The following is a 72089-nucleotide window of genomic DNA, read 5'->3' as shown; positions in this document are numbered from 1 at the left end:
TCATCCCTAAGGACATGCCTAAGATACTCTTCACCTAGAGTTATAAATAAACTACCTAAGGTGGTTGACCACAACTTAGGTATGTATGGTTGTCTGTATCGAAAGGCCCTCCCTTATAGGGGGCGAGAACTGCTAGGGCCTTAATCAAAGGTTATAATCTCGATCTTGGTTCTTTGATAGGGAATGAATCCTATACAAGCCCAACGTAATTTAACATTGCAAGGCCCAAAATGAATAGGGCACGGTGGCAACCTGATTTTTGGGTTGGTTTTCCCTTCAAAGCGGTTGTAATTATGACAATAATATATATATATATTCCAAAAAGAATATTTTTGTGTTTATATTTAAGAATGTGACAACAAACCCCATGTAAAGATTAACTAAGGAAGCTATTTTTATATATTTCCTAGCCTGAGTAGTATGCTTTCCTAGGTAGCTAAATATGCCACATTAACAATGTGAAGAGGGTGGACGGTCTTCCCAATGAAACAATCCTATGGTTGGGTGTATCTAGTTAGTTGGGTAGCTTTCCCAAAAACTTACAAAAGGGCTACAAAAATCATGACCATCCTAGGGTAAGTCTTAGAACTAGTCTAGCACTATTCTAGGGAGTTGATGTGAGACTATGACTTATGGGAAAAGGAGTTAATGCCCAACTCCCCTTCATTTCTCACCCTAATTTAAATAAGTGTGGTGCTTGCCCACCTTGAGTCTCTCATGGCTTGCATAATAGTGGATGGATGCTAGATTGCTACTAGCTAGTTGTGTCTTTAGAAACCTATAAGTCGATCCTTGTGGAGTGAGGCTAGATGCTTTGCTTGCAAGGTAGACCTAGGGAATACCTAATTGCCTAAGTCTGCACACTCATGAGTAGCATGTATGGTGATGGCTAAGATTGGATCCCTAGACAACGATTGAAGTACCCTCCCTTGTGATTTAGGGTCAAGACATGTTTCATCTTTGCTATACTTTCATATTCTCTTGAGTCCTATTGGTTGTCAATTCTTTATGTTATATTTGTCAGTCTTTGTTGCTTTGTTTTTATAGGATCCCCTATATTTTCTTAACTTTTGTGTGTGGTCGTGTTTTTGTGTGGTTTGAATGAGAACAAGATTGCGGTTAGTTAGAGCAACCAAATATCATGCAAGAACTCCAAATAGTTGCAAGAGTTTTTGCCTCAATAATTATTTTTAATTTTTATAGGATTATACCTTATCAAAAGGCAATTTTTTATTAGAGTTAGAATTTGTAAAAGTAAATTTGTATAATAAGACTAGAAATACCTTGAGAATCTAATCAAAAGAAAATTATTGTGAAAACCTTGACAACCTTGTAAATTAAAATGATTGATAGCTTAGAAAATAAAAACTAATAGTTAAGGATATTATTGAAAGAAAAAAAATATCTAATTAGGGGGGTGAATTTTAAGGCAATTCGAGAAGAGGTCAAGGAGTGTGCCATCAAGCCTCAACATCTAAAACCCAGTATCACAATAGATGGAATCAATCCCTTCTCAATGAAATCAAGCTAATGGTTTGCATGGCCAATACTTCTCATCAATTACAACTTGCCTTACTTCATGGCCCTCAAGAAAGAATTTTCTGTTTAAGAAAATTTTACATTCTTGATTTTCTCTAATACCATGTCAAATGTACCCACCCCAAATTGTTGCCCCGAGGGGGGTAATGTTGCTAGTCACTCGTGATCCTATCCCAATCAATGCCATCTGAATCCCATAGAGTTCACTGACATGGGTTATCCCTAGATCTACCTTGAATTGAAGCACCATGGATCCAATCCATGAGAATTGACCTAAGAATCCTATGACTTCTTGGTCTCTATCAGCAATCTAGCACCCAGTCAAGAAGGATCATGGTCACTTTTCAAGGGATCAAATCCAAGAGTAAATTAGCATCACAATTGACTCAAGGAGAGTGAGAGACAAGGGGGAGGTGACCATCAACCCATCTATCTCATCATAATCTCACTCTGGACCGAGCTCTAGTCCCATAAAATGGTTCTAGTTGGGTTCAAAGACTTGACCATAAGCACTTTGTATAAGGTTCTTAAGGAGTACCTAAGGAATGAAGTCCACCAACCACTGAGCACTCCTATCAAGGAAGGTGCTCACCCACTTTCTAATCACACACCCAATCATCTTTGTTTTTCTAGACAATATATTCTAGACATATGATGATACATTAAAAATAGCTTCTTTAATTATTCCTTAAAATAAGTTGGTTGCATGTCTTGTTAAAAGCACAAACATCAAGACAAGATACAAAATCTTTTCAAAACAAGTTTTTTTAAATTTTACTGAATATTTACAATTCCATAGACTTCTCAAAAAGAGGTATAACAACAAAAAGCCCTTCTCAAGGGTAATCATCATACCCTTATCTAGCTTGGACCTTCAAATGCCCACTATATCGGGCTCAAAGTGGGTTTCTTTCCTATCATATGTTTAGAAGCAAGAATTTCTCCACTGATGAGAACCCCATTGCTCCTCAGTCTGCAAAACCATAAGGGGGAACCTTCCACTATGAGACCTCTACCTAGCGTTTCTTTTATTTTCTTGGGGTTTGGAGTCTTTTTTAGGCCCTTAGGGAGGTGAGTTTCCCATTACTCTTTTTCGATAGTTAAAAGCATAAGAGTTGAATAGAACTTAATATTTTCTTAGAATTCATAATGAATGCTAATGTGAATTTGGTAATCATTCTTTTCCAACTAGTAATAGTAAATCAATTCTACTTAATATACTTGAATTCCACATAATGTAACTCACTTTCTAAGAATTAGTTTAACTAATATTATGTAGCATCTAACTAAAGAGTTCGACACTAGGGGAATTTATTGTTTCTTCATTGTTTTGTAATAATTTCAAGCCATTACTACCCTATTTTTAGGCATTTAGTATTCCCTAATTTTTACATATTCCCTTAATGCTTCACTATCACTTGGTATCCTCATTATACCAAATCCATAAGTTAGGCTATGAAAAATAGGTTGTATACATGGGCCCAAAGGAAAGTCTCGAAGCACCTTTTAAGGGACTATATAGCTGATCATATGTCTCACATACCTAGACGAATTATCCAATGCACATCTATTCACCCTGTCCAGCGAAAGAGATCGACTCAACTTGATGCCATATTGGATAGATGACATAGTCCAAGTGCTGGAGCACGGAATACCTGACCGACCCATAGAAAAGGCCCGACTGAGGCAAATCATTCTCAAAATCCAACCCTATCAATTAATAGCAGGCCAACTCTATCAGCTAGGGCAAGACAAGTTGCTATTGTGGAGATGCATGTGTGAGCACGAAATGCACAATGTACTAGTTGAGGCGCACAGAGGAATTGCAGAAGGACACTTCAGTGGAGATATGACAACCCGCAAGGTGCTACAATCTCAACTGTGGTGGCCCATGCTTTTCCAAGATGCGACATGGTTCATGAAATAGTGTGACGAGTGCCAATGAACCAAGGTACCAATTCGCAAGGACAAAATGGAGCTAAGTCCCATTATAACATGACAACCATTCGAGAAATGGGGGGTCGACTTCATTGGGCCTATCAATCCCGTGGCTCAATATTCACAAGCCAAATACATCATTATTGCCACCAATTATCTCACAAATTGGGTGGAAGCTCGAGCCACCCGAAAGAACGACGCACAAACCATTGCTAAGTTCTTATGGAAGCAGGTAATTTCTCAATTTGGCTACCCCATCGAACTTGTCAGTGATCAAGGCACACACTTCATCAATGAGGTGATTGCTCATCTCCTATCCACCTTCCTAATCATCCATCAAAAATCCTCACCCTACTACCCTCAAGTGAATGGCCAAGCAGAATCAACAAATAAGATTTTAGTAAATGTCCTAACAGGTTGACCTATGAATAGAGGAAATACTACATGTAGAATTCTTTGTACCTAGCATGAGAATTGCCATTCAAGGGAGATGGGAGGGAAAGAAAGCATGGATGGAACGTCTAGTTGAGCTAGAACACTTATCAAAAACTTAGCTCTGGTCACCCATGCACTGATCTGTGAAAAGGCACGATGCAAGAGTTGGTTTGACAAACACATCAAGTAGTGAGATTTCAAATAGGGGTACTTAGTGCTGTTGTACTTAGTCAAGGGACATAAGCAAAAAATGAAGTTTAGGGGGTTAGGACCTTCTAGAGTCCGCACCATAAGCCGAACCGCAATGTGGAATTCGAAACCTTGGAAGGTGAGGCATAGACTTCTTTAATGGTAGCCACATTAAAAAGTACTATCCCCCCACGCATCCACTTCAGAACCCCTGATGATGCTAGAAGCCCCTATCAACATATGCGTAGCCACCATTATGGAGAGTGAGGCGGAGGATGAGGAGGAAGTAGCTTCGACTTACCTGCACACGACCATTACAGCCCAGCTGACACATGCTATTGATGCATTGATAGATGAAGGCACTGACTTTAATATCCAGACTCATGATCATTGGATTCAATTGGAAAACCACACTTATAGCCCACGAACATCAAAATTAACCCATTTGGCGGCTGATCGTATACACTTTTGGGAAAGTGCAAAGTTGCAATCTCGATCGAGTTTGAAAGTTTGCCCATGATCTACCAACAAATTTCTTGACCAACCTATGGAAGGATATCATCTAATTTTAGAGGCCAAATAGGCACAAATCATGATCGGCCTATTATTTGACAACAACCTTTTTATGAATAAGCTAAGAGACAAGATTGTGTTGGCAAAGTATAATGGGCAGTCATCTTCACCTTCCAAACTAGAGGAATGGATTGCAAAGTTGGAGCCATACTTTGATATATTCCCTAAGAGTGATTATGCCCACACTTGCTAATGGTACATTAAGAAAAAGAACCAACTAGTGGAATCTTGGGAAGCATTCAAGACGCTTATGGCTGAAGTTTTTGTATCTCCACTTGATAAAGAGAAGTTATCTAGGAGGTGGTATTGATTAGAGCAAAGAGGCCTTACCATAATAGAATATACAATTACAAGTCCTGCTAAAATTGAGAATTATGATGAGGAGGGTAGTCAAGAACAATTTTATGATCCATTTTATGGTTTTCCATTTGACTCTAGTGGGCATGTGTCATTTCATCTCGGTGGAATCAACTTTTCTCATGTTTCCACTTCATCCTACTCCATTGCAATGGATGTATAGAGGGGTTCTAAGAGTCCAAGCACACTCAAAATACAAGGAAGCATCCACGGAAAGACTATTTTCATTCTAGTATATAGTGGCAACACTCATATTTTTATCAATAAATTAGCTGTGGATTGATTGAAATGTCTACCCTGTAAATTGCAACATCCAATAAAGATACAAGTAACCAATGGAGATTAGGAACTTAGTACTCAAATGTGCTCACATGCTCACCTATGCCTTACTAAAATTTATGGAGTACTAGTGGACTTGATTGCACTAGATATGGACCCTATTGATGCTATTCTAGATGTGATTATCTAAAGCAATTGGGCAAGAACATATTGGACTTTTCTCAGGTGTATATGAAATCCATGAGTGTAAAGAGTGGAATTAGGGGCATATAAAAGGGCAAAGGATACATGTACAAGATATCAATTTTTTACACAATAATATACAACTTTGTTCTTCTTCTCTCTCAAGCTCCTCCTATCCTTTCATGGCTTCCAACCATCCCTCTTCTTCTTCCTTGCCTTTCTCTCTCCATTTCTTGTATTTCTCTCTCCTCTTAACTCTCTTTCTCTCTCTTTTGCAATATTTTCTCTCCTCTTTCTCTCTCTCCAATCCACTCCTTAACAAGTGGTATCAAAGCATTGGTATTTGATCCATTTTTCTCCTCTTTTCTTCATTTTCAGTCCAATTTTCATCATAAAAACCAATTTCACACAGGTACTACATGTACAAGACATGGACAGTGACTAGCAGTGGCTTGCAAGACATCTATAGTTGGAAGAAGACTAAATATGGAGATCTTTGAAAATGGAAGGGATAGATATGGCAGTGAAAGGACAAAATAGCAAGTCATCAAATTTCATGCAAATTTTGGAGGTACTTGGTAAAGTAGGGTTGTAGGCTTTAGTGAAGACTAAAGGCCTGGTTACTTTTTCAAATTGTAGGGTTTCTTCTTTCCTTCTCAAGCTTCTCTTCAAGTTTTCATGGAATGCTTTTCGGAAATCCCTTCATTCCTCTTTTTCTTATGAAGATCTTGCATCTAAGGTTCCACCATTGGAACTTATGCATCAAGAGATTGAAGATGACCACCATATTGGAGGGAAGAATGGCCACGTGAGCTACTAGACATCCAGCACAAAATATGTTAGACCTTCAAGCCTGATTTCTCCATTACAACGAGATCTCAAGAAAGCAACACCATCCTTTGCTTCGAGATCTACAAGTACACCTGAACCTCAGACGGTACATGCAGAGCTGGCAATTCCTTAGTAAATCTTGTTAGCCCCTAATTCCACCCTCTCCTGACATGGATGATGAGGATTAGCCTTTGTCATGACTATGTAATTCCTCAAAAAAAATAAGTGACTAAAATGAAAAGAGAAGAAAATTATAAGGAAAAGCAACTAGCTCCACATTGACCACAGTCATCACTGCACCAAGAGGTTCTCAAGTTAGGCGTGTATGGTGGCCTCGGTCGACGGTGGCTCCATCCCTAGCCCCCTAGACCATTTTTGCTTCCCACTCCATGCTTAGGGCACCTCAAGGGCAGGACTTCTAAACATGTCTCCCTAAGCTACATCCACCACACCTCCCTTATGCACAAACAGGGTCCTCAAGTGTGGGACAACATCCAGGCCACACGGTGAGGTAGACACCCCCCTAGATAGTGCACCTTCTTTTCTTTTCAAGTAAATACAAATGATGCAACCCACCAACTTCAGAGGCCCCATAATCCACACAATTCACTATTGGCTCCCAAGAGCAATCCCCATGAAACCCTATCATAATCGACTTCCACGCTCGTTATTACCTAACGTGTCACCATGCAGCTAAAACAAAGCAAAGAAAGACCAAGGAAGCCCAAGTCAAAAAGTGAATGAAGAAGCTCATTTTGCTCAGGCAGGAAAAGTGCAGGAGATGGCAACCACAGAAAAAATGAGGGGGAGCTCTGACAACTTTGGGGAGGTCCTGTCAAGGATGAAAGATGCTCTCTCAAGGATGAAAGAAAGCGTTGGATATTCTAACAAAGCTCTCTCAAGGATGAGGGAGCACCTCCAAAGGCTTTCACAAGGAAAGTGTGAGGCGCAATATAATTCATTTTATAAGAAGTGCCAGGTTTCTTCCCGTGCAAGCGGTAAATTTTGCACGGACATAGGTAAAGGGATAAGGCAACTTGAAGGGAATAAGGAGGCCATGGTCAGCTCACATCATAGCACCTTGGAAGGTGCAAGGAGGTATCCGTCCAACACCATTGTCAATTTCAAAAATGGAGCCATCCATCTGCCATTCTCCAAGAAGGATCCGTCCAACCTGATCTTCGATTTCAAGGGACAGATCCACTCAAGGTCAGCATGAGTTAGGGAGGGACCCACCCCAAGTTTGCTTCAATTTCAAGGGCTGATCCACCCATCCCTCGCAAGGGCTTGTATAGAAACTCAAAAAATCCATCTGACTATACCACCCCACCTTCCATTTCCTACCCATCAGTGCCATGGGACTATGGCACTAGGCTAGGAGGGGGTAATGTTAATCGTAGCACAAGAAAAAGTGGAAAAAAAGTGAAAAAGCGCAAGTTGAGACCTAAAAGAGACGGCCCAAAAGGAAATCAGACACAATGGAAGAAGCAAGAAGAGAAAAAACTGAAAGCGCAAGGGCGGTCTCAAAAGCTAAGGCAAAGGCAAAAGCACACTTTTAAATGCCAGGCGCCCCTAAAACTTTTTGTAAAAGAGCACCAAGCTCCCTCTTGTGCAAACTCTAAAGGTAGATGGGTGGCAAAAGGAAGCTACGAAGATAGGAGAACAATGGAAAAAAGGGCCTGGTAGGCCACGGCCATGTAAAAAAGGGGTAAGGGGATGACTGCCCAAAAGGGAATTAGGGTTTTTTATATAAAGTTGAAAAGTGAATGAGGAGCTCGTTCTTTGGTGTGTGGCAAAGTGGACTCGTCTTCTTCTCTCATTCTTGCTTGCTTGTGTGCGCTTGAGAGAGGGAGTGTGAGAGTGTGAGGGAGTGAGCATGTGAGGGTGAGGGATCAAGGACAAGAAGCTCTCCATCATCTCCTCTCTTCTTCTCTTCTCTTCTCTTCTCTTGTCTTGCATGCGGATATGGAGGATGGAGCTTGAAGGTGGAGGCTTGAGGTTGCTTGAGCTTGTAACACGAATCGTAGAGCTACTAGTGTGCTTGAGGGAGGAGGCAACTCGTTTGGGCATCAAGGTAAGCTCACTACACCCCAATAAGATCAAAGGTGTGTCAGCTAGGTGAGAGATAGACATAGGTATTTGCTTGAAATGCTTGAACAATAAGCAGTCCGTGTGTCTTGGCGGTTGAGCATGAGCTCATCTTTAGAAAACTACTTCAGACAATGTTTATCCAAAGTCTATTCCTATGGACCTCTATAAGGAAAAGAAATGAAAAGGCTTATGTTTCAAATGTGGAGAAAAGTATACATGTGATCATGCAACAAAATGTGTATAGAAGAATGCAAAAGCCAAGGTCCATAGTATGTTAGTCTTTGAAGGCTTAAAGGATGATAATGATGAGGCAAATGCATTTGTGACTACCACTAAAATTGAGGATGTTGAAGAGGAAGTTGGGCAAGAACAATTTTATGATCCTCCTAACACTTTTTCTTTTGATCTAAGTGGTGGTATTCCTTTTAATTCGAGAGGAGTTCTTGATGAGCCACATGGTATCATTAATTGTTCCATCTCCATGGATGCTTGGACAGGTTCTAAGAGCCCTAATACACTTCATATGAAGGGAAAATGTTCATAGAAAGGATGTGTTTATCCTGATAGACAGTGGCAATATACACCTTTTTGTGAATAAATCAATTGTAGATAGATTGAATTCTCTTCCCACTGATTTACAGCAACCCATAAGAGTTCAAGTAGCAAAATAGTGAAGAAAAAATTAGCACTCAAATATGCCCACAAGTTTCCTTACAGTTGGCTGAAAATTATGAAGCAAAGATAAACCTGATTACTTTGGAAATGGGACCCATAGAAGTTGTTAGATGTGATTACATGATGACCTTAGGAAAGATCACTGTGGATTTCTCATAGTTGTATATGGAGTTTTTCTTTAATGGGCAGCCTATCCATTTACATGGAATCTCTAGTAAATCTTATTTTCAGCTCATCACCATTCAACAACTCAAGTACAAAATATGCTCATAGATTTTGTCTAAATAAAGAGGTTGAAGATCAATCCAAAAATTTAGATGATCATCCAGATTTACAAGCTCTTCTTAAGGAGTATAGAGATTTGTTTGAAGTACCTACTTCACTACCTCCAAATAAAGTAGTGGATTACCCTACCAATTTGGAGCCAAACTCAAAACCAATCAATAAGCCACCCTATAGATTGTCCAAATGTGAGCATGAAGAAGTAGCCAATCAAATCAAGGACCTTCTAGAGATGGGGTTCATTGAACCTAGTTCTTCACCTTATACATCTATGGTCTTGTTAGTGAAGAAGAAAGATAGATCCTTCATTATGCATATTGACTATAGGGATCTAAACAAGATCACAGTGAAGAATAGGTATCCAATACCTAGAGTTTATGATTTGCTTGATGAGCTCAAGGGGGATGAATTCTTTACCAATATTGATTTGAGGTCTCGATATCATTATATCTGTATGCGAGAGGGTGATGAAGTTAAAACTGCCTTTAGGACTGATCGTGGGGCTATACCATTTTCTAGTGATGCCATTTGGGCTTACTAATACTTCAGCTACCTTCTAGAGTAGTTTGATGAATAAGATTTTGCAGGCTTTCCTTTTCTAGTTTGTCCTAGCCTTCTTTGATGACATATTGATTTACAACAAGACTCTACAAGACCATTTATCACTTATGAGAAAGGTTTTTGATGTATTGAGACATCACAAACTCTTTACTAAGGATAAGAAGTGCTCTTTCATGCAGATTGAGGTGAAGTAATTGGGTCACATTGTCAATAAAAAAGGGATATAGGCTCACCCTAAGAAGGTGCAATGTATTAGAGATTGGGTGACACCTACTACCACCACTTCACTTTGAGGATTTCTTAGTCTATCATCATTTTATTACATTTGACTAACAAGGTGAAAAAGGAAACTTTCTTTTGGAATGTACTTTTAGATAGTAGCTTCAACCAATTAAAGGAACTCCTTACTTCTACTTCTATTCTAGTATATTCAGATTTTTTGAAAGAGTTTACCATACAGTGTGATGCCAGTGGTCGTAGCATAGGGGTTTTTTTGTTACAGGACCATGGAGTTATTGCCTTTACATTCGCCAACTTACATATAGGAAATGACTATAAATGTCTATGACCAAGAGATGTTGGTTATTTTACATGCAATAAAAAAAGTGGCATAACCAACATATCTTGGTTATGACCAAGAGATGTTGGTTATTTTACATGCAATAAAAAAAGTGGCATTATTACTTGTATAGCAATGGGTTGAGAGTTCAAAGTGATCATAGAGTCCTAAAGTATTTCCTCACTCAGTCAAATCTCACTCTTAAGCAATGTAGGTGGGTAGCTACTCTACAAAATTATGATTTTGACATCACTCATACGAGGGCCAAAGACAATGTGGTAGCTAATTCTCTTTCCCACATGTGGGCATGTAAAGTTTCAACTATGATGACTAAGCTACATAATGATTGAATTGAAGAATTACAATAAGCCTATCTTTTGGATGATGAGCTCAGCCATGTTTTTCAACAAGGTCTCATGGAGTAAAACTCACATTATCAGCTTAGAAATGGCCTAATATGGTGTAATGGCAATATTGTTATTCCCTCTACTTTTTCTTCACATAAAAAATTATAGGGGAGTTGCTTTCTTTACTTTTAATTGGACATTTTGGAGTTTTTAGAACCTATGATAGGATCAAAAAATAATAATTGGAAAGGACTATGGAAAGATGTTAAGGATTTTGTTATGAAGTGTATGCCTTATTCAGTAAAATAAGGATATCACCCATAACCTATGTGATTTGTTGTAGCACATGCACATTACCATGGATTTCATTACTAGTTTACCTACTACCAAAAGGGGATGAAATACTATCTATGTGGTAGTGGATAGACTCATCAAGGAAGCACACTTTATTCCTACCAAGACACAGTTCACTACTTCACAGGCGGCTAATCAGTTTATGGAGTAGCTCTTTAGATTACACGGATTATTGTAGGTGATTGTACATGATAGGGATTCAAAGTTGATGAGTAACTTTGGCACACAATATTCAACTCCATGGGCACTAAATTGGCTCCTTCTACAACCTATCATCCACATGATGATGGGTGGCTAGACAGAAAGGGTAAATAAGTGGTTGGAGACTTACCTTTGCAATTTCTGTCATGATGTGCAACAGCATGCATGGGATTCTTGGTTGCATTTGGCTCAGTTTTCCTATAATAACTCCACTCATGCTAGTATTGGAGTTTTACCCTTTGAGGCTATGTATGGTTATAAGAGGTGCCCTTAGCCACAGCCATTTTCAATGAGAAAATCAATCCTCATGGGAAAGAAGAATTGAAAAGAATGGAGATCCTTCTTTAGCAATGTAAGATAAATCTTAGGAAGGCCAAGATCAAATGTAGATGTGTGAAAATGAGATAGGAAACCCTTAGAGTTCCAAGAAGGAAAATAAGTTTTATTGAAAGTGACCAAATCTCATTACTCTACCTTGAATGATGGAACTAGTAACAAGCTTACTCACAGGTTTATGGACCATACAGGATCCTAAAGTGCATTGGAGACTTGGCATATAGATTGGAACTACCCTCTTCTACTAAGATTCATAATGTATTCCATGTTAGTCAGCTCAAGCCCTTCTATGGTACTCTTGTGGATATAGTTGATGAGCTGCCACCTACAGATGAAGAAGGTCTTATTCAGTACATCCCTAAGGTGATCGTAGGTTAGCGTGAGAGGAAGCTTCATTCTCATTCTATCATTGACTATTTGATTAGATAGAGAGGTTTTCCACCTGAAGAAGTTTCTTGGATGCTTGAATCTATATTAAATGAGTTTCCCTATCTACAAGATGCATTGGTGGGCTGAAGCATAACTATAGTGGAGCCAATTATGGAGAAAACATGGTCATGATAGTAGTTTGTTTTCGAATAGTTTTTTTAACTAAATTTTTAAAAGTATGCACCTACATAGAGTCAAATTAATCTTTAAAAGTACGTTTTAACATGTGGTGCTTCATTTGGATTCTTCTACCAAAAGTTATGGTAGATTTTATTTAGTAGGGTTTTTTTTTACAACAAGCTCTCCCCTCATTCTTGAGCTTATTTCTTGAAGAATTATAGGCTTCAAACTCTTTTGAAGACATCAAGATCATATATACAGTTGAGGCTTACCTTAATGTTGGAGCCCCAAAAGAGAAACACCAAGAAAACAAGGAATCTACTACAAGAAAATCTATCTTGTATCATAAACAAGCATGTTCTTCATATTTTATGTGACCACAACAAGGAAAAGAACACCAATCTTCTCAAAACTTCACAAGCTTCATATAACCATTCTCCCACAGATTTATCACAACAAAACTTCAATACATTCTTCATATCCTTCATCAAAAGAAAAAGAGAACACAAAGGAATACTCCACCTTGAATGGAAATCATCACATAGTATTCATCATTAATATTCATAATCTTCATAGTCTCTCTCTCAATCTCTCACTCATAGATACATTGTTTTGCATAGATTTGGCTCTCTCTCTCTCTCTCTCTCTCTCTCTCTCTCTCTCTCTCTCTCTCTCTCTCTCTCTCTCTCTCTCTCTCTCTCTCTCTCTCTCTCTCTCTCTCAATAATACAATGAGTTAATAAAGAATAATCATTCATAACCCGGTTGTGGATAACACTCCCAAAATGTATGTCTGATATGAAAGGTCACTGGAGCCACTATAGTGTCCCTTCATAGCTTAACAGTGTCACTATCACTTCAATCTTTACTTAACTCTTCAACAACTACTTATTCCACTTCTTTGAGCTATTTTGAACTTGTATTCATCTCTTCCCAAGGTTAGAAAATTTCCTCAAGCTACAGATCCATCTAACATAACACTCAGAGAGGCATATAGGACAGGACAGAACAGAGACAAAGGCTCTATAGAAGCTCAACGAAGAGTCTACATAACCATACAGAATGTCATCAGAAAGCATTTAACCCAACTAAAATCATTCAAAACCATCAAGAATGCTCATTAAATAAGCTTCCAAACTCTCAAAATCCATTAATCATCATTCCAACCTCTCATACAGAAGAAAACAGAGCAAAACAAAAGCTCAACAAACTCAATTAGAACCAATCAAACACTAACATAACATGTCAGAACATCATATCTCCACTAAAAAACATCATGAGATTCTAAAACTTAATCATCCTTATCCAAAATACTCCCAAACACTTCCAAAACACTAATCATTATACAAAATCCATCAACAAATAACGACTCAGTCTACAAAAACAACAAAAATCAGCTAAAAATCAAGTCATTTCAACTCTCAACATATCCCCACATTTAATCAAGGAGCGTCCTAGGGACCTAGGAAAAAAAGAATAAAAGTTCAAAATATAGCTTAGCTTAATCTTCCACAACATCTTCAAGAAACACCATCCAAGCACGACCCCAACTTATAACTTGTATTTAATAAAGAGTTGCAACAAAAGAAAAACACCTTATCCATTATCATAGCTTAAAAACAGAAAAGCATGACAAACTTTTAAAGGATATAATAGGTTTTTGCATCTTGATCTATCCATCCATCATTGTCACCACCACAAATCTTCAAAAAGATAGCTTCTTGAACAATGTTGAATCTCCAACTACCATGACCCCATCATAGAACAAAATAACCATCACATACACACACACTTAACACAAAAAAACCATTTGAATGGCACCTCCAAAAGAGAGATATATCATTATGAATAATGAAAAATACATCCATTGGTATCAATGAAGATGATCCCTTTTAAAAGCTTGGTGATTAGGGAAACAATCCATAGATAAAGATTCATCTACAAAAGTCTTGGGAGGATTTTGAAAAAACTGCAAGCAACACATCCTCTCCACTACTACAAGATATTGACTAGGCAAACAAAGGGCATGAAAGTACAATATATCTAGTTTTTGGGGATCAATAGTCACATTCACATTCATGCACAGCTTTGAGATTGACTTTTGGTCATTATGCAAATGTCAGTGCATGTATGCCAGATACCAAGCAAAGTGAGTAGTCAATCTCACTGGAGGATCTAAAGACTGATAATACTACTAAGCAAAATACAAATAATTTTGAAAAGCTTGACTATCAGTCATCCATTCCCCTAGAATCAATAGCCAATTTATTTGAGGTCCTATCAGAGAATTTGTTGAACTCCATCCCCATCATCTAGGAATCATTTGATCAAAGCTTGTATAACTACTAACCAACTGAGGGGGATGAGAGATAGAAGTGGTAGGAGAAGGAAGAGGAACAAGTAAGAGAGGGATGAAGGGATGGGTAAGCAAAATCCTAAGATGAAGAATGAGCTAAAGAGGGATAAGCTGAAAATTTAGGGGAATCAGTTAAAAAGGATGTTAACAAGTATGCTGGAAAAGTGGAAGGAATAACTATGGATGGGGAAGGATAAGAAGAAGGAGGGGGGGAAAACACGATCATCAATAAAAGAACATTGAGTGAAAATAGGGATTTGAGAAGCACCTTGGGGTTGAAATAGAAGGGGTAAAATAACTTGTGGATTAGATTGATAAAGGGAAAGATAGGTTTCATATCTATGGGCCATCTGCTGATAATAAGATGAACAAGGCACTGATGGACCTAAGATAGATCTGCGATGATAGGCATCAAAGAAAGATAAATCAAAAGGAGTTTGTTTAGAAAGATGGGCTAAGAGGTCCACCCTTAGTGGGTTAGTATTTTGCACATGAGCAAAAGCTTTGGTTTTGACGTTGATTCAAGATCACATAATCGATCATGGTATCCCAAGAAGTCTCAAGCAGTCTGCCACTTTGGAGGAATATGTTTGGAACATCTGATCTATCTGCAACTCCAAATGTCTAATATACAAAACATCTTATAATACCACATCCCCCACATACCAAGCCAAGTCTTCATCATCTAGGACCAACAAGTCACCTTGAAAGTACACTAAGGTATAAGCATCGTATCTGTAGTCACAGAATCTTCAAAAACCATTCTGACCACTTTAGTACCAACAAATTAGAAGACCAAGCTCCACTCCGACCATCCTCTAGAAGAGGCAAATCCATCGTTGAAAGCTTAAAATAAAAGGCCAACTTGTGTAACTGATAATGCACAAAGAAGGAGTGATCTGGAGGAACAAACTCTTGGAATTGCTCAAATAAAGACCACAGCAAGTCCATTCTTGACTGGCGCCTTTCCGCCTTGGCTTGAAATAAAGGGCATAATGTGGCATTCCTTTGAAGGACAGCTAAATCTGTAGGGGATAAGGAAGGAACTAGTTGCACTAAAGGACTTTGTGAAGTAGAACGGGACTAAGCCAATTGTTCCTTGAGCTATTCAATCTAAGTATTGCTTTGTTCTAGGATAGTATTAGCTGATTAGAGCTCTTCTGTGTGAGCAACTATCAAAGCTTTTAGTTCTTAAGACTCCTTCAACAACCTATCCCTCTCCTTAATTACAATAACTTGGGATTTAGTCTCTACCAAAACCAAGTTTGCAAATGAGAGATCTCCTCTTTTTGGGTATCAATAACATTAGTCTCTACATCTCTATCTGTGTAGAGAGGTCATAAAATTTATAAGTGGATAGGCTAGCTCACTATTTGCTTTATTCAACTCATCCTTGGACTGTTGAACCTCTTCATAACAAGAAGAATAAAGGTGTTGGATACAAGCAATAACCAAGAGTTCAATAGAGCTCTAGATATCTTTACACAAAAAGGGAATTGTGTCTCCTGTCATATCAGACATTGCACAGAGGGAATGGAAATTTCCAAAGTGCCATCTCTACGTGCTCTGAAAAGATTTAGCCTTGTGAGGAAAGCAGACAGTTGACTACTAGATTGAATAGGAATTGAAATTGGAGGAGTGGGAATTGATATTGATTCAACCACTCTCTTAAGTTACTTCCTCTGAATGACCATAGGAGGGATATGATCAACATCCTCAATGATAACATCATTATTTTTAGTAAGAGGAGGAGAAACCTCTGGAGGATCAACTAGTAATCTAGGAACTTCCTTTGCAGGGGCAACACATGTTAGGAAAACAGAAAGGTAAGAACCAAATGTGGCATTAGTCACATTACTCCTTGTGGCTCTAAAATGCTAATCCATCTTTGCCAGGAGTTATGAACTCCAATCAATGGTAATTCCTTTCAGCACCATGCAAGAAGTTGTAACTAATTTCTTCAAAAGACAGTTAGAAGGGGTTTTGGCAAGTGTCTTAAAGAAACTAGCATAATTTCTTCTAGACAGGATTGGAGATCGTGGAAACACTAACTCCTGAAGTAGTGATAACCCTCTTAGGATCCAAGACATCTTGGGTCTGCTTCTATAAAAACTTCAGAATATCCTTATTAGAGAACAATTGACAGAGCAGTAGGAAAAGATTCCCACAATATGGTAAAGAAAGAGCTTTGCCCAGGCTCTTAGGTGTCATATGGATAATTGTACCCTGAATAGGACCAAACCTCTTATTGTAAGAGGCTAAAAACTAATCCCACACATTGGAATCATTTGGGATAAGTAGCAATGAAAGTGTCACAAATTTGGATAAGCCCGCCTTAACAATAAGGTCTGAATCTCCAACAACAATGAATAATCATATGACACCAAGGGAACATACTGGATCGTGGGAGGAGTACAAGGCGCCATTCAAATGGTTTATATACACACCACACTCACACATAGACGATCACAAATAATACCTACAAAATAGCAAAATAACAATAGATATGATATCGACCACAAAAACTCTCACAGACTTGACTAACTAACTAATCACCCCAAGCAATCCACATCCTAGAAAAATTTTGGCATGATCTCTATACTTATGCAACCGAAAGTTTCATGCTATGTATACAAACAAGCACCCAATATCCCTGTATCAGGCAATCCAAATAAAATATAATCAATTCACACCATCTACCGGACTCTAATCAAATAACCAATAAAAATACTAGACTAAACCAAACCAAAATTGACCGATAACCAAACCTCAACTGACTAAGATGGTCAATAGGGACTATGACAGACTGCCATGTCACCCACCCCACGTAGCACTTCATTGAAAAGGGGAATGTGCAATGTGAGGGGGAAAAAGAAATTTAATTGAATGTTTATTTTACAAATTAATTGAATGTGTTAACATACAATGCAAGAAGAAAGGCCAGGGAGCCTTATTGTGCCCAACATAGGAATAAATCGTGTGTTGTGCATTGAGAGGCATAGCATGTGTGTGCAACACTCCATTCACACATCTCACCTCTCATTTAAATTAAAAGGGCAAAGATGGTCACTCACCCCATCCTCTGTCTCACACTCATTTGATAAATACAGAGGGCAACCCATACTCACTTCCCCATTTGGTTAGGATGAAGGCTCACATCACTCAAGGGTTGTCAATGAAGATCAGCTTCATCTGGTTAATGATGTCAACTTGTATCGGGTGATGAAAAGACATACCCAGAGGGAGATAGCCAACAAGTCTAGTGCTGGGATTGTAGATTCGAAATGTCATCTGTTGTAGGAGTCAAAAGCACTTTAGAAGCGACTTTGGAACTACTTCTAGAAAAGTTTTTTTAGTGATTTAGCTATCTTGGACTAAGGGGTGTTACCACCTTTCCTACAACCAGCTTCCCATCCAAGGGTGTGTGCCACCTTTTCTTGGAAAACAAGGCCTATTATGACAGGGAATTGTTTCCTTTTCTCCCATAACAGTTTTGATTTTTTTTTCCTTTTTTTTTGTTTGTTTTCTCTCTTTTTTTCTTTTTTCCTATTCCCAAGAGTGTTTCCATTTTTTCTCAAAGAATAGGTGCGCATGACAGGGACTGAAGTCATTTTCTCCCATGACCAATATATATTTATGAAAAGAAGTACAGTAGTGCGATGCCAAAGGGAAAATGGTCGGTCGACTGTGACTGTCAGGATCCCCAAGGAGGGTAATACTTCTTTAGGTGGTAGCAATTAATTAGGAAGGGATCATCAGAAGCATCAATTTATCTGCACTTGGACAAAGCCATTAGGGTCTACATAACAAGCATCTTATAGGGGCCCATCTATCACTATTGAAGCCTGCCTAAAAACTTGCCAAAACAGGAATCATAAGCAAGGACTAAATCACATTCCTTAAACTCCTTGTGCTTGATGAGGCTATCATGATAGGCCTTTTGTTGAGCTTGTATGGCTTCCATACATTGTAGGGCCATCCTGTGAATCTCATCCAAACATTCTAAGTGCAAGAGCCAGCGCTACAGAGACTCATCATCTCCCAAACATTCTTTGATAGCCACACATAGAGAGGGTAGCTCTAACTCAACAGGAAACACGGCCTCCGTACCATACACCAGGTGGAAAGGATTCTGTCCTATAGCAGCCTTATGGGAGGTTATGTATGCCCACAGAGCCTCTGTAAGTCTATCATCCTAATCACAAAGATGTGTTGCAATCATCCATGTCAAGTTCAAGAAAACGACGCGATATGTAACCTTGAATTGGCCGTTGGCTCTAGCGTAGTAAGGGGTGGATTTCAACAAAAGCTTCTTCTTCTCCCAACTGGAGATACCAAGGGGATATTGTTGCATTTCCAAGAGGCTGGCTATGTCTACATATCATGGGATTACAATTTTGACTAGAAAGAGGGAAGCATCAGGGAGGTTAGGGTCATCCTTCTCCTCTTCGTTGCTCTGAGGGATTTGTGAGATGATCTGCTAGGACATGGGAGCAACTGAATTTAGTAACCAGTTCAAAGTCTTGAACTTCTAAAACAGAAGGAGCCACCTCATCATTCTTCCCTTCACATCTGCTTTGTTCATAAAAAAGGATAGGGCCTCATGGTCCGCATAGAATTTGAAGTGTGTTGACAGTAGGTAGTGTCAGAACTTATCCATGGCAAACACCATTGCTAGGCACTCAAGCTCCATCACTGTATAGTTTCATCCTCAATCAATTACTTTTCAGCTGGCATAGTAAATGGGTTGATCTAACTTTGAGGAGCCTTTTTGACATAAGACCGCTCCTGAGAGCGGAATTTAGGTGCCGGGAAGTGCTTAAAAATAGCTAAAAATTATGAATATCAAGGGAAAAATATTCACCGTCAAAGGCGGCGGCTCGATCTAGGACGATTTTAAGCGACAAGCAGTCGACAGGCGCCCAAGTGACACGTCCAAATTTTTAGTAATTTTTTTGTCAGTCAAGATGGGATGTGGGAGCTGCAGGCCTGTCCGGGATGCCGAGACAGACGCCCAGAAATTTACAGCACGTCAATCGGAGCTCGTATGAGGAAATTGGTCCGAAACCAGCCGGGGTGCCCAAAAAGGGGCCAAATTTGAAATTTCAAAGGGTGTGATTAGTGGGGGGTGCCCTTTGGCTCCTCACCCCCCCTATTTTTTTCATCGTGCCCAAGGTAGTGCCGTGCAGGGATCCGCACGAAAAAAACGGCGCCCCCCCCCCCCTCAAATCGAGATGCAGGCTAAAGAATAAGCCATGGATTCAATTATATCAGGCTTCCACATTCGATCTTCGCTCCGCATCGCTTCAGTTCACGCGGGGAATGGCAACCTGTAGAGGGAGAGAGAAAATCAGTCTTTCTCTCTCCTCCCTCTCTCTCCTCTAAGAGGGAGTTCATGTGGGAAGAAGGAAGAAGAAAGAATGATGGAGGCTTGTCCGACATGGATCGGATTGCTCCACGGGCTGGAAATGGTGATTTGTGATCGTGCTGAGCATGAAGTGCTGCTGATTTTCAAATTTACAGCCATGGACATGAAACCCGAAACACGCAAACAAGCGGTAATTCAATTTTTTTCAAATGAAATTTGAGATTTTATGGCTTTTGATTGATAAAATGTTGTTCATGTGGGCTAAAAATTATTTATGTTGCTGTTTTCCATGAGTACTTGCTGATCATAATCAAAAAATCAGAAAAATATGCATCTTGTGGTTCAAAATAATACACTAAAACACGTAAAATATGGAAAATCAAGAGAAAATGATGTTTTTGGGCATAAAAATGGAAAAATGAATAGGAACACCAAATAAATTTTCATTTTTGCTGCAAGAAGGAACTAAGGGCTACAACCCAGAACCTGTTTTGAATTTTCAGTAATTAAATAATGCAGAAAATAAGGGAAAATACAAGGAAAATAGAGGAAAATCACTAAAAATAGGGGGAAAATGTATTTTGGCTGTGAATGTTTGTGGGGACTGAAGCATGAGGATTTGCCTCAGTTCAACCCCAACTTCTTGTTCTAGTGTGTTTTTTCCCGTTTTTTACACATAAAATGATGGTAAAATGCCTCGTAAATCTATGCAACGATGCAATATTTAAACGGGGAAGGGTAGAGAAGTTGAAATATGTCTAAATGCCGTGTGAGATGATGGAAAAGTTGCGTATTTCCATGCATAGCATTTAGGACGGATGATAATTAAAATTAAGAGCTTAGTAGCACGAGGATCACCTCGGTGCTAGGCCCATGCAACGAAGCACGAACGGTAGTTGGAAATCATTAAAAGAATGGTTTTGCACTTGTGCACGATACTGTTTTGCTAAATGTTTGAGCACTAGGCATCCACCAAATGCATAGAGCATGAAAAGAATTTAAAAAGTATCAGTGATGAGCTCCTGGACATGCATTGTAATTGTTTTATTAGGACATGACCTACGTTGAGAGGCAGTGAGGTACCCATGCTGTAGGTAGACGCGGGTCCCAAAGGGGAAAGCAAGTGAGGAGAAAATGGTACACTCCTGGACACACTTATTTGGTACCTTGAGCGACTTTTGTGCGAAATGTTTAGATGTTGAGCGACGCATCAAGGGGCCAATCCCCAAGGTGTAGGAGAGTCGCAGAGGGTTAACGGCATTCAGCCGTAGGAGGAACCCCATGTGTATGTGATTCGAGCCTTTTGGCTATGTGAAAGGGACTCCCTCTGAGGAGTAATATTGGGTTAGGATCAGTTGGACTACAACGTATTACAAGCGCAATGTTTAGGAAGGCAGAGATTTTGATAGACGCTCCTGGCCGCGAGGCCGAGGGGTTGTCTTGTGCGTAGTGACGAGACCCGGCTAGTGCATGAGCCAGTGCCGACTCGTTTTTAGGTCCATCAGTGGTGCGTCTGCCGGGAGCCTCTTAAAAGTGGCGGTCCTCGAATCCTGGTTGTCTAGGGACCAACTGGCAGTTTATGCCAAAGGATACTGTGATTGATCCATTATTTATCGATAAGCATCGTCTAGCAGAAATCCAAAAGCAAGAAAGAGACGAAAGAGCTAGGCGACGTGCTGAAATTTTTAGGAGATATTCCCCTAAGCGTAGCGGTGCTGAACCCTTACGAGGGAGTGGATCTAGTGGTGTTGGGACCACAAGCAGTAAGTTAGGAGAAGGTGGAAGCTCTAGTGCTCCCCTTTCTGCCATAAGCCAGTCTACATCAAGTACGGGAGGTGTAACCCCACCGTCCCCTATTCCTAGTGCAAATCCAATCCTCGTCATGGCGCAGTCTATTGCAATTCCAGCAGGAACGACAGATTTGCCAGCTCTAGGTTACCCGCTACCCATTTTTAATGGGCTAGTTAAGGAAGATGTGGAACTCCACATTAGGGAGTTTCAAAAGCTGATGTTTAACTATCGCATTCAAGAAGAAGGACATTTAATGATGTTCTTCAATATGACTCTCAAAGGAAGAGCCGCTATATGGTATCATGGTTTAGAAGCCGGAACCATATTGAATATTGATGCATTTTATGGAGCTTTTCGAAGGGAGTTTGCCCCTGAAAGGGGTGGGAAATATTGGTTGCGTGTACTCAACGTGACCCGCCAAGAACCACACGAGGATATTCGTGCTTATGCGAAGAAAATAGAAGAGGTTTTCCGTAAGTTGGACACCTCTATTCCTATCCCCGCAGCTGCCCAATTGCAATATTTCCTACATGGTTTGGACTTTAATATCCAATTGCAGTTGAGTAGTGTCCCCTTGGGGGATATAGATACTGCCATTACACGAGCACAAGAGGTGGAATCCCGACTACAAGCAGCCTATGCTTCTCGAGGCAATTCAAATATGGGTTTAGTATTGGGAAACAATATGGCAATGGCCAATGGCAGTAGTGGCCAAGGGATAGCAATGGCTAACCCTAATGGGAGAGGGAACATGATGCAGAATGTCCCTTTATTACCAGCTCCCCCTAGCATGTCGATGCCTACGGGCAGTCAAATGACTCCAAATGGTGGAGGCCAGGCGGTCAATTCTAATACTATGCCTGTGGCTCAACAACCAGTGTCTAATCGAATTGTTAGGCCGATGGAACGACATGGTAATGACCAAGGCTATGAGTCGAGCGCTTCCAATGTTCTTGGCGAGGTTAAGGACATGATGAAGCATTATACCGACATGATTACGGAGCAGTATCGACAAATAGCCGTTGATGTCAACTTCCTTAAAAAACAACAAAATTTGATAGGAAGTAGATACCCAGAGGAGGGTGTACCTTCGAGGTTTAGTTGCAAATGGTGTGGTGGGCAACACTATCCAAGAAATTGCCCAAATGTTAAGTGCGACATTTGTGGAAAATCCAGCCATTTAGCAGCTACTTGCTAGAGTAAGATCAGTTCCCTCCAGCGTGGTAGTCGGCAGCCAGGGCTTGTTAATCATCATGCCCAAGGAAATGATTCCCAGCGAGAAGATGGGCCTAAACAAATACTTCAACGACCAAAGACTACAGTGGAGGAGCTACCAAGTGGTAGTGGGGTTAGTTTGATTGAGGCTATACGCGTGAATGATGCTGAAACCTCTAATCTGCGTGCTGTTCTTACAAAAGGTCAAAAGGGTAGAGAGGCCGACAAGGATAAGCCTGTCGACAGAAACCCTAAACAAGGTGACAAAGGAATGCAAGTTTTGGATCCTGCCATGGAAGGGGGACCTTTGAAGCCCGTGGAGAGTAAAGCCGATAAGGAACCACCAAAGAAGAAGGTGAAAGTTAAGAAAGAGGCAATAAAGCCGGTTCAGCGACCTAAAGAGCAGATGGTTTGGCGTGAAAAGCGAGCTCTATCAAACTATCATGAATTCGATTTGGCGAGCTCTATTTGCGAAGTCAAGCCGGATGTGAATCTTTTACAGCTTATTAAGCTTTCCCTAGGAGTACACAAGGAATTTAGAAAGATCCTACGTACCGGGTATATCGTAGAACCTTTGGGTATTGCGCGAGTTGGTGATGACTGGTTCGAGCATGCTGAGAAGCATTGTCCAAGGGTTGCAGCCTATGTCGATGGGATATTAGTAGATTATGCCATTGTCGACACGGGATCATCTGTTAACATTATGAGTTCTGAACTGATGGAAAGGTTGGGTCTTGCGATCCAGAAAGATACCTCCACAATTCTCAGAATGGCAGATGATAGTTTGAGACAGCCGGAAGGCTGCATTTCTAAGGTCCATGTCACTGTTGCAAATGTAGAATGCCGGTTGGACTTTAGGGTGATTCGTTTTGCAGGCCGTCTAAGTTACCAAGTATTACTTGGATGACCTTGGATCTTGCAAGCGGACTACCAAGTGGATATACCCGCCGGTCGACTAATATTCGGCAGAGGTGCCCAGCGTGTGGTGGTTGATGCTTATCCTGAGTCCCCGCAGAGTGAGAGAGCTCCTCTATCTTCTACAGAATTGGAGACATTAGAAGATTTATCTGCCAGTGAGACATCATCGAGTGATGAGTCCAAAGAGGGATCCACCACGAAAGACATCTATCAGATCACTTTGAACAAACCAATAGAGGGCCAAGATCGTATAAGAGATGCAGATGTTATCAAGCTAGACCTTGGTACGCCAGATGATTCGCGGCCAATCAAATTAGGTTCTATGCTCAGCACAGCAGAAAGGGAGGACTATCTATCCTTGATTCAGGAATTTCGTGATATCTTTGCATGGAGTTATGATGAGTTGAGGGGCATTCCTCCTAGTCTTGCTGCCCATACAATTCCGTTGAAAGAGGGCAGTCGTCCTGTACGACAGAAAGTAAGGCGTATGCCTTTTGAACTGAGGGACGGGCTGTTTGAAGAGTTACAGAAGCTTCGGAAAGCGGGTTTGATTTTTCCTGTGCAACACACGGAATGGTGTTCGCCGGTTGTGATAAGAAAGAAGAAGAAGAATCAAATCCGATTATGTGTAGACTTTAGGGAGCTGAATAAGCAGTCAGTTAAGGACTACTACCCGTTGCCATTTATTGACCAGATTTTGGATCAATTAGCGGGTAGGGAGATATATTCGTTCATGGATTGCTTTGCAGGATATAACCAGATGGCAATTGCAGAAGAGGACAAGTTGAAATTAACTGTTATTACTGTATTTGGTACTTTTGCGTACCATGTGATGGCCTTTGGTTTATGCAATGCGCCTGGTTCGTGGCAACAAACAGCAGATAAGACATTCGATGACATATCCCCTGAAGAGTTGAAGGTGTTTATTGATGACTTAGGGGCCGCCACCGTGAGAGAAAGGCAGTTGATCATTTTAAGAAAATGCTTTGAGCGTTGTAGACAATTTTTTATCACCCTAAACCCACGGAAGTGTGTTTTTGGAGTACCTTATGGGCTATTGCTGGGTCATGTAGTCAGTTCGGTAGGAATTGCGACAGACCTCGAGAAAGTCAAAATTATAGTTGCCATGGGTCCACCACGCACTTCGAAAGAAGTTCATAGCTTTATGTCTTCGGTTGGTTACTACCGTAGATTCATCAACGCCTTAGCAAAAAGAACGTTGCCACTTACAAATTTATTGTCCTTTAGCTGTTCGTTTGTATGGGGCGACCCTTGTAAGATAGCATTCGAGGATGTGAAACAAAAGCTAGCAAGAGCGCTCGTTTTAAAAGCACCTAAAAGAGGTGAGGTGTTCTATATATTTTCGGCAGCCACCATGTATAGTATCAGCTATTGTTTAGCCCAAATTTGGGAAGAGAAGTGGCACCACGCGATTGCTTTTGCTAGTCGAAAGTTGGGGGTATCCGAAATCAATTATACCTACATGGAGAAATTGTGTCTAGCGATGGTCTTTGGGACCAAGAAATTCAGGCATTATATTCTCTATGAGAAAGTCGTGCTTTATACGAGGGCGGAGGGACTTCGATTATTGATGAATAAGTTACAACCGCCTGATCATCTAGCAAAGTGGTTGATCACTTTGCATGAATTTGATTATGAAATCAGGAGTAAGCCACCAAGGTTGCAAGGCATCGTAGAATGTCTCGTGGACTTTGGGGAGCCGAAAGAATCTGTGGCTGAAGGTAGTGACATGGAGGCGTTATTTAAAATAGATACGGCATCTATCCCCTCCTGGTATGCTGCAATAACACATTATTTATCAACGGGAGAGGTGGGATCCGAATTATCTAAAGCTGAGAGAAGGAAAATTAAGCAGCAAGCGTTAAAGTTTGCCTTGATTGCAGGTATATTATATCGGCAAGGGGTTGATAACATCTATCGCCAGTGTGTGATGCCTGATGAGGTGCCATTCATTTTGGAAGAGTGCCATGATTCTGCTTGCGGAGGCCATTTTGCTGGACTGCTTACAGCACAAAAGGCTTTAAGAGCAGGTTATTGGTGGCTTGCTATCTTCCAGGATGCGTTTGCGTATGTTAAGAGATGCAATATTTGTCAACGACATGATAGTCGAGAGAATAGGAAAACGACCACTCACCCCTATTATGGCGATACTTCCATTTGAGAAGTGGGGAATAGACTTTGTGGGTCCTATTACTCTGTCATCGACTACACAAAAGAGGTACATCATTGTAGCAACTGACTACTTCACAAAGTGGTCAGAAGCACGTGCAACAAGGAAAGATGATGCTAAAGAAACTGTTAGTTTCCTTTTAGAGCAGATAATATGCCAGTTTGGTCCGCTGAAAGAATTAGTGTCGGACCGCGGAACACATTTCCTGAATAAGGTGATCAAAGGTTTGACAGAGATGTGGCAAATCAAGCATAACAAGACAACCCCATATAATCCGCAAGCCAATGGGCAAGTTGAGAGCACCAACAAGCAGCTTGTGGGCATCCTGTACAAAATTGTATCGGAAAAGAAACGGGATTGGGATAAAAAGTTATACGTGGCAGTGTGGGCCTACAATACGACTTTCAAACGAGCCATTGGCCATACCCCGTTCAAGTTAGTATATGGGGAGGAGTGTGTCTTGCCTTTAGAAATTGAGCTGCCGACTATTCGATTTGCCATCAATCATTCTTTGAGCGATGAAGACGCACTTTTTGAGCGCTTGACGACACTAGCACATTTAGATGAGCTTAAGCTGCAGAGCTTATTGCACCAAGAAATGGCGAAGCGCCGAATGAAGCAGCTACACGACCTCAAAGCCAAGAAATACACCTTCAAGAAAGGACAGCTTGTTCTGTATTATGATGCACGACGTGAATTATTTCCAGGCAAGCTAGAGCCCAAATGGGATGGGCCCTATAGGATCGTTAGAATAGGAAAGAATAAATCCATAGTCTTGTTAGCTAACCTTGAGGGGATAGAGTTTAAAAATAAGGTTAATCTTAATAAGATTAAACCTTATTATTTCTGATTGCACTAATGCTATGACCGCCTTGCAGGTCTAGGCGAGATCGATCAAACATCTGCAAAGAAATCGTGATAGAGGTTGATGGGTCGTCTGATCCCTTATTTAGAACACCCATATTTGGAACAGAGGTATCATCAGGGAAAGCTCATTTGGTGGAGCAAATGATACAAGGTGATTGAGCAAGTAGGCGGGACATTTATTTGGGAGATCAAGGTCTTCTGCCATCACTGCCTACAAATTTTGACGAGCATCCCTATTGAATTAAATGATGATGGAGGGATGGAGCCTACAGTCCACCCGTTGAATATGCTGAATTTCGATTACCATAATTACGAGTAGAGTTTCGGATGGCGGGATATGTAAACCCTTTATGGACGTACACCTTGTACTTTGATGGGGCATCCAAGGGTGCATGCAAAACAGGAAGTGTAGGAGTTGTCATCCGAGACCCCCGACGACGCATTGTCATGAAGTTAGCCGCTTATCTCGGGGTGAATTTCACCAATAATATGGCAGAATACAAAGCCCTGATTATGGGTTTGAATATTGCAAAGAAGGGTGGTATCCGCCAGTTGTTGGTGAAAGGGGACTCTCAATTGGTTTTAAATCAACTCAATGGGACATACATGGTACGAAACCCTATCCTTTGCATGTACCATCATACCGCCATAGCCCTGCTAGATGAATTTGATAGAGTGTCTTTTCAGCTGATTCCACGGAATTGGAATCCGTTTGCCGATTCATTGGCTAATTTCGCGTATGAAGAAGACCTCTTCTTTAATTGTGGCCCTTGTCCCGATATATCTATTGATGGTGAGACAGGACCTGGTCATTTGTGGGGTATGCTTTCTGAACATGCCCTCTTTGGCAGACGATGGTTGATCTGGGTGATGCAGAGGGTAAGCGAGACTCATCTACCTTTATTATCTTGGACCCATAGATTGATTAGACGACATGTGATGCGAACACCTCTTGCGATATACGCAGGAGGGATGGGTCATAATCTAATGCACCTAGTTTAGGGCTTCGAGCCTCTATTTCCCTGGGAATGGTATGCTTTGCTGTCTATCATGGTTGTTTGCAGGTGGATGTTATACGTAGTATTGTTGACTTCATTAGGCCAAGAGGGCCGATTCAGTTTTGTAGCAAAGTCAAGTTTCATTTCATTAGGCCAAGAGGGCCATTTCCCTGTCTAGTGCGGGTGCATTTAATTGGGTTTTTGTTTTAAGTGTTGTGCTGGACAGGTTTCGTGGTTAGTGGAATTTGGTGGAGCCTGGAGGAGCCTTTGCTGCAATGGAAGCTTCTTGTGGCCAATCCAGGTGATATTTCTCCTTTACGAGTACTTTTCTTTCCTGTTATATGTGTCTTTGTACTTGTCGAGGGGATATATTTTTGTTGGGGACCGGCAACCAAGGCATGAAGTCCCAGGTTTAGGCTATGTATGTTTGAGGGAGGTCGGAGTAGTCATGGCCTCCTGTAAAGACATTGTCAGGCATCGAAAGACCTGTTTTCGAAGGAAGTCCTAGTGGTCCTGTTCTGCTAGCCTGCTAGGCAGCCGTTCTAGGAGTTCTTGTTAGTAGTGAGGCAGTTAGAGAAGCCTGCCAGAAGATAATAATAATGATGCCAAGAAATCCTCAATATCCTACAAGATGACTATAAATACGAAGGTGTGTCAAAAGGGGTTCTAACCCCTATCCCAAGAAAAGAAAAGGGATGAAAATGTGTAAGCAGTTGATCATTGTCTTGCGAAGGCCTGGTAGGTTCCTGGGGACGAATCACACCCAGGGCCGATACCTTGTCTTCCTAGGGGTGGCTTCTTGCTGGAAAAAATGACAAAACAAGGAAGGTTGGAGTGAAAATAAAAGTGAGTGTTAGAAAAGGATTAAGTGTCGCCTTGCGAGGGCTTGGTAGGTTCTTGGGTGCCGAGACAGGTCCTGAGGCCGATGCCCTGTTCTCCTTGGGTCACTACGCTCAGCTCCCTCCTTTTTACATGCCCAAGTATGTTCATCCAATACAAACCCTAAAAGAAGACATGTACTGAAAGAAAATACTCTTTGATCAGGCTATAGGAGTCCTCGCCTTGTAGGAGCGCCTAGTTGTGTTGTCTTTAGTTGGTAAGTAGTGCATACTACCACTTAGGGCAACCTCTTTGGCAGGTTTTTTAGTTTGGCTGTGTTGGAGCAGTTGGTTAGCGACTCACTTCGGATCTTCTATTAGATGATGCTAGGCCTACTCCTTCTGGATGTCATGCCTTGGTTCTGTCCAGGGGTAGGGAAAGCATTGTGCTGAGTTTTATTATACATTTGTATCAGTTTGATGCTCCTTTGGTTGTTTATGTGCAGATATGTTCGTGGATTCAACGGGTTGAGTCGCCCTATCCCGTGGTCGCCAATGAGAGCGGAATTTAGGTGCTGGGAAGTGCTTAAAAATAGCTAAAAATTATGAATATCAAGGGAAAAATATTCACCGTCAAAGGCGGCAGCTCGATCTAGGACGATTTTAAGCGACAAGCAGTCGACAGGTGCCCAAGTGACACGTCCAGATATTTAGTAATTTTTCTGTCAGTCAGGATGGGATGTGGGAGCTGCAGGCTTGTCCGGGATGCCGAGACGGACGCCCAGAAATTTACAGCACGTCAATCGGAGCTCGTATGAGAAAGTTGGCCCGAAACCGACCGGGGTGCCCAAAAAGGGGCCAAATTTGAAATTTCAAAGGGTGTGATTAGTGGGGGGTGCCCTTTGGCTCCTCACCCCCCCTATTTTTTTCATCGTGCCCAAGGTAGTGCCGTGCAGGGATCCGCGCAAAAAAAATGGCGCCCCCCCCCCCCCCCCCTCAAATCGAGATGCAGGCTGAAGAATAAGCCATGGATTCAATTATATCAGGCTTCCACATTCGATCTTCGCTCCGCATCGCTTCAGTTCACGCGGGGAATGGCAGCCTGTAGAGGGAGAGAGAAAATCAGTCTTTCTCTCTCCTCCCTCTCTCTCCTCTAAGAGGGAGTTCATGTGGGAAGAAGAAGGAAGAAGAAAGAATGATGGAGGCTTGTCCGGCATGGATCGGATTGCTTCACGGGCTGGAAATGGTGATTTGTGATCGTGCTAAGCATGAAGTGCTGCTGATTTTCAAATTTACAGCCATGGACATGAAACCCGAAACACGCAAATAAGCGGTAATTCAATTTTTTTCAAAGGAAATTTGAGATTTTATGGCTTTTGATTGATAAAATGTTGTTCATGTGGGCTAAAAATTGTTTATGTTGCTGTATTCCATGAGTACTTGCTGATCATAATCAAAAAATTAGAAAAATATGCATCTTGTGGTTCAAAATAATACACTAAAACACGTAAAATATGGAAAATCAAGAGAAAATGATGTTTTTGGGCATAAAAATGGAAAAATGAATAGGAACACCAAATAAATTTTCATTTTTGCTGCAAGAAGGAACTAAGGGCTACAACCCAGAACCTATTTTGAATTTTCAGTAATTAAATAATGCATAAAATAAGGGAAAATACAAGGAAAATAGAGGAAAATCACTAAAAATAGGGGAAAAATGTATTTTGGCTGTGAATGTTTGTGGGGACTGAAGCATGAGGATTTGCCTCAGTTCAACCCCAACTTCTTGTTCTAGTGTGTTTTTTCCCATTTTTTACACATAAAATGATGGTAAAATGCCTCGTAAATCTATGCAACGATGCAATATTTAAACGGGGAAGGGTAGAGAAGTTGAAATATGTCTAAATGCCGTGTGAGATGATGGAAAAGTTGCTTATTTCCATGCATAGCATTTAGGACGGATGATAATTAAAATTAAGAGCTTAGTAGCACGAGGATCACCTCGGTGCTAGGCCCATGCAACGAAGCACGAACGGTAGTTGGAAATCATTAAAAGAATGGTTTTGCACTTGTGCACGATACTGTTTTGCTAAATGTTTGAGCACTAGGCATCCACCAAATGCATAGAGCATGAAAAGAATTTAAAAAGTATCAGTGACCAGCTCCTGGACATGCATTGCAATTGTTTTATTAGGACATGACCTATGTTGAGAGGCAGTGAGGTACCCATGCTGTAGGTAGACGCGGGTCCCAAAGGGGAAAGCAAGTGAGGAGAAAATGGTACACTCCTGGACAGGCTTATTTGGTACCTTGAGCGACTTTTGTGCGAAATGTTTAGATGTTGAGCGACGCATCGAGGGGCCAATCCCCAAGGTGTAGGAGAGTCGCAGAGGGTTGACGGCATTCAGCCGTAGGAGGAACCCCATGTGTATGTGATTCGAGCCTTTTGGCTATGTGAAAGGGACTCCCTCTGAGGAGTAATATTGGGTTAGGATCAGTTGGACTACAATGTATTACAAGCGCAATGTTTAGGAAGGCAGAGATTTTGATAGACGCTCCTGGCCGCAAGGCCAAGGGGATGTCTTGTGCGTAGTGACGAGGCCCGGCTAGTGCATGAGCCAGTGCCAGCTCGTTTTTAGGTCCATCAGCTCCTAAGCCTTCAATAGATGCATTAGTGTGCACATGAAACTCCTTTGTCCAATCAGGAGATGTTGGATGGGTGCTTCAATTAAACACTACTTCAAGGTGTTGAATGCTTCACCACAATTGTGGTCCACATAAACTCTGCGTCTTTCCATAGGAGCTTATGCCAAGGGGCTTTCTTTGTCGCAAAGTGTGCAATGAATCGTCTTTAATAGCACACATGGCTGAGGAATCCTCTCAACTTGTTGAGGCTTGCGCTGATAGAGCTACAATCTTCTCAATCTTCGTAGGGTCTATTGCTATCCCTTGTGTAGAGACAATGTGGCCCAAAAGAACTCCTAAAGAGACTCCAAAGACACATTTGTTGGGGTTGAGAGAGATCCCATACTCTCAATATCTTTCAAAGCATTGCTCTAGGTGTCCCCAATGCTTAGGATTAGGCTATAGACATAGAAGTCATGTAGGTATACCTCAATAAAATCGTGCAGATGGTTTTGACAGTCATCATCACTTGTTGGAAGATAGTAAGAGTGTTACAAAGTCCAAATGGCATCAGTCTATAAACATAGGTTCCCCATTCTGTTGTGAAGTTTTGATCTTCTTCTGTGATCTGGACTTAGTTGTATCCATTGAATCCATCCAAGAGGGAATAGAGCTCATGACCTGCCATTGTGTCCAATAATTGGTCTATGAAAGGGATAGGAAAATGATCCTTCTTGGTCTTGGATTTCATCTTTTAGAAGTCCATGCATATTCACAGCTTTTCATTTTTCTTGGGTACTACCACGATGGGTGAAACCCATTCACTATTTTCCACTAGATAGATAAACTTAGCTTCAAGGAGCTTCAAACATTTGGCTTTGATGAGGGTAGAGTAATTTTGGATTCATGAGCCTCTGTGTCTGCCCCATAGGCTTGGCATTAGGCTCTAGGTCTATGTGATGCTTGCACACCATGGAATTAATCCCCTTCAGATCCTTGCAGGACCATGCAAACATGTCCAAGTTCGGTCATGCAGGACTGACAGTTCCTCTTTTGGAAGACTGATACCCACCTTCAGGTGACGTTCAGTACCATCTGCATTCACGAATGTTAATTGCTTTTCACCTTCCACTTCTCGAATGAAGGTCCCATAGATTGTTTTTGGGTATAGATCTGACTCTTTTAAGGGAGTGGACTCTTCTTCTGATACTCCACTGGAACCATCTTCCTCTTTTAATGAAGGTTGGATTGACTCCTTGGGATACTAAAAGGATATCAGGGTTTTTTTGGGTTTTATGGGAGGGTTATTTACCTCTTGCCTCAAGGATTCATCTTCTGAGGATGCCTCCAGGAATGTCACACAACAAGAACTTCAAAGGTTTGTTTAAGCTGCGGGACTGGTAGTTGTTGGCATGGTGCATTGTCATCATCATTTCTTGAGAAAGGTGGATTCGGGTGCCAAGAGCCACTACTGAAGAAAGGCTTATTCTTCTTAATCCATTTCTTATAAAGGTTTTGCATATGATGTGACTCATTAGCCAGTCCAAAGGGTACTACCATAGTCATTCTGTCTAACGGCATGGGGTCTTCAGCTTCTGTAGCCTCTGAAACTTCTTCCTCATTTGTGCCTTTTGTGGGTAGGATAGATTCTTCTAGCTCGCTCTTATAGTCTTCTTCTGCACTATCATATTTGCCCTCTTCAGAATCTATTTCTACCTCTATAAGGGCTCTATAAGAGAAGAATAGATTCTTTATTGTATCCTCTACCTCTGCTTTTGTGTTTGTTCCCTGCTTCTGTCTCTGGCTCTACAACGACCATGTAATAGGGAGAACAGTACATCCATGGCCCTATCTCACTTTTAGAGGTGACTTCAAAAGTCAATTTTGGTTCAAACAAGAGGTATTCACCCATTGACAAAGATTTTGCTTCTTTTAGGAGTTGGCTTACAATACCCATTGTCAGGGGCTATGCCTTTGTTTTCTTGGGAAAGATATGTTTGACAACTTCTTCATCTCCTGATGTGCCATCTGTTATCTCATTGGAAGAGTTTGCTAAGACTTCAATGGAAGTAGATCCATCACCTTTATGCCATTAGAGAATTTTAGTGGTCAAAAGGAGGGAAAATAAGAGGAGAGAGAAGGAGTAGAACGTCCAATAGGATGGAGGCCAACGTTACGTTGGATTTTCTCAAAAGTTACTCACAAAATAGTGAGAAATACCCAAAACCCTTTTTTGTTTAAGGAGAATATCCTCTAAATGTCACTAGCTATGGACAAGAATAAGATTTGGAAAGATTTTGGAGGGAGGTTTTAGGAGGTTTTGGGACGGAGGTTTTTCAAAAACTCCCCGCCTTCTCCTAGCTATCGAGACCTTCTCCTCCTTCTAGAGCTCTCTGCACTCTTTCTTTGTTGTCAATCTCTAATGGCTTTCCACCCTCATAATCTAAGTTCTCGATGTTCTGCAGTGGTCACAAACAATGCTACTCCCTTGCCTCACAGACCTTCAACTTTTTTTTTCTCTATCTTGGTTCCCATTACCCTTGATGGGAATACATGTACTGAAGTTCTCATCTCTAAGGGATCTTGGGTGCTCATGCAGCCACAATGAGGAAAGCACAAGCATTAGGGAAGTGTCTATAAATGGGCATGGAAGGGACGTGTGATGGACTTTAAAATTCCACAGGGCAGAACAACTATGAAGGAGGTGCTCATGCAACACATCTACATGCACCATCAGATTGTAATGGCACCTGGATATGAGACAAGGCTTCCACCTCACCGGCCAAATTGTAGGTTTGGCTTACCCTCTTGGTTTTTATGTATTGTTATTGTCATTGCTTCAAACATTTATTGTATTTTGCGTGAGAATATCATGTGTCATTGCTTCAGACATTTATCATTCATCCTATGAGGAGTGGCAGCCCATTGAGTGCATTGTAGGAGTCATCCATGTGCTTTATGGACATGTTGGACAGTCACAATATGAGGGAAGGAGTGGGGGGAGCCTTGCAGATGAAGGCCTCTTCTTTTATGATCATTTTTACCAACTTCAAGACCAATCTCACATGAAAGGTTACCTCCAAGCACTCTCTTTAAATGCAGACAAGAACAGATTGGTATGGCCAGGCCTGATTGCTTTGGAGTAGAGCCCAGACAAAGCAAGATATATAGAGATGTGCAATGATCATTATGAGCTACCATCCCAATGAAATTAGTGAAGATCATGCTATCTATGCCTATCAACATTTTTCTAGAACTGTTCCGAGAGTTTGATGTTAACATTACTAAGACAATGCTAGTTTGCAAGCGAATGGACAATGAATTATTGGCAAAGATACTGTAGAGGCAATGGCTCATGAAACAGGTGGGACATGTACACTGTCGCATTGTCCTTGATACAGTTGTGGCAAAGAACATGATCACAACCAAGACTTTTATACTATCATTCTGGTGGGACATGTACATTGTCGCATTGTCCTTGATACAGTTGTGGCAAAGAACATGATCACAACCAAAACTTTTATACTATCGTTCTAGTATTGTTGGGAGCACTATATCAATGGAGTGCTTGTGCCAATGGACCAGGAGGCTGCAAGCTTACAAGCCAACTAGGTTATAGACATTGAGGTGGTAGATGAGGCCTCATCTCTATTGACCATTATAAGCATAAGAGAGGATGTCCTTTGGTCAAGCTTCACAAAGACGTCAACGATGAGGCACCCAATATGCTACCAGAAGACTTCTACTTCATACACAATAGAAAGCATGTACTGAAAAGAAGGGAATCACAGATTATGTGCAAGGACCTCTTTAAGGCAGAGTTCAGGCCAAAGCTTAGAACTACCAACCTGAGCCACTCTTGTAACACTCAACCTTGTAGCCTGAGCTTCTCTTGCAAGATGTACCTTGTAACACACAACCCTTCTGTTAAGGGATCTTTTGTAACACACCTTTTTTTATAGAATGGATCTTTTGTAACACACAAAGCCTTTGATAATTTATGGATCATTCATATCAATTGCCTCTCTACAATTGTTTTCATTATTGTTTTGGTGTATTTTCAAGTGTGAGATGGTGTAATCGACATGATGTAATTGACACAACAAGCTATACCTTGTAACACACAACCCTTCTTAAGGAATGGGTATTTTATAACACACAGCCCTTTTGTTAAGAATTGGTTCTTTGTGTCATTTTTCTTTTACCGTTGGTAATGCTATTGTTTTGATGTGTTTAACAGCACTTGCCTCTAAGGAATACAAAGATGATTTCAAATATTTTCTTAAATTCACAAGATATCAAAGAAGATACATCACAATATACTGTCCAAATGTCTTTAACAATCAAAGAATAATGTGTTTCTACATTATATCATTCGACCATACATATTCAGTAGCACATCCTGGAAACCAATACATATTATAGCTATGGCATCAATCAAGATTCTGAGCCGGACTTGATGACGGGTTCATCCTCTTTGGGGAGCACTCTCGGTCATTCTCATCTTCCACCTCCGGCAGCATCAATATCACCATGGAGGGGCCTTCATCAGGTTGCGGCAATGCACCTCTGCATAGCCTTGTTTTCTTTTCCCTCATGAATCTTCTCTTCCCATATGGATGTAGGTACTCAACTTGTGTCATCCCTGTTGCAATATCTTGACCCGCATATGACAAATAATATGGCATTCAAAGCACCTAGCATCCATATCCTATACCAAAAACTCACAAAGTGAATTGCTTTGCTACCAATATCACCTTCTTGCCATTGGTTGCCATAGGATGGCCACCCAAATACCTCGAAACAACCTTCAGTGCAAAAAGAGGTAGCACCGCATTGGCTAGAGAGAAATCCTTGTGAAATATTATGATCTGTCTAGAAACAAGAAAAGAAAATATGCTTGTAAGGAAACATTGCCAAATAATATGTATATAGATATTTGCCTCTCAGTTGTGTATATGTACATGTGTACATATGACTTTTTACCTTTTTATGATTGAAACATCCCACATAGTGGGCCAACCCGGAATCCTTTTTGGTCTCTTTTAAATTGGAGGAAGATAAGGATGCAGTACCTACTGACCTACTTCCTCCGGCTCTTTTAATGAACTCATCTTCCCAAACGAGAAGCTAGAAATCAAACATATCAAAATTGAAAAAAGCCATAGCAATAGCAACCACTTAATACTAAGAACAAAAGGAACACGCACTACCGGATGATTCTCATCGTTTTCTAGCATTCTTCTTAACCATAGCGGGATTGTCCCCCCAATGTTTGGCATTGCATCTCTCTCTTGGATCTTGCACTCCTAAATGCTCTTTGCAACTTGAGCAATCTCTATCTTGGGGGGAAACTAGCTCTCTTGTGACTTAGCCTCCTCAAAAAACTGTGTGAGCAGTTGTTTTCATGTCCTGTAATCCCCCCTCCTTAACTTCTAAGTCAACCAATATATATTTATCTTCTTCATCCGCAATGAAACCAATATCAGCATCACTAAATCCAGCTAATGTCGCAAGAGAGTAGTCCTCACACATATTTAGTTGCTACATAATGTCCATTAAAAGAATAAACTCTTCATTTTTTGGGCTCATCTTGAAGCTTGGCAGGCATGATAAAGTAAGGCCTTGAGACTCATCCTCCATCTCTTTACCCTTCCCTGGGGCATTCACACCGAATCCCAACACCACAAGGTCGCTACCTGCCAAGGCTCGCTCTTTCTCTAAGTCGATGGGTATCCCTTCATCATAATCCTCATCCTTTGCCAATTGAGCGCCCTCAGAGGTGGACAGAGCTTGTGCTTCCATGTCATCTCAAAGTTGAAGGTGTGAAAAACACAAAAACCCATTCTTGTACTGACCAATTCGACATTTCTTCAAATGCAAGGGACAACTATCTAGGCACACTATGCCACGTGAGGGGATCTTCTCCAAATCCCTTCTAAGATTTCTTGCACTTGCTCTATCTAATGACCAAAGCCCTAGATGGACATAAGTCACTTTATCCAGCACAACAACACTCGCCATGATCAAACTTTTGAACTCAAGTTCATAGTCCTCAAAGGCATTGAATGCTAGCACCTACTCTAATGGAAAAATCTGGCTGTAAACATACAAGAGAGCTCTTGTGCTCTAAGCATAGCACTTGCTCTGTAAAAATTTTCAAAAAGCTTGTCCTCTGGAATCTCATGGGAAATCTCATCATCTGAAAGAAGAACGACGTTGAACAAGGAACTTCGAGCCATCACTTGATCACAACTCCTAAAAAGGGGGCTCAAGAAAATAGGAACCAAAGATTAGTAAAAGAATTAGGAAAATAGGAACCAAAGAAAAAAAATCAAGAAAATAGCAAAAAAGGAACATTGGGCCAATGGGCTAGAACAATGCGAGTGAGGCCCAAGGACCTTCCTAGGAGGGCCTCTATCACACCTTGTGACCCTTGTTGATCGTGTTAGGTGTGTTGAAGGTCAATGGGCCAAAATGGCGCAAGTGAGACCCAAGGACTAACTAGTGCAAGGCCCAATGACTACCAATTGGTCCCCTTATTGCACGGGAGAGTTCTCCTAGTTCGGTGGTGCAAATGTTTTGACCAAAAGGCAAAGATCCCCCAAATGACCTAAAGATGGACAGAGGAAAGGAGGGAAAAGACGAGAGGTGCAAGAGGGAATGCTTTTGGTTTGTCACAAGAGAAGACAAGAGGCAGTGAGAGGGGCCATCATCATACACCGTTGTGACCAGTAAGAGAAGATTAAGCATACCTTGTACGAGATGGAAAGGAAAGCAAATAAAATATAAGAGCTACAATGTAACGTGCCCGCTCCTCAAATCACGGGACACGTCTTAGCAGTCCATCAAGAGATATATCTAGAAGACGCCGCCCGTGGCACTCCCAGGGAATGACACGGGGTTTGCCAACTAGGTTCCCTCGAGTCTGCCCCGCAATGAAACCTATCCAGCCATTCCCACTAGGATCGACCTGAAGTCCGGATTCCTTGTAATCGGGTCTTGCTAACAGCCTTCTAGCATCGGTCTACAACCTGCTCCACTTTGCACAGACACAACAAGGCCAAAGCAGACTCATACCACACTTGGTTCAAAGAGAATGGGAAACGAGAGGGATGCATTGCTCAACCTCTCTACCCGTAGGGCATAGTCCCATTCCGGTCCCCTAAAATGGTATGAATCAAGGTTCTAACCAACATTATCTAAGGTCATCGTTTGACCTTTCCTAACATTTCTCGTTAACATTTCCTTTGAGGAAAGCTCTCAGCTAACCGAGACCACCCTTCCGTAGGATAGACCCATTGGTCACATCCACCACGCTTCCCTCGGGGGTTGTTTTAGTTATCTAATTACCTACCACATTATGTTTGACACATAAAAGCAGCTTCCTTAATTAACCCTTTAATCACATGTTCCTTTACGTAATTTAGGGCACTAACACAAAAACAAGATAAAAAAAGATCAAACACTTCCTTAACTTATCTTCAAATTAATGTTTGTCTCTTGCCCATACAGGAGAACTAGGTGTTCCTTTCTGCCTCCGCAAAAAAATCCTTCCGTTTCCCGGTAATAAAACCCGAAGCTTTATCCTACCAAGATTCCGCCTTGTAACTAGTATCAAGGCCTCAAGATCCCATCTCGAGTCACGTAGAACAATTGTATAGGGTCCGGAGGCATTGGGATTTACGGCCAGAGCCCCCATGGCACCCAAGCGTCCTCCTATGCCAAGTAATTTCCACGGAGAGATCTCTCGCAGCGGGTTCGGTCCACATTCCTGGCGCAAATTCATAACCCCCTTGGTTAGGGTTTGGCGGTTCGCGGGGGGTAGCTAGTGCCATCCTTCCTTAATTATCCCTTCAGGAAATCAACCATAGCTGAAACAACCAGCTTAATAACATTTACTAGGGAAAACATCCCTTTTGTTTCCATGGCAATCAGTCATCTCAGACCTGGCCATGCAATCATCAATCACAAACAGCTTGGGTTGGCATCCAAAACCACATCAAGCAATCACCTTGCTTATGATCCACCTGTCCTTACTAAGATTCTCTCCTCTTACCATCACAACCATTCGACATTCACTTGGGAACACCCTTTTCAAACAACCAGGGTCAACAATCCATCTTTAACAAGATCAACCTTCGTTAAAACCATTTCAACAATTCCAAGCAACATGCTTAGCATAAATCAACTTCCATAAAGTCCGCTCTCCCCCTTGGGTTAGGGCTTCACAAGGTCAATTTAACAAATTCCTTCTAGATTCTTTAAATGATCTAAGTGGTCTTCCCCTTGATCCTGAATTGATCAAGGCTAACATTGTCCTATTGTTTCAAACATAGACAAGTTTGGTGGTTTGTACAACATTCCTGTTAAGGTGAAGTTCCTTTCCTGAATACCCTCAACATTCTTCCTTAGGTCGATTGCAACCCACAAGATCTGATACCTTAGGAATTGGGGTTTTCCCTAAGTTCGACTTTGCTTCTAAGGAACAAGAGTCTACATAGTCGAATGCCAATTCAACTCGTGCTTTTCGAGTTATGGACTAGTGCTCTGCCCTTTCCAACAACCTTAGCATCGACTAGGTCTTCATAGGAATTTTCCCCTAGATAGTTTACCTATCTAACTCCTAAATGTTGTTGTGCATTGAGTCCACTAGGACGTCCTTGCCCTAGTATGTAAGTCTCCCCTTCCTAGAAGAATGGGAGAATATTTTCGTCCCAAGTTCTAATGCATTTAAACTATTTTTTCGAGCTTATAATTTACCATAAATCCTGGGTCTTAGAAAAACATGATTTTGATCTGCAAGAGTTGAGACGTTAATAGTTCCACTTGATTCGGTCGGCTTCTTTTCCCCTTTTGCAGCTCCCACTTTCGTACTTCGATTGCGTCGAACGAGCTCTCATCCTCCGTCTTCCTCTTCTTCTTCTTCTTCTTCTCTTCTTCCTCTCCTTCTCTCTCTCCTCTCCTTTTCCTCTTCTTCTCCTTCTCTCTCTCCCTTCCTCTTCTTCTTCTTCTTCTACCCTTATTCTCCTTCTCTTTCTCTCCTCTTCTTCTTCTTCTCTTCCTCTTCTTCTTCTTCTTCATCTCCTTCTCTCTCTCCCTTCCCCTTCTTCCTCTTCTTCTTCTTCTTCTCTTCTCTCTTTTCCTCTTCTTCTCTTTCTTCTTCTCCTCTCTCTCCCTCTTCTCCTTCTTCTTCTTCTTCTCCTCTCTCTCCCTCTTCTCCTCCTTCTTCTTCTCCTCTCTCTCCCTCTTCTTCTTCTTCTTCTTCTTCTCCTTTCTCTCCCTCTTCTCCTTCTCCTTCTTCTCCTCTCTCTCCCTCTTCTTCTCCTTCTTCTTCACTTCTTCTTTTTCTCTTCTTCTCCTCTCTCTCCCTCTTCTTATCCTTCTTCTTCACTTCTTCTTTTTCTCTTCTTCTCCTTCCCTCTCTCCCTCTCCTTCTCTTCTTCTCTCCCTCTCTTTCTTCTTCTCCTCTCTCCTTCTTCTTCTCCTTCTTTCTCTTTTCTCCCTCTCCCTCTCTTCTCTCCTTCTTCCTCCTTCTCTCTCTCCCTCTTCTTCTTCTCCTCCTCCTTTCTCCTTCTCTCCTTCACACTGATCACGCGAAGGGGGGGGTATGCTAAAGTCACGGCCAGCAGGGGGCGCGCTGTACTCCAGACGGAGGGGGGGTGTTGACGTCACAGAGAGGCAGGGGGTGGCACCTGCTCACGACAGAGGGGAGGGGATCTTGCCCTCTCTGTGGACCACCAGCGGAGCGCTTCCCCAACGGAGGGAGGAGGTGGCTTTATAAGGTGGGAGGGGGGAGAAAGCGGCTACTTGCCGCCCTCTAGGGGGCTGCATGCCCCCCTTCTCTCACTTCTTACTCTCACTCTCTCTCTCCCCCCGCCATGCACACAGTAGGGGGAGAGAGAGGGAGAGTAAAAAAATTTAAAAATTTTTGAGGGGGGGTTCTCATGGGGGAGGTACGGGGGTCACGGGGGTCACGGGGGGGGGGGGGGGGGGGGGGGGGGACATTACATCCTCTCCCCCTTAGAGGAATCGAGATGTCCTCATCTCGAATGCACTTAGGGTTCATTGATGACAAGTTATCAGTGGGTTCTAGAACCTGTGGATTAGGACCCATCACGCTTCTACTGTGCTACTCTGATGATGTAGCACAGCCCTTAGCTTAAGTAGTTTTGCTCTGATACCACCTGTAACGTGCCCACTCCTCAAATCTCACGACATGTCTTAGAAGTCCATCGAGAAATATATCTAGAAGGTGCTGCTCGGCACTCCCAAGGAATGATACAGGGTTTGCCAACTAGGGTCTCTCGAGTCTATCCCGCAAGGGAACTTATCCGGACGTTCCCACTAGGATCGACATGAAGTCCGGGTTCCTTGTAATCGGTTCTTCCTAACAACCTTCTAGCGTCGGTCTACAACCTGCTCCACTTTGCGCAGACACAAATGGGCCAAAGCAGACTCATACCGCACTTGGTTCAAAGAGAATGGAAAACAAGAAGGATGCATCACTCGACCTCTCTGCCCGTAGGGCATAGTCCCATTCCAATCCCCTAAAATTGTATAAATCAGGGTTCTAACCAACATTATCTAAGATCATCCTCCGACCTTTCCTAACATTTCTCGTTAACACTGCCTTTGAGGAAAGCTCTCAGCTAACCGAGACCACCCTTCTATAGGGTAGACCCATTGGTCACATCCACCATGCTTCCCTCGGGGGTTGCTTTAGTTATCTAATACCTACCACATTATGTTTGACACATAAATGCAGCTTCCTTAATTAACCTGTTAATCACAGGTTCTTTTACGTAATTTAGGGCACTGACACGAAAACAAGATAAAACAAGATCAAACACTTCCTTAACTTATCTTCAGATTAATGTTTGTCTCCCGCCCATATAAGAGAATTAGGTGTTCCTTTCTGCCTCCGCAGAAAAATCCTTTCGTCTCCCAAAAATAAAACCCGAAGGTTTATCCTACCAAGATTCCGCCTTGTAACTAATATCAAGGCCTTGAGATCCCATCTTAAATCATGTAGAACACTTGTGTAGGGTTTAGAGGCATTGGGATTTATGGCCAGAGCCCCCACTGGCACCTAAGCATCCTCCTACGCCAAGTAATTTCCATGGAGAGACCTCTCGCGGTGGGTTCGGTCCACATTCCCGGCACGGATTCATAACCCCCTTGGTTAGGGTTTGGTGGTTCGCGGGGGGTAGCTAGCGCCATCCTTCCTTAATTATCCCTTCAAGAAATCAACCACATCTGAAACAACCAGCGTAATAACATTTACTAGGGAAAACATCCCTTTTGTTTCCATGGCAATCAGTCATCTCAGACCCGGCCATGCAATCATCAATCACAAACAACTTGGGTTAGCATCCAACAAAACCACATCAAGCAATCACCTTGCTTATGATCCACCTATCCTTACTAAGATTCTCTCCTCTTACCAACACAACCAGTCAACATTCACTTGGGGACACCCTTTTCAAACAACCAAGCATAACTTGGGTCAACAATCCATCTTTAACAAGATCAACCTTCGTTAAAACCATTTCAACAGTTCCAAGCAACATGCTTAGCATCAATCAACTTCCATAAAGTCCGCTCTCCCCCTTGGGTTAGGGCTTCGCAAGGTCAATTTAACAAATTCCTTCTAGATCCTTTAAATGATCTAAGTGGTCTTCCCCTTGATCCTGAATTGATCAAGGCTAACATTGTCCTATTGTTTCAAACATAGACAAGTTTGGTGGTTTGTACAACATTCCTGTTAAGGTGAAGTTCCTTTCCTAAATACCCTCAGCATTCTTCCTTAGGTCGATTGCAACCCGCAAGATCCGATACCTTAGGAATTGGGGTTTGCCCTAAGTTCATCTTTGCTTCTACGGAACAAGAGTCTACATAGTCGAATGCCAATTCAACTCGTGCTTTTCGAGTTATGGACTGGTGCTCCGCCCTTTCCAACGACCTTAGCATCGACTAGGTCTTCATAGGAATTTTCCCCTAGATAGTTTGCCTATCTAACTCCTAAATGTTGTTGTGCATTGAGTCCACTAGAATGTCCTTGCCCTAGTATGTAAGTCTCCCCTTCCTCGAAGAATAGGAGAATTTTTCGGTCCCAAGTTCTAATGCATTTAAACTATCTTTTCGAACTTATAATTTACCATAAATCCTGGGTCTTAGAAAAACTTGATTTTGATCCGCATGAGTTGAGACATTAACAGTTCCACTTGATTCAGTCGGCTTCTTTTCCCCTTTTGCGGCTCCCACTTTTGTACTTCAATCGCGTCGAACGAGCTCTCGTCCTCCTTCTTCCTCTTCCTCTTCTTCCCTTCTTCCTCTCCTTCTCTCTCTCCTCTCCTTCTTTTCCTCTTCTTCTCCTTCTCTCTCTCCCTTCCTCTTCTTCTTCTTCTTCTACCCTTCTTCTCCTTCTCTTTCTCTCTTCTTCTGCTTCTCTTCCTCTTCTTCTTCTTCTACTTCTTCTCCTTCTCTCTCTCCCTTCCCCTTCTTCTTCTTCTTCTTCTTCTTCTTCTTCTTCTTCTTCTTCTCTCTCTCTCTCTCTCTCTCTCTTCTTTCTCTCCCTTCCCCTTCTTCTTCTTCTTCTCTTCTCTCTTTTCCTCTTCTTCTCCTTCTTCTTCTCCTCTCTCTCCCTCTTCTCCTTCTTCTTCTTCTCCTCTCTCTCCCTCTTCTTCTTCTTCTTCTCCTTCTTCTTCTCCTTTCTCTCCCTCTTCTCCTTCTCCTTCTTCTCCTCTCTCTCCCTCTTCTTCTCCTTCTTCTTCTCCTTCTTTCTCTCCCTCTTCTTCTCCTTCTTCTTCACTTCTTCTTTTTCTCTTCTCCTCCTACCCTCTCCTTCTCTTATTCTCTCCCTCTCTTTCTGCTTCTCCTCTCTCCTTCTTCTTCTCCTTCTTTCTCTTCTCTCCCTCTCCCTCTCTTTTCTCCTTCTTTCTCCTTCTCTCTCTCCTTCTTCTTCTCCTCCTTTCTCCTTCTCTCCTTCACACTGATCACGAGGGGGAAGATGTGTGAACGTCATGGCTAGCAAGAGGGGCATGCTGTACTCCAGACGGAGGGGGGGTGTTGACGTCACAGAGAGGTAGGGACTGGCGCCTGCTCATGATGGAGGGGAGGGGAGCTTGCCCTCTTTGTGGACCACCAGGGGGGCACTTCCCCAATGGAGGGAGGGGGGAGAAAGTGGCCTCTCACATACCTAATGTGGTATCCATCTATACAAGTGTAGTGAGCTTACTTTGATGCCCGAGTGAGTTACTTCCTCCCTCAAGCACTTCGATAGCCCCACGATTTGTGATACAAGATCAAGTATCCTCAAACCTCTTCCTCCAAGCTTCATCCTCCATAGCCATGTGCGAGATGAGAGAAGAGAAAAGAAGAAGAAGGGAGGAGATGGTGGAGAGCTTCACCTCCAAGATCCCTCACTCTCACACACTGACTCCCTCATTCACTCACACTCCCTTCCTCAAGCACTCACAAGCTAGCAAGAGAAGAGAAGAAGAGAAGAAGAAGAAGAATCCACTTTGCCACACACCAAAGAATGAGCTCTCATTCACTTTTTGAACTTTATATAAAAAACCCTCAAGTCTGCCTCGCAACGGAACTTATTCGACCGTTCCCACTAGGATCGTCGGCCTGAAGTCCTAATTCCTTGTAATCGATTCTTCCTAACAGCCTTCTAGCATCGGTCTACAACTTGCTCCACTTTGCGCAGACACAACTGGGCCAAAGCAGACTCATACTGCACTTGGTTCAAAGAGAATGGGAAATGAGAGGGATGCATCGCCGCTCGACCTCTCTACCCGTAGGGCATAGTCCCATTCCAGTCCCCTAAAACGGTATGAATCAGCATTCTAACCAACATTATCTAAGGTCATCTTCCGACCTTTCCTAACATTTCTCGTTAACATTTCCTTTGAGGAAAGCTCTCGGCTAACCGAAACCATCCTTCCGTAGGATAGACCCATTGGTCACATCCACCACGCTTCCCTCGGGGGTTGTTTTAGTTATCTAATTACCTACCACATTATGCTTGACACATAAAAGCATCTTCCTTAATTAACCCATTAATCACAGGTTCCTTTACGTAATTTAGGGCACTAACACAAAAACAAGATCAAACACTTCCTTAACTTATCTTCAGATTAATGTTTGTCTCCCGCCCATACAAGAGAATTAGGTGTTCCTTTCTACCTCCGCAGAAAAATCCTTCCGTCTCCTGGCAATAAAACCCGAAGGTTTATCCTACCAAGATTCCGCCTTGTAACTAGTATCAAGACCTTGAGATCCCATTTCGAGTCATGTAGAACACTTGTATAGGGTCCGGAGGCATTGGGATATACGGCCAAAGCCCCCACTGGCACCCAAATCTCCTCCTACGCCAACTAATTTCCACTGAGAGCCCTCTCGCGATGGGTTCGGCCCACATTCCTAGCGTGGATTCATAACCCCCTTGGTTAGGGTTTGGTGGTTCGCGGGGGGTAGCTAGCACCATCCTTCCTTAATTATCCCTTCAAGAAAATCAACCACAGCTGAAACAACCAGCTTAATAACATTTACTAGGGAAAACATCCCTTTTGTTTCCATGGCAATCAGTCATCTCAGACCCGGCCATGAAATCATCAATCACAAACAACTTGGGTTAGCATCCAACAAAACCACATCAAGCAATCACCTTGCTTGTGATCCACCTATCCTTACTAAGATTCTCTCCTCTTACCAACACAACCAGTCGACATTCACTTGGGGACACCCTTTTCAAACAACCAAGCATAACTTGGGTCAACAATCCATCTTTAACAAGATCAACCTTCGTTAAAACCATTTCAACAGTTCCAAGCAACATGCTTAGCATCAATCAACTTCCATAAAGTCCGCTCTCCCCCTTGGGTTAGGGCTTCGCAAGGTCAATTTAACAAATTCCTTCTAGATCCTTTAAATGATCTAAGTGGTCTTCCCCTTGATCCTGAATTGATCAAGGCTAACATTGTCCTATTGTTTCAAACATAGACAAGTTTGGTGGTTTGTACAACATTCCTGTTAAGGTGAAGTTCCTTTCCTGAATACCCTCAGCATTCTTCCTTAGGTCGATTGCAACCCGCAAGATCCGATACCTTAGGAATTGGGGTTTTCCCTAAGTTCGTCTTTGCTTCTAAGGAACAAGAGTCTACATAGTCGAATGCCAATTCAACTCATGCTTTTCAAGTTATGGACTGGTGCTCCGCCCTTTCCAATGACCTTAGCATTGACTAGGTCTTCATAGGAATTTTCCCCTAGATAGTTTACCTATCTAACTCGTTGTTGTGCATTGAGTCCACTAGGACGTCCTTGCCCTAGTATGTAAGTCTCCCCTTCCTAGAAGAATGGGAGAATATTTTCGTCCCAAGTTCTAATGCATTTAAACTATTTTTTCAAACTTATAATTTACCATAAATCCTGGGTCTTAGAAAAACCTGATTTTGATCTGCAAGAGTTGAGACATTAATAGTTCCACTTGATTCGGTCGGCTTCTTTTCCCCTTTCACAGCTCCCACTTTCGTACTTCGATTGCGTCGGAATGAGCTCTCATCCTCCTTCTTCCTCTTCTTCTTCTTCTTCTCTTCTTCCTCTCCTTCTCTCTCTCCTCTCCTTTTCCTCTTCTTCTCCTTCTCTCTCTCCCTTTCTCTTCTTCTTCTTCTTCTACCCTTCTTCTCCTTCTCTTTCTCTCCTCTTCTTCTTCTTCTCTTCCTCTTCTTCTTCTTCTTCTTCTTCTTCTTCTTCTTCTTCTTCTTCTTCTTCTTCTTCATCTCCTTCTCTTTCTCTCTCTTCTTTCTCTCCCTTCCCCTTCTTCTTCTTCTTCTTCTTCTCTTCTCTCTTTTCCTCTTCTGCTCCTTATTATTCTCCTCTCTCTCCCTCTTCTCCTTGTTCTTCTTCTCCTCTCTCTCCCTCTTCTTCTTCTTCTTCTTCTTCTTCTTCTTCTTCTTCTTCTTCTTCTTCCTTCTCCTTCTTCTCCTCTCTCTCCCTCTTCTTCTGCTTCTTCTTCTCCTTCTTTCTCTCCCTCTTCTTCTCCTTCTTCTTCACTTCTTCTTTTTCTCTTCTTCTCCTTCCCTCTCTCCCTCTCCTTCTCTTCTTCTCTCCCTCTCTTTCTTCTTCTCCTCTCTCCTTCTTCTTCTCCTTCTTTCTCTTCTCTCCCTCTCCATGTCCTCTCCTTTCTCCTTCTCTCTCTCCCTCTTCTTCTCCTCCTCCTTTCTGCTTCTCTCCTTCACATTGATCAAGCAAAGGGGGGGAGATGTGCTGACGTCACGGCCAGCAGGGGGCGCGTTGTACTGCAGACGGATCGGGGGGGCTGACGTCACGGAGAGGCAGGGGGTGGCACTTGCTCATGATAGAGGGGAGGGGAGCTTGCCCTCTCTACGGACCACCAGGGGGGCACTTCCCCAACAAAGGGAGGGGGTGGCTTTATAAGGTTGGGGGGGGGGGGGAGAAAGCGGCTGCCTGCCCTGCCATCTGGGGGGCTGCATGCCCCCCTTCTCTCAGTTCTCTCTCTCTCTCTCTCTCTCTCTCTCTCTCTCTCTCTCTCTCTCTCTCTCTCTCTCCTCGCCATGCATACGGCAGGGGAAGAGAGAGGGAGAGTAAAAAAATTTTAAAAATTTTGAGGGGGGAGTTCTCATGGGGGAGGCACGAGGGGAAGCACGGGGGTCACGGGGATGGGGGGGGGGACATTACATGCAAGAGGAAAGAAAGCAAGGAGAAGACGTGAGATTCGTAAAAGCCAATCGTAGGAAGAAGATGCAAGGTTTGTCAGAGCCAACCACAAACCAGTGCTCATGAGAAACTTTGTTCCAATCCAATGGAAAAAAGGAGCATTTAACGCCACTTAAAGTGACCCGCATCAAGTTTGTTACACCGGCGAAAGCTCATTCCTTTTTTTTTGAGAGACAGATTTTAATTAAAAGGAAAAAAGAAATTACAAAGTGCCATGAGGAAGGTCCATGGCGAGACTCTTAGTAGCAACACATACTAACCATACACACAGGCTCAAAACCAAGCACATAATAGGAATCAAACCCAATATGGAAAGTACATAATAGGCTTAGAACCAAGCACATAATAGGATGAGTTTGTAGACAAAACACAAGAAATGGACACCGAATTTGCTAATCAGCTTGAAGCTGGGGATGTGTTCATGATGAGCAGACTTTCCCTTTCCCCTTCTAAAGAGAATCAAGGAACCCTAATGTCACAGAGGTTCAACCTAGCGCTAGTAGAGTCTATCCCAAGATTGATCTAGAAGACTTATTTTTTTCATTGAAGGCGGCAACTCATTCCTGATTATTATTATTTTCGCTACAGGTACAAGAAATTTAGAAAAACTAGTTTTGGGCTTGTCATTTGATGAGTAGTTTTGGATTTTTTTATTTTTTTTATTTTTTAATAGTAGACACAAGGTAAGTTACTTCTACGCCCCTTCCTTGCCTCTTCATGTTTATGTTGCTCACCTTGTTCCTCTACCTCTTTGTGTTCGTGTTGCTCGTCTAGGCCTTTACCACTTCGTCCTTGCACCTTCAAGTTGCTCACTATCAGAACGCAACACTTCTCATCTACCAATGTATGTTAAGCCTCTCATCTTCCAAGCCTAGTTGTCTTCTTTGAAGCAGGGTTCCATTACTCTCTATCTTGCTTCCTCTCTTCTTGGGCCATCACAGTGCGAGAGAGGCCCCTCAATTTGTCAACCTCGTCCCCGTCGCCCTGTGATGACCTCCCTTCTTGGTCCATCGCGGTGCGAAAGAGGCCCCTCAATCCGTCGACTGCGGCCCCCTTGCCCCGTGATGACCTCCCTTCTTGGCCATCATGGTGCAAGAGAGGCCCCTCAATCCATCAATTGTGCCCTCCTTGCCCTATGATAACCTCCCCTCCTAGGTCATCATAGTGCAAGAGAGGCCCCTCGATCCATCGACTATGCCCTCCTCGCCCTGTGATGACCTCCCCTCCTGGGTCACCACAGTGTGAGAGAGGCCCCTCAATTCATCGACCGCTCCCCCCTCGCCCCGTGATGACCTCCCTTCCTGGGCCATCACGGCATGAGAGAGGCCCTTCAATCCATCGACCATGCCCTGTGATGACCTCCCTTCTTGGGCCACATGGTATGAGAGAGGCCCCTCAATCCATCGATCGCGCCCTCCTCGCCCCATGATGACCTCCCCTCCTAGGTTCCACGATGCGAGAGAGGCCCCTCAATCCATCAGTTGTGCCCTCCTCGCCCCATGATGACCCCCCTCCTAGGTCACCACGGTGCGAGAGAGGCCCCTCAATTTGTCGACCGTGCCCCCCTTGCCCCGTGATGACCTTCCTTCCTGGGCCATCACGATGCAAGAGAGGCCCCTCAATCCATCGACTGCACCCCCTCGCCCCGTGATGACCTCCCCTTCTTGGGCCATCATGGTCTGATGCAAGGCCCAAGCACTTACTATCATATGCTTGCAAATGCCATGACAAAAAGGCCAACCACAACAAAAGCCTTGTGTCAGACCAAGGTGATGCTACATTACAGGTTTGGTCCAGAAGACAAAGATATAATGTGCACAAGGGAGTTCTTGACGATCTTAGGAGCATTTCGCACCAAATGTAGCCTGCAATCCCGAGGCTCCCTTTCTAGAGGGTTATCAGAGAGATCTGCGAGCATCATAGAATAGGGATGCGGTGGATTGCCTTTGCCCTCCTTTCCCTCCAAGAGATCTGTGAAGATTTCTTGATTAAATTCATGGAGGATTCCTACACGCTTGATGTACATGCACATAGGGTTACTGTGATGGCAAGAGACTTTAGCACTAACAAGAGGCTCCGCTACAAATATGATCAATTGCTTCAGCCTCCTCCCATCCATGACCCTCGTATGCATGACATCCTTGCAATTCCTCCTATCCATACAGGGCACAATAACGCAGAACCATATCAAGAGTCCCACCCTCTCAATACAAGGTCGCTGAAAGGGCATGAATCATAGATTTTTGTTGAGGAAGTTTTGCAAGAGCAACCTCAGCCCCAGGAGTCCTAGCCCCACCAACCAGAGCCCCAGCATCTAGAGTCCCAGCCCCAGCCACAATTGGAGCCCTAGCAACAACCGGAGCCCCAGGCCCGGCCCATGGTCAAGAGCCGGGACCCCATGACCTAGTCACAAGATTTAGGAGACACCCCTCTAAAGAGTGCCAAGATATTAATGACGAGTGCATCATTAGCATGCTCAAGGTGAAGGTGGAGGCCGGCCTCCAAGATTATGAGAATATGCTAACCTCCACTTCTTCTTCTTATTCTATAAATTGTGGCTTTACCATTCTGGGGGCCAGAGAGCTTTTATCGATGGACCTGCATGGTGTGCAGTGCATGCAGCATTCTGAAAATTGGATGACCACGAACACAGTAGTACATGCACCAATGCTGTAAGTATTCTATTCAATTGTCTTCTATTTAATAAGTATTTGATCAAATGCTTGAGTCTTACTTGCCTAATCATTATTATGTATAGGTTCAATTTGGTGTCTCTAGAAAAGGAACATCAAAGACAAGTTTTTGTTCTTGACCCTCTGTTCTCAATTGCATTGTGCGACAATGGACAACTGTTCATTCGACAGCTTGATTGGTTCAGGCCTGTCAGGCTAGATGACGCTAAAATCATATGTATGGCCTATAATCAAAGGTATGTTGTAGTTATAAATAATATCTTTAAGAGGCCTTAAGCGAGCATGCTGCCAATAATTGTTTTTTCATGTTAACTTAGTGAGCATTGGAGCTTGTTGTTGTATTTGGTCAAGATGAATACAATATTTTTAGCAAATTCAGGGAGATCCAATGGATTCCATGGTCTAGTTAGAAAGTGAGTAACCTCAACACTATATTGAGTTATTTCATTCTATGTAAGTTCAACGCATTTGTTGTAACATCAAGGTGTCTTTGTAGTTGTGCAAAAAAATTTGTGATGATGTACAAGCATCTGGTGTTGGAGGGGGGACTGGCGGACGCGATGCAAATACAATGGGTCGTAGTGCCCGTCCACCAATAGATGTATTCTCTTGTGGATGGAGAACCGCTTTGAATGCCTCACTTTTATGTAGGAAAATTCTTGATTTTCCTAACATAAGTAGAGTGACTTATTCATGTTTATTTATATGTATGCAATGTGCATTGATAGGTAAGATGCATGTGTTGCTTTGTTTGAAGGACGTTCCATTGTACTGTTATAGTGACTCAACTATCACCCCGGTATACCATGGTCATTCAACAAGGTATATTGGCTAGCATTGATAGTTGATAGGTCAAGGAGATAGCGCTACAAGAAGTTAACAAGCACTAGCAAACAACTTGAGCATCTTGTACAACAAGAAGAACTAAATCGTGCCGCTATTATAAGGCATGCAGAGGCTATGCGGCAATTTGAAATAGACCAAGCAGAGGTGGAGGAGTTTGTATGCATGAGAAGGGAAGCCAAGAGGGAGCGGAGAGAACAGCTAGAATATGTAGCATGGGATGACATGAAGGCTTCCAGGTGGGAGATTAACTAGAGGGAGCGCCAGACACGATACCTCCACGGAGCCAGGGGAGTCAACAGAGAGGGAGGTGGAGTGGGAGGGGGAGAGAATCAACTCATTGATAACAAAAGTAGTAGACACTGACTCCATAACATCAAATGTATTATCGTTCAAAATCATGTATTATACATTGGGGTGATCATAGTTATCAAGTTTATAGTGTATCATCAATTTGAGAGGTCTCCCCTTGTATTCTAACCCAACGATGATTGTGATAATGTTGCCCTTGCCTCCATTTTGCGAGTCCTTCAAGTGCATTTGAATTTTTGAATGCTTAGATCTTCTTGTCTTTCTTTATCCTAGCATCTCATACTGCTTGTGTAATGGGTGATGATTTTAATTCCTCTTTTATCCGTAATATCTACAATATCCTTCTATAAAACCATTAGAATAGCTCACAAAGATTGTTGGCTTTTCTACTACTTCCACCATGTTGGGTATGCTTGAAATACGCATTGCCTGCCATGTAATGGGACTTTTCCATGCCTTGTGTACTCTAAATACTTGGATCTTCATAATTTTCAATGAAATATGGCATATGATTGTATATGATGTGTTGCAGATAAATGGTTAGTCTCTAAACAGTGTTTAGTAGACACTGACAATTTTATACTAACATGTATGAAACCAAAGACTTGTCTTACCATGTAGTGTGTGAAATTGATGTCTTCCCATGCTTTTAGGAACTCTTTCTTGAATAGATCTAGAGTAGTCTGAAACATCTTCTTGTATGTACTTGTCCATGTCTCCTTATCCAGCATCTGGAACATGATATCCACAGCATGCCACACTTCTGCCTTTGCATGTTTCGTGATCCTTTACTGTGTTGTGCAGCCCTCTCCATTGCTCAAATTCAATACTACTTACATGCATCCTTTTGTAGTACTTTCCACGTTTGGTAAGCTTTTGTCACCTATTGTCGGTGGGTCTCGAGAGGAATTGTCTTGCCTTCATGTCTCCAAGAGAAACTTTTCTTGGTATGTCTATTTCATTGTTTGACTTTTTTAAATCCTGCACGATTTGTATCTCTCCTCCATGAAGCTTCATGATGACTGCCAATAACATCTCAAGAGCAGAAATCCCCTTCTTTTGTTCTGTATAGTTTCTTGACAAGCTTCTCAATCACCCGACAAAAGTGCATGCATTGTACATATATGTACATTCGATAGAGGTATATCAAAGATTGGTTTGAAATCTTTATCGAACTAGTGACAATTAGGCACCTTCTTCCACCACTTTTGATCAAGTGTTTTTGCATCCTCCATGCAACATAGGCAAGGAAGGGTGACTGGGCCTCTGTTACAATTATATAAGTACTTTAGAGTCTTCAAGTCTGATGCAAGTTGTTGTGAAATACGCGGGATCTAGAGCATGGCAGATGCGGAAGCTATGGAGGTTGAAAGAGGAAAAACAAACTCATGAAGACATTGACCCTGACTAGAACAAATTGTTACACAAGTGAATTAAGTTCCAAGATTGAGACTTGGACTCATAAACACAATCTTGTGTATTGAAAGTGACATGACACTTTACTGGAAAGAAAAGAGTACTATGATTGCATTAGAAAAAGAGTGCAAGTACAATGCTTTATAGGATTTGAGTGGTGGTACTTTCTCCTACTGTGCATATGGGTTTCTCATCCTGAGCGCTCACTGCTCCTCACAAAGGGACTGAAGTAGGTGTGATTGCAAATATCTTAACACCCCTCCTCAATCACAACCAAAAGTACAAAGTATGTAGAGGCTTTAGTGAAAGCAACACCTGCAAAGTGTGGGCACACCATAAGCATGGCAAAACACTAGAGGCTGTCACAAAAAAGGCTAAGTGTGGGTACCACAAACATGCTGGACATCTAGAGGTTGTAGCAAGGGCCTCACAAAGCGTACAGAGGCTGTAGTACAAGGATAACTTAGGAGTTTACAAGTTTATGTCTGAGGCGTTAGGGCTAGGAAATACACAGCTAAAAATGTATGTCTGAATAGAAGGACTGATGAGGTTTGTCCTTCTCCTAGTGGTCTTCTTCTTCTTCTTCCTTTTATCTGTTTTCTTCTTCTTCTTTGACTGCAACTAGATAGGCCTTTTGGGAGCTCTTTCTGACATGGCAAAACTTCTTAGTGTGTCCGGTCCTTTTGCAAAAATCACAGAAGAGCTGATCCTTCTTGCCTTTGTACCTGTTGCCAATATATAATGCCTGCTCATCTCTAGAGGTACTTGGTTCTTCCTTAGTTTTTAGCTTATTTTCCTCCTCTAACAGTGATGCTTGGATATCAACAAGTTCAAGGTTTGGCATATTAATTAGAGTTTTTGGTACATTATTATATTCAGGAGGCAAACTCTTAAGTAGAACACCGATGCAAACATCTTCTTCCATTTTAATGTTGATTCCTACAAGTTGGGTTAGAAGTCCTTCCATGTAATTTAGATGTGTGGCAAGTGATGTGCTAGACTTCATTTCAAGCCTGAAAAACTCAATCAGGAGACCATACTTTGATTATTTAGATTGTGCACTGAACAAAGTGTCAAGTCTCTTCCATGTATCCTGTGAAGTCTCACAATTATCCACATGGTGGATATAGTTGTCGTCTAGCTCCAGTTTGATAATGGCCTGAGCCTTATCATCGTTCTTTTGCCAAGTGATAGCAAGATTCGCATCACGAGGCTTCTTTTCTTTTCCAGTGGTAATGGCCCAGAGGACCTTCTTCATCAGGATCAGTTTGATGCGGGTCTACCAGGTATGAAACCGGACTCCTTTGAAACGGGCAGTTGGAGAATCTTTGCTCATGTTCGACTTGAGGGACCATCAGCAAATCATCTTTAGACTTATCAAATTTAAGCAACAGAAGAGTTGGTTGAGATGTGTCAAGAGACACAAGTGTTTAGATCACTAAAAATGAGTGTCAATACACACTATGTTTCTTCCCTGAGTCTTTCAAACCTACAAAAATCCTTCAAGCTCTTTATCTAGATCTTCCCCTTCTTGATTTGATGCTGGGACCTTCAAGTCTAAGTGGCGATGGGTTGTTCTAGTGGCAGAAGAGAGAAAATGATGAGATTTTTGAGCTTGGTGAAGTTTGGCTATGGTTGTCATGTCAAAATAGGGACCAGCGCGACCGGTAAATGAGCTCCACATGTCGAATCTTCTCAAACTCTTTAAGATGGAGGACCCTCACTAATGGATCTAACTCCCCCTAAGAGGGTTTGTACTCATTTTGCCCGAGTTGAGAGATCTAACCCTTCAAAGTGATCGCTGTCAAAACTACGCCCAGATTCGGGAAAATGCAAATTCCGAGCATGGTGTGCATCAATATCCTTGATTTTTGTGCCAAGAAGTTGTGCCTTGACCTGAAGAACAACTTTCAAGAAGAAAGCTTGAAGAGATATGGGCTGGTTGATGAGATATGGCTAATTCAACAAAGGTAGGTAGGTGTTGTCCACAGACACAATTATGGCAGCGACTTTGAAAAGAGGCAATGTTGAAGCTATAGTTGCCCAATCTCAATGATTGAGGTTCTAGGAAGGAGCTCTGGAAGTAGAGAAACACTTCTCTAGAAGGAAGTTCAAAGAGATTTGGCCTGTGGAGAGAGATATGAAAGCTTCAAGCTGACAGGGTGTTGCTGGCTATGGCTACCATGGAAGCTTCATTGAAGGTAGAAATGCAAATGAAGTTGGAGATAGGGTCTAGTACTCAAACTGAGTTGAGCAAAGATGGAAAGGAGCTGAGAGGAGTGAAAGGAGAGTTGGGCCATGCTTAGCTGAGCTCTGATACCATGGAAATACACTGGATCTAGAGCATGGCAGATGCGGAAGCTATAGAGGTTGAAAGAGGAAAAAGAAACTCATGAAGACATTGACCCTGACTAGGACAAATTGTTACACAAGTGAATTAGGTTCCAAGATTGAAACTCAGACTCATAAACACAATCTTGTGTATTGACAGTGACATGACACTTTACTGGAAAGAAAAGAGTATTATCATTGCATTAGAAAAAGAGTGCAAGTACAATGCTTTACAGGATTTGAGTGGTGGTACTTTCTCCTACTGTGAATATGGGATTTTGGTCCTGATCCCTCACTACTCCTCACAAAGGGACTGAAGCAGGTGTGATTGCAAATATCTCAACAGATGCCAGGTAACTTGAAATTTGCCCTTGTTTGGAACCAGTAGTGTCTTCTATCTTTTCATTTGAGCATTAATAATATCTGGTAGTGGAGTCTTCTGAAAGACCCATTCCAATGCTCTATAATTCTCTGACACAACTAGAAATATCCCAAGCCACCATAAATTATTTTCAGACTGTACACTGAAGTAACGTGGATCATCCCTTGGCATGTTTTCCATTGCCCTACTATCCATCAATGTAATGGCTACGATCTCCATCTTAACATCTTTCAGAATCTGACACTCATCCATCTTTAATGTAAAGTTCAATATGCCATTTGTCTCTACATGTGAGATGTTGTAAAACTCAACCATTCGAACCTGTAGTATCTCCAAATCCATGAAGATATTGTTGTATTTGTCATAGACAACCAAACCCTGTTTTTCTTGAAACTCTCCATTGATGTGATAGGGCTTTCCAACATACTTCTCTTGCTTTAAGTTAAGGTATTTCTGAAGTCTCCAAATTACTGCAGTTATGGGCAAGAGCTTTGGCTTAATACCCTGTGATTTAAATGAACTTGTAACCTCTTTTTGTAAGAAACCATTGCCATTACAACTTATATCACTCTCATCCATGGTGCTCTGTATACCCTCCACAGAAACCGTGTTTTGGCTCACAAATCGCTCAACAGCTTGCCTTTGCACTACCTTAAACTTCTTCTCTTGTATGAGTTCTTCTGCAATCTTTGAGCTAACAAGTGGCTTAAGTCCCTTTGCAAGGTTGACATTGGGGTTACAATTTTCCTTTTTTGGCTATAGCACATCCCTAAACAAGAGGGACAATGTAAAGCAAGGAGACATAATGGAGCTCCAAGAGGAACACCAAGGAAAAGGGGATTCTACTGTAAGAAAATCTATCTTGTAACATCAACAAGCTTTTATTTCATTCTTCTGATCATCAAAACAAAGAAAATAGCAAATCTTCACGCAGCATCATAGTAGATTTCTCCCACGGATTTGATAAAATCAACCATAATCTTCAATATCTTCATAGAATCCATCCATCAAAAATCAATCATTCAGTCCTCAAAAACAACAAAAATCAGTCAAAAATTCAGTCTTTTCCATTCTCAACATATCCCCACACTTAGAAAGGAAGCGTCCTCGCGACCTAAGGAAAAGAAGAATATAAGTTCACTAAAGAGCTCAATTTTATCTTCCGTAGGATCTTCAATAGTCTTTCCAAACCACGACCCCAACTTATTACCTGTATCTCTAGAAAAAAAATACTAAAGGAAAAATTCATTATTCATTAACTCATCTGATAATCATTTAAAAAGTCACAACAAATTTGTAAAGGATATGAGAGGTTTTTCTTCAGCTTTCCACCATAGGCTTTCCATCCACCATCAATAGTTTGAAAAGAGCCCTCAAGAAAATTATTCAACCAGCACGAACTCATCACATACAATTAACCCACAACACACACAAACACTAACACAACCATCTGAATGACACCTCCAAAAAGAGATATATATATATCATTAAGAATCATCCAAAATACATTGCAAAGGCATCAATGAAGGTGATCCCTTTTGAAGGCTTTGTGGTTTCAAAAACGATCCATGGAGAAGGATTCATCTACAAATGTCTTTGGAGGATTTTGAAAGAACTGTAGACAGCACATCCTTTCTAGCAAAACAAGGTATTTGCTAGGTAGACATAGGGCATGAAAATACAGGACATCCAACTAGTGGAAATCAATGTTCACATTGACATTCATATAAAGCTTTGGAATGGCCTTTTGATCGTTATGGGAATGCCTATGCATGTATGCTAGATACCAAGCAAAATGAGCTGTCAATCTCACTGAAGGATTTAGAGATTGTGAATATTGATGAGAAAAATGAAGGTAATTCTGGTATGCTTGACTGGCAGTAGTCCAATCCCCTGGAATTATTGGCCAGTTTATCTGAGGTCCTGTAAGAGAATCTGTCAAGCTCCATCCTCTTCTTCTTGGAATATGCTAATCAAACCCTTCATATTCACTAACCAACTGAGGGGGCTAAGAAATAGAAGTGGCAGGAGATGGAAGTGGAATAAGTAAAAGAGGATGAAGAGAGTAGGCAAAATCATAAAAGGAGGAATAAGATAAAGAAGGTGTGGCTAAAAATTTAAGTGAATCAGTTAGGAAAGGTGTCAATTGATAAACAGGAAAAGCAGAAGGTATATGGATAGATGGAGAAGGGCATAGTGGAGAAGGGAAAAATACTCTATCTTCGATAAAAGAACAATAGGTAAATATGGGAATTTGAGGAGAACCTTGAGGTTGGAAAAGAAGAGGTAAGATTGCTGCTGAATTGGTTTGATAAAGGGAAAGATAGATATCATAGCGATGAGCCATTTGTTGGTAGTATAATAGGCTAGGAACAGAGGGACCTAAAACAGATCTTCTTTCATAGGCATCAAAAAAGGTTGAATCAAATGGATGGTTCTTGGAAAGGTAAGCTAAGAGATCCACCCTCAGTTGGTTAGTGCTCTGTACATAAGTAGAAGTTGTATTCTGACGTTGATTCAGGACCACAGAATCAATCATTGAGTGCCAGGAATTGTCAGGGCAAGTAGCCACTTTTGAGGAATAACACTGGAACATGTCATCTATCCACAATCCAAAAATAGTTGACATATAAAACAGCTTGCAACACCACATCCCCCACATACCAGGCCATATCTACATCATCTAAAATCAATAGATCACCTCGTAGATACATGTAAGACAGCAACATGGTATCGGTCGTCATAGAATCTTCAAACACCATACGGACCACTTCTGTCAGCAACTCGGGAGACCAAGCCCCACTCCAACCATCCTCTGGAAGAGTAAGATCCATCGTTTAAAGCTTCATGTAAAAGGCCAACTTCTGCAACTGATAGTGGACAAAGAAAGAATGGTCTAGAGGAACATACTCCTGAAAGTGCTCAAATGTAGACCATAAAAAATCCATCCTGGATTGCAATCTTTCCACTTTATCTTGGAACAATGGACACAATGTGGCCTGTCTCTGGAGAACTGCCAAGTCCTGCTTAGAGATAGAAGGAATAATAGGAGCATTGGGGCTTGGAGGAACAGACCGTGATTGTGCCAGTTGGTCTTGCAACTACTTAATTTGGGAAGCTTGTGATTCCACTGTATTATGAGCAATCTGTAAGGCTGAGAGTTTTGCATCTAAAAGAGTCTGAAACTCTTGAGCTTCTTTGGACATCCTCTCTTTCTTCTCTGAGACTTTAGTGACCTCTGACTAAGCTTCTGCTAACTGAATCTTCAAAGAAGATATTTCTTCTCTTTGAGTCTCAATCATTTGGATTTGTTGCTCCACCTACTTAAATAGATCTGCAAGTGTGTCTTTAACAGAGGCTAACTCTGAGGTTGCCTTATGCAACTGGTCTTTGGACTGCATTAGTTCTTCATAAAAAGAAGCATACAGTTGTTGAGCACAGGCTGTCATTGAAAGTTCAATGGAACTCTGGATGTCTTTACAGAGGAATGGAATGGCATCTCCCAACACTATACTATTCAGTGAAGGGACTGATATGTCCAAGGAACCCTCTCTATGTGCCCTGAACAAATTGTTACACGTGAGGTAAGCAGGGAGGTCACTGCCAGAAGTAGCAAGAATTGTGACTAAAGGAAGAACTGAGGGAGTTTTATCTGACACACGCTTCAAGTGCTTCCACTGAATGACCAGTGGAGGAGGGGAATCAAGATCCTCTATATCAATAGGTTCTGACTCTTCTGAAGGTGGAGGGGGAGGTACTGGATCAGATGGAGGAGGTGGTAGCACACCCTTCTTTAGGCCTGAGTATGTCAAGAAAGCATACAGGTAGGAACCATAGGTAACATTTGTAACATCTCCTTTGGTTACTTTGACAAAATGTTGGTCCATCTTTGTAAGCAGATAAGTACTCCAATCAATAGCCACCCCTTTTGACACCATCCTAGAAGCTGTGAAGAGCTCTTTGGACAAATAATGGGATGGTGTTTTGGCAGGCATAAACCTGTCTTGGAGAAACTGGCAGACTAACTTCCAAAGAGGATCAGTGATCATGGAAAAAGATACTCCTGAAGTGTTTTGACATCCAGAATCTCTTTGGCCTACTTCTGTAACAGCTTGAAAATCTCATCGTTGGAGAATAATTGTCTAGCTGTAACAAAGGGCTCTCCTTTGTAGGGAAGAGACAAAACCTTCCCTAACCCTCGGGGTGTCAATACCATGGAAGCACCATGAACCAAGCCCGACTTCTTGCTGTATGATGCAAGGAACTCATTACACATGGATGGATCATCTGGAATCAAGGGGAATGAAGCAGCCATGAAAGTCGCAAGTCCAGCTTTCACTATAGGGTCAAAAGCCAGTAGGGAAGAATAATCCCTACTGATCAATGGGACATACTTGATAGAAGGAGGAGCGTGAGGCGCCATTCAGATGGAAAACACGCACACCACAAACACAGACAATCACAAAGAATGCCTGCAAAACAACAAAATGGCTATTAAAAAGAAATCAATCCAAAGAAGGACACACACATAGACGTAACTAACCAATTTACCACCCCAAACAACCCACATCCTAGAAAAAATTCTGCATAACCTCTACACATATGTGACCGAAAACTTCATGCGATGCAACAAACAGGCATCCAAAACCCCGTATCATGCAAGAAAGAAGAAAAACTGCAAATCGTACCCGTAATCGTAACACATAAGCAATCCAGAATACCATAAAAATCTACATCATGACCTAATCATAACTTTGACCAACCATTTCAGCTAAGAGGACTTTACGCGCCTATCCCACAAAGCGTGTTTATTAAAAAGGGGGGGAAAAAAGTGTAGTGAGGGGAAATTGTTTTAATGAAGGGTTCATTTTAAGAAATTATTAACAATGGGTGACATTTTATTAGGTTATAAACCTTAATAAGAAAACGGCGGTTCCTTCTTAAAATCTTAATTACAATTTATTAGGGTGAAGCAGTGCTTTATCGAAACCCGAACTACGATTCCCAGACTGGGGTCTCTAAATGCAAATTCATTAATTAAAAATTAATGGTGATGTGAGCGTTTTTTTACGAACGCATGCTTTTTTGTCACATCTGGTTCATTTTTATTAAAAATTAAGATGTCTCTTAAGCGCATGTAGCGCGTGTAAAGTGAACAGTTGGTTGATTTTTAAATTAAAAATTTGTGTGTTTAGCGCGAATGCGCGTGGAAAAGTGGGTGAATATAGTTCATTTTAGCAATAAATTGTGGTTAAGGGGTAATGAAAATACATAAAGCTCAAAAAATAAATGCATGGTAGAGATGTGTATGCAATAGACTGAAGGCACATGGAGTAGTCCCCCAGATGCATATTAGTTAGTTTTTATTTCTATTATTTTTATTATTTTATTTGTTTGTGTTTTTTTTTCAATTGTATTTTAGGTGTGTTTGTATTGTGCATATTGGTTAGTTTGGTTTATTTGTTTTGTTATTTTGTTGTTTTTAATTTTTTTAATAATTAAATTGGGATATAGGACACATGAATATGTTATGAAGTGTAAGAGTGGGATTTCGGCAATCTAGGAAGTGTCAATAATGTGTGTTAATTCATCCATGATTTTCCAACTAATTTTTAGAATTTAAAATGAATTTTTATAAAGTGAAGTATTAAAATTAGGATTTTTGGCTTCCAATAATATTTTGCCATTTATGGAAGCATTTTCAATTGAGAAATTATTTGCAAAAGGGGCAAGGGGATTTTTGAAATTTTTTGGAAGTTTTTTGAATTTATTTCTGAATTTTTACTAATTTTTAATGAATTTTACTAATTTTACATGTATTTTTTAATGAATTTTTAGATTTTAAATTTTTTGCACTTTATTTTTTTAATTTCTAATTTAAAAAATATTCCAAATAATTTCAGCAATGTTGGTAAATTTTCAAAAAAATTGTAATTTTCTTGAATTTTAAATGAATTTTTTGAATTTTTATGTGTTTTATGTTTATTTTTATGTATTTGCGGGTTGGAAAATAAAAGGCAGTACCCAAACTGCGTGTGAACGGCTGACTGCAATACTCCACCACACGGGCAAGTCGGAAGCGCGTCCTCGTGCGTGAATGCCCGCTAGCACACCCGTACACAGCGGGAAAACAACAAAGGAGAAAGGGCAGGAACGGGGGCTAACTGAGTAGGTTAAGTGAATTAAGTGAGTTTAGTCGGAGAAAGTTGATTAAGTTAATTTAGTTGAGTAAATCAATTAGGTTAGTTAGGTGAGTTGAATTTATTAAGTTAGGTTAGTTAGGGCAGTCTGGTTAATTAGGTTCATCTGGTTAATTAGGTTAGGCTGGTTAACTAGGTTAAGTTAGTCTAACTAGGGTTAGTTAGGTAACTAGGGTTAGTCAGTCTAACTATGGTTAGGGTAGGGTAACTAGGGTTAGTCACTTTAACCAGGGTTAGATTAGGTTAACTGTGGGTAAGTTAATTAACTATGGGTTAACTGTGGGTTAGGGTTAATTAATAGTGGGTGAGGTTGAAGTTAACTCTAGTAAGGTTAATTAACAGTGGGTGAGGTTGAAGTTAACTCTAGTAAGGTTAATTAACTGGGGGTTAGGGTAGGCTAACTAGGGGTGAGTTAGTCTAACTAGGATAAAGTTAATCTAACTAGGGTTAGGGAGGCTAACTGTGGGTAGGTTAGACTAACTAAGGGTAGGTAATGGAACTAAGGTTAAGTTAATGTTAACTCGGGTTAAGTTAAGCTAACTGTGGTTAATGAAATTAACTATGGGTTTGTCAAACTAACTAAGGTTAATTAATTGAACTAGGGTTAGTAAGGTTAACTATGGGTGAGTTAGATCTAACTGGGGTTAGTTTAATTAACTAAGGTGAAGTTAATTAGTTAGATTAACTATGGTTAGGTAATGAACTATGGTTAGGGAAACTAACCAGGGTGGTTAGGGTGGAGGGAGGGGGATGGGCCACCAGGAGGAGGAGGAGGAGGAGGAGGGGTGGGACGGGCGGTCGAGGCGGCGAGCGGTGATCGAGGCGACGGCAGGGCGGCGACAGCGGTCGAGTGGCGGGTGCTCCACAACGGGCGGCGGGTGACAGGAGCTCTGGCGGGCGAGGAGCAGGGCGGCCAAAGAAGAAGATGGCCGAGGGGGGGAGAGAAGGAGGAGAAGGAGGAAGATGGTAGGGGGGAGGAGGAGGGAGGAAGAAAGGAGGAGGAAGAAGGGGAAGAGGAAGAAGGAGGAGGGGAGGAGAAGGGGAGGAAGAGAAGAGGAAGGGGAGGAAAAAAGGGAGGAGGTAGAAGGCGATTGCGGCGAAGGAGCGCAACAAGTAAGCTAGTTAGGGTTTTTTTTTTAATAATTAAAATTCTGTTCTTTGTTTTTTCTTTTCTTTTCTTTTGTCTTTAATTTTATTTATTTCTATTGTTTGTGGTTTTTTTTTGTGTTTTTTTTTCTTTTTCTTTTTTTCTTTCTTTTTTTCTCTTTTTTGTTTTATTTATTATTATTAGTTTTTTTTGTTTCCTTTTTGTTTATTTTTCTTTTTCTTTGGTTGTTTTCTTTTTTTTGTTTTTGTTTTTTTCTTTATGTTTGGAAAAATAAAAATAAAACAAAAAAATAAATGGAAGATGGGTGGGCAAAAAAAAAACACACCCTCGTCCCGTGTGCATGTGCAGGGTGGGAGTAAAAAAAATTTGTAGTGACGGGATCAAACGGGGCAAGGACGGCGATGTCGAACCACAGACGCCACGGGGGCGTCCCGAGACGCATAAAATCAGAAACAGGCACGTTCACGTGCGATACGAGAAACACGGTCACACGAGAAAAAGGAAGAAAATTTAATAAAATCCAAACTGTTCGTCGATTCAAAAATCCGTAAAAAGGAAAAATGTGTCGGGAGATGAGGGGAAAATGATGGAAACATGCAACATCGGGTCTGGGGCAAAATCAGGGTGTTCACATGAGAAAAACGCAAAAATAAGCCCAAAAACACATACGGGTGTTAATAACGGAAAATCGGCGTATTGGAATGAAGTGCGAAAAGAAGGAAAATTATGCAAAACAAGGTTTCTGACAATCCTATCATGACAAAACACAATTCCAAGCAAGATAGGACGCGCTCACATGGGAAAAACCCTAAAAATGGGCTTGAAAATGGACTTGAAAATTAATACGGGAATAACTATGCGCCGAAATAGAGGATGGTAAAAAGGAAAAATGTCTGGAAGAAAGGGATTCACAGGGGTGGTGCATCAAAACTCAATTTGAAAGGAATTAGGAGGGGTTCACGTGGAAAAAACACGACAATCACACCCGAAAACACTTGGAAAATTTAAAATCTGGCAATCGGAAGAGGGGGGAGGGAAAAGGAAAAAGTGGAGGAAAGGCTGGCATGACACAGTTATCAAATTAAACTGGAATTCCAGTGAAAATAGGGCAGGGTCACATGGAAAAATGTGAAAAATAAGCACGAAAAATGCCTCTAAGGCCTTTGTAGGGACATCAACAAGATCATCCACTATCAGAGGAAATTCTTCATCTGCACTTTCATAATCCGTTTCATTTTTTCCTCATCATTTTCATTATCTTCCTCTGGAGGCTCTGTCTCTGCTTCTATAGAGACTCTGTAGGAGAAGAACAGATCTTCTGCATCTGCATCTACTTTTGCTTTTGTCACAGCTTCTGACTCTACTTCTGCCTCTGGCTCTGGCTCTGGCTCTGGCTCTGTGTCTGTTACTGTCTTTGTATCCGCTATGTTTCTGTTCTGCCTCTGCTCTGTATCTGTATTGTCTTTATTCTATCTTTGTATCCGCTCTGTCTCTGTTCTGCCTCTGCTCTGTATCTGCTCTATATCTGTACTGTCTCTATTCTATCTCTGCAGCTATCATGTAATAGGGAGAACAATACATCCATGCTTCTATTTCACTATCAGATGTGATTTCAGAAGTTAATTCTAGTTTAGGCAGGAGGTATTCTCCCATGGACAAGGATTTTGCTTCCCTTGGCAATTGGCTTACAGTGCCCACTATTAGGGACTGTGCCTCTGTTTTCTTAGGAAAGATCTGTTTAACAGCCTCTTCATCTCCTGATATACCATCTGTTATCTCATTGGAGGAGTTAGTTTATGACTTCGATGGATGTGGATCCATTGCTATTTTGTGATCCATACAGCTTTAACACCACTTTGTTAGGTCCTCTACCTAGGGTCAGGGTTCCTTTGAACGAGTCCGTCCTGGCTCTTGCTTCAAAAAGCCAAGGTCTTCCCAACAGCAGAAGATATGAGGTTCCATAAGAATTTGGTTTGACCACCAAATATATCAGCCAACAGTCTCTTCCTGCAAGGGTTGTTTTTACATGTGGGAGGATGCCCAACGGTTTAATTCTACTTTGGTCTGCCAATCTGATAAGCCACTGTGTAGGTTGAATTCCTTGCAATCCTAAGTCCTTCATTGTCACATCCGTCATTATGTTTACTGATGAGGCTCCATCAATCAATGCATCTGAAATAAAGCATCCTTCTATCCATACACTAGTCTCTGGGGTTCAAGGATCTAGGAAGGCATTAGCCATATCTACTTCCTTTACAGGCTCCGGGGCCTTATTGGTCTTGGTCACTATTGAAGGAGCAATCCTTAGTCCACGACTTCTTGTCAAGATGCTTTTGAATTTCTTTCGGCAGCTGGGAGACAGCATCAGCAATTGTCGGAATGTTAGGTTTGGTTTAAAAGTGTCTAGGTCTTTTACCAAGTCATAATCTTTTATAAGATCCACAGGCTTCTCCAACCGGCTAGGGAATGGGGCTACACCCATTTTCATTTTTCCTTTTTCTTCTAATAATTGTAGCATCGGCACTTCCTCTGTTTCTGGAAGTGCTTCTGTATCATCTATCTCCTGGAACTCTGGTCCTGTCTCTGGGACTGTCTCTGTGACTCTCTATAGCACTACAATGCTCTGTACTGCACTGTTCTGTCATGTACTGCTATGTCCCTCTGTTGGCAAGTTGAACTTCACAATCTTGGTAGGAGAGTTATTTTCATTATGAACCATTGGTTCCTTCTTCTTGGTGCGCGTAATAGCGGCAACTTCCAACTCTACCAAATTGGAGGCAAGCTCTTATGCCTTCTGTTGGCTATCTGTGGAATTAGCCTTTATAGGGGCTGGACTCGGACAGTCCTTTGCAGTGTGGCCTTCACCTTTGCATCGGCTACATAAGGGCTTGTAATCCACAGATCATCTAGGGTTTGGGCAATTTGGGGAGATATGACCCTTTTCTCCACACCTATAACATTCAACCTCTGATCTCTGACCATCGCCAGACTGCTGTCATTCTCTGTAACTTTGAGAGGGGAACCTCCTTGGACCAAAATTAGGACCAAACTCCCTAGGCTTTGGTCCAATATTCTATGTTGTCATCTTGGATTCTAGCAAGTTGAATCTTGCATTTTCATCCTTTTGTCTTCGTTCATGCATCTCTTTCAGAGAGCAAATATCCTCTGTATGGTTCTTCCGCAAACAGTAGGAACATAACGCTCCAGGAATGGTTGGTTTTTGGGTACATTCAGTGGCTAAATGTCCCACTTGATGACACTTTCCACACCATGTATTAGAGCGAATCATATCTCTTCTAGCTCCCACAGGAGTGGATATATTGGCGGTATTCACCTTTAGCATTTGTAGCTGCTCTATAATCACATCCAGAAGCTCTTTCTTGATACTTGCAACTGAGTTGGATAAGTAGTCCTTCAAATTTTCACCTCCTGATGTACTTGTAGTAGGGCTTTGGGAAGCTTCTGTAATTACTGCATACACTGGTTGGGTCAATCTAGAAGGTCCTCTATTCTGGCTCTAATTCAGAGCTCTTGCTGAGACTTGGGGTTGTTGATTCCAGTTGGTAGGATTCCACTATTGTTGAGTCGCCATTGGAGGAACTGTTTGAGGCCACTGTTGTCGTGGTTGAACCACCATTTGAGGCATTGTCGTCTGCGGCGACCACAGTGGGTTAGGTGCATTATACTGTGGCACTGTATGCATCTGGGAATAGGGGTAGGAAACTGTTCCTGGGACTACATTTGGTGGGTATACCATTCCTGGCATGGGAGGAGGTAAGACTCCTCTTCTTGGAGTCATTGACAATCTTGCTTCAACTTCGTCATACAATCTTGCACCTTCCACTGTAGCTTGCAGATTGACTGGTCTTCTCAATTTCACAAACTTGCGAACTTCTGGTTGTAGGCCTCTGAGAAACACTCCTTTTTGAATACCTTCGTCCAAATGGTGGTTAGTCCATCTCTTCAGGATGGATTCCATTCGCGAGACATAAGCTTCTACTCTTTCTCTAGAGGACTGCCTTAGGTTCATGAACTCCTCTCGCATTCACTCTTCAAAACCTTCACTACTGAATTTAGTAAGGAAGGCCAACTTCAAGTCGTCCCATGTGCCAAAAGTTCCTGTTGCTTGTCTCTCATACCACTGAAATGCCGTGCCCTTGAAAGTGGCGGGGAATATTGCTAACCAATGCTCAAGGGTTCTAACATTGTTACCCACACATGCTACCATGAATTCAGCTACATGAAGATCAGGGTCTTCATTATACTCTCCCTTAAAAACTGGCAATGGGACTACATTTGCTGGCCTGTCATCAATATTTCCAGGATTTATTTGACTAGGAAGGGGACCTTGAGTTGCCATGGGGACTTTTGTAAAGAGTGCTTTTGGGGCGTCAAAGGAGGCTTCTGCTGCGAGCTCATTCTTAGCTTTGATTTTTGCCTTCTCTCTTCTCACGTACATTTGGACTCGTTCTAACGCTTGCCTCTTTATTGCATCATTCATCAGGGGGTTGGCTCCAACCAGTTGATCTGTACTCAACAGGATAGTATCAAAGAGGGCTTCAGTTCTCTGAGGGATTCTCTGGCCAACATCTCCTCTACTTCCTTCTTTTCAACATCTCTGAATTCGGCTTTCAAACCACTACAGAGGGGAAGATATTCTATTCTGAAAGTATCAAAACTCATTCTTCTTAGGATCATTGTTGTGTCATTATAATAATGCCAGCTTCTAAGGGTTTCAACACTGTATGTTGTGAAAAACACTCTGTCTACCAACTTCCAATGGGTTGCTAATTGAACAAACAGAAGATTATCAGTGCACCAAGCATCCCACGTATCTTGTTGTTGAGCATCCACGAACAAATTCTAACTCTTTTCCTTCTTGTTTTCATAAGCCTCCACAGACCACGACTCCTGAAGCTTCTTCACAATCTCCCACTTGATGATGTCTAGAAACTTCTCAATGAATGCCAAATCTTCCATGGATAGTCATCCTCTATGTTTGTGTTCTTCAGATTGTTTCCAAACAATTTTCCACCAAGATGTAAGTTTCTGTTGCTTCACCAGGAAGAGGAAACAGTCCACCACATAGAGCATGCATCATGATGGTGATATGTTTCCGCCATTGTGGAATGAACTTCTTGTGGAAAGTGGCTTTGATAACGAGAATCTCCAACTCTTCAGTGGAAGAAGGAACTTTGCAAACATCCATTGAATTCTCCTCTTCTTAACAATGCCATTTCCTTTATTTTCAGCCTCTTCTAGTGCTTGTTGATGGCAAGTTTCCCCAGCTGCGCACTAAAAACATGGAGCCCCAAGAGGAACACCAAGGAAAAGAGGATTCTACTGCAAGAAAATCTATCTTGTAATATCAACAAGCTTTTATTTCATTCTTCTAATCATTAAAACAAAGAAAACAGCAAATCTTCACGCAGTATCATAGTAGATTTCTCCCATGGATTTGATAAAATCAACCATAATCTTCAATATCTTCATAGAATCCATCAATATAACAAAGAACACAAAGAATACACCATTTTTGAATGGAAATCAATCACATAGTATTCATCTTCAATGTCTTCATAGTTCTCTCTCTCAATCTCTCTATCAATAGTACATCATCTCCTCACTACAATACTCTCATTATAACTCTCAATAATCCTTCTTAGGTCGTGGATGCACCTCCCAAGAGGTATGTCTGATATGAAGAGTCACCAGAGCCACTGCAGTGTCTCTTCAGAGCTCACTACTGTCACTGTCACTTCAATCTTCAGTAGTTGCTTTTTCCATTTGTTTTAGCTCTTTTGAACTTAGATTCATCCTTTCCAAAAGTTAGAAAACTTTCCCAAAGTCACACATACATTCTACAGAACACTTACAAAATGTCTACAGAATAGTACAGTACAGTACCAGAGCAGCTACAGTACAGTTACAGAGCAGAGACAGAGTAGAGACAGAGGCTCTACAGAAGGTCTACAGAGGGTTACAGAAGGTCATCAAAACCTCATAACTCATACTCAAACCATTCCAAACTATCAAAAACTATTCAATAAGCTTCCAAAAGATCTCACTCTTCATCAATCATCAATCTATGCGTCATACAAAAGAAAATCAGAACAAAATAGAAGCTATACATAAGGTGTACATAACCAATCAAAACCTCAACAAAACCTATCAGAACATCATAGAGCTTCATATCTCCACTAAGAATCATCATAAACTTCCAAAACATAATCAATATCATCCAAAACGCTCTCAAACACTTTCTTTATCAACTATACATCACTCTAAATCCATCAAAAATCAATCATTCAGTCCTCAAAAACAACAAAAAGCAGTCAAAAATTCAATCTTTTTCCACTCTCAACACATAATAACAAAAAAGCATAGAATAATAAGACAGGAGATTCCTAACCTAATAGCCCTTATTTGTTCTCATACCTCCAAAGCCCATTTGTAGGGCCTAAAAAACATGCGCAATCCACACTGCCCTGGCTAAGTGTGTTGTTGCTCCTATTAGTTGGTTATGGCTCAATGGAGCACTTCTTGAAGCTCAAATGGTCCCCCGAAAGGGCTTAAATAAGGCCTAAGCAAGCTAGAGTGAATTGAGAATCAATGCATATGTTAGGAAGAAGAAGCAATTCCTGCCATGAAACCTTGAGCTAAAGCTTTGAATATGGGCTAAAGTTATTGATGAAGAGGCTCCTCAAAGATTCGTTCTGATACCAATTGAAAGGTGAGTGGAAGGTAGAAGCATGAAGGTGAGTGGAAGGTAGAACCATGAGTGGAAGCAAGAAGAGCACAAGAACTATCAAGGTTCAAGCAAGAAGAAGAGAGACTAGTGTGTTGGGAACTCCAACAATCACAATGTGTGACTTGCTTTCCCTTATTCTATTTATCACTAAAAGAAAAAAGAATAAAGTGATAGAGATGGGTGCCCACCACCTACAGTCTACATGTGTGTAGGTACCATATACAAGTAAATCTAGATGGTTAGGCACATGCGGCCTTTTATCCCCAACAGTGGGCTTTATGAAGAATGCATGTGCATTTTAAAAGAAAATTTTTGGGGATGGTGAAGAAGAAAAAATGCACAAATTGAGTTGATAATAAGTCTCCTAACTTGGTTGCACCTTGATTTTGGTCTAAGGGAAAATTATAAGATAGATAGATCCCTAAGTGATTTTGGTTTTACAACCATGACATCTAACACACTTGGGATGTTGATAAACATGCTCAACATGTTCTTGTCTTACCATTTGTTTAGCCTATTGCTAAAGGGACAAATGTATACTAGGATGAAATCTTTTCTCTTCAAATGGTTGGATTCAATGTTAGAAATGGGGATAGTCCCTCTATCCCTATCATTGATGTTCATTTCAGAGTGTCATCATCTAGAAAATGTAGCAGGAAGTGGAGGCGTGATAGTTCAAGAGATGCAAAAAGCTTTGGTTGAGACTTTGGATGTTGCATTTGTGGAAGAAAAGGTGGTGCATCCTAATGCTATGATATTGTTTTTTGTGATGAGACTAAAAACTTGTATGAGAGCAAATAAAGTGTGAGCCACCTTGCTCTTTCCCAAATTTTTAGAAGAGAGAAAGAGAAAACGAGATGTATCTTGCATGCAAAAAATTATATTATGTATGCTTAAGATGGGATTGGATAAGAATCAGCATACTCGTCAATCCATACTCACTTTGAGGGATGTGCAATTTGTGCTTAGACAAACTAGATTCATAAAACTGATTGCCATTGTTGATTAGAGACATCTATGTGGTTTGGATTGTAGCACATTTTTTGTAGGCTAAGAAAGTAGCTTAGACCTTTGTATCTTTTTTGCAAATCGCACTAATTACAAGTATTGTTATGCCATCTAAGGGTTGTCAATGCATTTTTAAAAGTGTGTAATTACCATTTATTGTGTTTATTTCAAAAGTAAATTGAAAATCTTTCATATAAAATCATATGCATTTCTAACTTTCTTTGTTTGAGTGTTTCTACTTTCCAAGATCCCATGTAGTAATTTTCAATTCTCCACTATGTTTTGGAGGGGCGGCATAAGCCTTAATAGGTATCTTTTATTCAAATCCGTTTTCAAGGTATCTTCCTTTTTGGATAGTCATATATTTTGGGCCTCATCTTCCTTACATAAGAGTTCAAGGATAGACAAGTAACAGTAAGCTGATCACGTTTGTTGTCCACTATGAAAGGTTTAATTTACAAGCATTAGGCTAAGCCATCTTGGTACTCTATAGATATTTGAGCTAAGACGTCCATCTTTTTTAATGTAGACCACCATTTATCAAGAGTATTTATAGGTATCCCTATTTTCATCCATGCATTTAATCATTTCAATTACTCTTTCTTTGTGATATTCAATACCATGTTTTTGGGGTGCACAAAATGGACAACTCTAGCATTGCGATGAACTTGGACTAAGATCTTGGACTGAATGGTAGCTCTAGCATTACTATGATCTTAGATAGGATGCGACACATCATTAGTCCTCCACCCTCAAGGATCTCTCAATTCAGAAAACACTAAATATGACAACCATGGCACTCTTTAGAATGGTTGAGAAAGCCAATGATGGGGATATGGATTATTTACACCAGGAATGGGAAAGTGTAAGGTAG

The sequence above is a fragment of the Lygodium microphyllum genome, chromosome 29 (assembly GCF_053477565.2).
Source record: "Lygodium microphyllum isolate KBCC chromosome 29, Lygodium_microphyllum_v1.1.10, whole genome shotgun sequence".
Taxonomy (NCBI): domain Eukaryota; kingdom Viridiplantae; phylum Streptophyta; class Polypodiopsida; order Schizaeales; family Lygodiaceae; genus Lygodium; species Lygodium microphyllum.
The sequence above is the reverse complement of the archived record's forward strand: the minus strand, read 5'-3'. Positions refer to the sequence as shown.